The sequence below is a fragment of the Lygodium microphyllum genome, chromosome 21 (genome assembly GCF_053477565.2).
Source record: "Lygodium microphyllum isolate KBCC chromosome 21, Lygodium_microphyllum_v1.1.10, whole genome shotgun sequence".
NCBI classification, from domain to species: domain Eukaryota; kingdom Viridiplantae; phylum Streptophyta; class Polypodiopsida; order Schizaeales; family Lygodiaceae; genus Lygodium; species Lygodium microphyllum.
The window spans coordinates 110,373,639-110,445,727 of NC_141155.1; the positions used below are offsets into that span (position 1 = coordinate 110,373,639).

At 39.6% G+C, this 72,089-nt stretch overlaps 1 protein-coding gene across 1 annotated transcript; it reads left to right on the forward strand.

Annotated features, from left to right (window-relative positions):
* Window positions 1–29,279: 29,279 nt before the first annotated feature.
* LOC148018424 (large ribosomal subunit protein eL30-like) lies at window positions 29,280–32,476 on the forward strand. Its single transcript, XM_087662114.1, has 6 exons — window positions 29,280–29,298; window positions 29,412–29,530; window positions 30,545–30,650; window positions 30,729–30,830; window positions 30,921–30,989; window positions 31,110–32,476. Exons 1-6 carry the CDS (start codon window positions 29,295–29,297, stop codon window positions 31,145–31,147), a joined length of 438 nt encoding a protein of 145 aa, XP_087518240.1. The 5' UTR covers window positions 29,280–29,294; the 3' UTR covers window positions 31,148–32,476.
* The last annotated feature ends 39,613 nt before the right edge of the window (window positions 32,477–72,089 follow it).

Consider the following 72,089-nt stretch of genomic DNA (forward strand, 5'->3'; position numbering starts at 1 on the left):
GAACACTATCAGAACAGCTTGTAACTAAGGCACACAATGCATCTACATTCCTTCATTTCCAAGCTCGTAGAAGATGTGCATTCGGAGGAATCATCACACTAGGATTTGATGGGTCGCGGGTAGGCTGTGGTTCTACATCAGTCCCGAGTAGCACAGTCTCCAAAAGCTCATAAGAATCAAGGATAGTTGTAATTTTAAACTTCCACAAGGTATAGCTTGTACCATCTAACTTGCCTTCACTGAAGGCTGGTGGACGAATCCTCAGTGTTTGAATAGTTGGTACAGCAGCACCACCTCCTACACCGCTTCCTGATGCGCCAGAACCGCTTCTGAAAGACGACATTGTTCCTCTTTGCTGTTGAAGCCTTTGCCTCTTGCGCACTCTTCGATCCCTAGATCCCTCTGGGCTCTGATACCATGTAAAAATTACATGGCGTAGCAAACAAAATCTGAGAAAAGATAGAGATAGAGAGTACACAATGGATAAGAGAAGAATTAGAAAATTTCTTTAGCTCCAAACAATTGATACAAAGATGGCTCTATCCACCCGTATGCTTCCATTATGAATCTTATATGGCGATCTAGACAGAAGATAGGTGAAGAGCTTAAGGCTAGCTGGAATAACTCTGACTGGGTGAAAGATAGATGATCGATGACTGTGAAGGGGTTTAGCTTTTATAGCCCACGAAGGCGATTAGGTAAGCCTGACCGACCTACCATATGAGCCTCCACTACTCGGCCAAGCAATATTCTAGAGAATATTTCCTTTACCATCAGGTCAGGGGCGTTGCCCCCAAACCCTCGCTAGGGGGGCCCGTTGGTCCCCCCTGGGACCCCCCAGCTAGGGGCTGCTTTCACAGCCCCCAGAACCCAAAATAGGGGCCCCTTTTAACTCCCTTACCCAGAAACTCAATGCAATGTGCCTCGAGTTGCTACCAGCTTAACTACTTAGTCGAACCCAAAGATTAGACCCACAATGGTCACCATTTTGCCATCCGGTCACATAGATCTCATCTGATATACAAGTCAAGACTCAACCAATATCCGGGCTCACATTTGGCTTCTCCTCATAATGGGGGCCTTACAACTTTGAGCACCATGGGTCATTGGTGGCACCTTATGAGGGTGGGGTATTGAGCATATCTAATATTCCCCTTCTTGGAATTCCAAATGTCTTCTTTTCTCATTAGCATAGAATTTCATGTGATTTTGTGCCTTTTGAAGATTCACTTTGCATTGTTGAAATAGGGTCTACATGCGATCCAACTCGGCCTGACTCTAAGGGTTGATCTTATAATTGAATTAGACTATAGGGAGGGGAACCTTATACCTATATAATGCCTCAAAAGGGGAAACCCCAATGCTAGAGTGGGTGGAGTTATTATAGGCAAACTTAGCCAAGTGGAGCCACATATCCCAACTATGTTGTACATCACGGCAAAAGTGCCACAAGTATGTCTCAAGCCATTGGTTTACTCTTTCAATTTGGCCATTTGTCTGGGGGTGGCATGCAATGGATGGAGCAAGCTTGGTACCCATATACGTGAAAAGTGCCCTGCCAAAAGTTGCTCATAAACTTAGCATCCCAATCATGTACTATGAATTGTGGTAAGCCATGTAACTTGAAGACATATTCCATAAATTGACTAGCCACCTAAGAGGCATTATATTGTATCTTAGTGTGGATAAAGTGGGCAGCTTTGGTGAGGCAACCAACTACCACATATATATTGTTCCAACCTTTCTTGTTTACAAGGAGGCCTATGATGAATTCCATTGTGATATGAGTCCATTTCCCTTTAGGAATAGGGTGGAGCTGCAAGAGGCAAGTGGGCCTGAGTGTGCTATCCTTGTTCTATTGGCATGGGACACATTTGATCACAAAATCCTTGACATCCCTCCATAAGCCATTTTCTAATGAAAGTTCTTGGAAATCTTGTCATATGTTTTGAAAACACCCAAGTGACCAACAATGGGACAAGAATGCATCTCTTCCATAATCTTCTGTGTGAAGGGAGAGGTGTGTGGGATGAGATCTTGCCATGGGACCAAATAAGGTCATGCTTGAGTTGATATTGGGAGTTTTCAGCCATGACCCTTGCTGTAATTTCTAGAAGATGTGGTTGAAGTTATCATCTAACAAATTAGCTTCTTGAAGTTCTTCAATCCAATCACTATGCAACTTTAAAATAGAGGATACTCTACATGCTCGTATCTAAGAGAGTGAATCAGCCACTATACTATCTTTGCCTCGAGTGTGAGAAATGTCAAAGTTGTAGTTTTTGTAATATACTAGTTCTCATAGCAAGTCAAATAATTGGAAATTTACGAATTACACCATACTTGCAAAGTAATACAAGAAATGCACCATGTTTGCAAGGAAGCCATAGCCAAGGTAGCTAGGCATGAAATAGTATTTTGCCATGGAAGGCTGAGAATCATAGATGTAAGCTGCAACATGGATACTCACCTCATGTCAAGGTGGGACATGGTATGCACCCCATATCTTGGTGGCTAAGATCATGCACCCTCTTAGTTGGTGGGAGGAAGGAACCTCAAAGCATGTATTGCTTGAATTGACCAAAAAGATCCCTCACAAGTCACATCTCCACCTTTTATATGTAACCCTAGCCTACTCTAGACTAAGGTGACTTATGCTTTATTACAAGCCATCCCAGCCTAAAAGAGGTTTGTCCTCAAAGTTGAATTGGGAACAAATTACAAGGATGATTACAAAGATAGCTTGAAGCATTTGGAATCATATTGAAATAAAGCTCCATGTTGATGAAGATCAAAGCAGTTGATGAAGATGGACCACATGAATGGAACTGACTATTGTAAACTGTCCAAAACAGGCTATACTACAAAATTGGCCATATCTTGAGCTAGAAATAGCCAATTTCCATGTGCGAGATATAGAAATGTAGAGGACAACATGTAGTATCCAGGCATGCCTTCAAAATCGAATTTTGATGTCGATAAGACAATTTACTTTCTCACAGAAATTTAATATAGCAAGATGTTTACTGCCCCGTTTATGAACTATCCTCTTGCTGAAGCCATGGAAATTGTTCCAAATATGATGTTTGGTTCCATGAAGACTCTTCAATAGGAAAACCCTTCAATTTGATAAGGTATTCCACAAGAATATGGTTCCTTAGAATCTTCTCTCACTTGCCAATAATCTTCTCGAGCTCATAGATGATCAAACCATCATCATCCAAGGGAGATAGTTCTTTAAGAACTTGAATTTGAGATCCCACATACTTTTTAAGCTAAGACACATGAAAGACATTATGGATTCTTGTGTTTGAAGGTAATTCAAGTTGATAAGAAAGATCCCCAACTCGCTTGACAATACAATAAGGACCATAAAACCTATGAGTAAGTTTGTTGTGTCCTCCTTTAAGAGAAGCATAACGTGACTTGGGAACCTTCAAAAATACCCATTCATCTTCCTCAAACTCCACATGTCTTCTTTTCTCATCTGCATAGACCTTCATTGTCTCTTGAGCTTTATGAATGTTGTCCTTGCATTGCTTCATAAGGGCCTTCATCTTTTCCAACTCCTCACGTGCTTGTGGATTTACATCTTCATGAAACAATGTGGAGGGTACTTGTACTTTGTAGCATTATAAAGCTTCAAAAGGAGACATTCCAATGCTCATATGGTAAGTATTGTTGTAACAAAACTCCGCAAGATGGAGCCATTGGTCCCATGCATTTTGTGTCTCATGGCAAAAGTGCCTCAAATAAACTTCTAGCTACTTGTTAACTCTTTCAATTTTCCTATCCATTTGTGGGTGATATCCAGTACTAGGAGTCAAAAGAGTCCCCATTGAAGAGAACAAACTCCTCCAAAAGCTGCCCATAAACTTAGTGTCGCGATCGAACACAATCTTCATTGGCAAACCATGAAGCTTGAAAATTCCATGAATTGTTGAGCCACTTACTTTGCTGTAAATTGGGCCTTAGTAGGGATGAAATGGGCTAATTTAGTCAACCGATAAACTGCCACATAAATGTTATTCCACCCATGCTTAGTTATAGGCAATCCCACAATAAAATCCATAGAGATATCAATCCACTTGTCTTGAGGAATAGGGAGAGGCTGAAGTAAGCTGCCGAGTAAAAGAGATGAGTCTTTCTTTTGTTGACACGGAAGACATTGCATCACATAATCCTTGACATCTCACCAAATGTCCTTCCAAGTAGCTTTTATGGATGTTTTCAAATGTTTGGAATAACCCATAATGATTCGCTAAAGGTGAAGAATGCATCTCATGCAAATACGGTCTTTGAAATAGGATTGTGGTGTCAAGTAGAGCCTACCATGATACCATAAAAGACCATTGTGCCAATTGAAATTGGGATACTCTTCTCCTTTTCCTTACTGAAATTCCTTCATCATCTTTGATGCTTGCTCATCAAGAAAATATTCTTCTTGGATGCCATGAATCCAATCCTTATGTACAATTGAAATTGAAGATAAAGAACATGCCCACATATATGATAAAGAATCCGCCATAACATTTCTTTTCCAGCCATGTAGGATATTTCAAAATCATAGCTTTGAAGAGTAGCTAGCCACGTCCTTTGTTTAGGGACAAATTTGGTTGGGAAAGGAACTATTTTAGCACACGATAATCACTCTTCACCTTGAAATGGCTGCCATATATATAATGATGCCACATGCAAAATTGCCAACATCTCTTGTTCATAGACATGTAGTTGATGCTCCTTGTTGTCAAGCTTGTGACCTTCATAGGCTATAACTCCATGGTCTTAATACAAAACAACCCCAACTCCTCTTCCACTAGCATCTACACATATAATGAATTTCTCAGAGAAATCCGAGCATACAAGAATAGGTGCTAAAACTAATAGATATTTCAGCTCATTGAAGCTCTTGTTGGCTATGGAGTCCCAAAAGAAAGCCTCTTTCTTCAGCCTATTGATCAAAGGAGCCACCACATGAGCATAATTTTTTATAAACCTCTTATAAAATGAAGACAATCCAAGGAAACCCCTCAAGGAAGTAGAATTCGTAGGAGTAGGCCACTAACACATTTCACCTTGTTAGAATCCACACGAATGCCGTGCTCTCCCACAATGTGACCCAAGTATTCCACTTCATCTTCCATGAAAGAACACTTTGACATTTTGGCAAAGAGTGTGTGTCTTCTTAATTTGTCAAAGACCTATTGCACATGCATCAAATGCTCAACCTTGGATTTGCTTTAAATGAGGATATCATCAAAGAATACAAGGATTGTTTTGAACAAGAAAGGATGCAATCTCTTATTCATGAGTGCTTGAAAAGTAGTGGGCGCATTTGAAAGTCCAAATGGCATGAGCAAGAAGTGATATAACCCTATTTCAGTCCTATACTCATCCCCTTCCTTCATTCGAATTTGATGGTAGCCTAAACGAAGATCGATCTTGGTGAAGACCTTTGCATCTTTGAGCTCATCCAAGAGGTCATCAATGTGAGTAATCGAGTATCTGTTCTTCAAAATGGACTTATTAAGCTCCCTATAATCAATGCACATGTGAAAATATCCATCTTTCTTCTTTACCAAGAGCACAGGCGAGGCAAACGAAGATTGACTTGGCTGAATTAAACCCATTTGTAGCAACTCTTTAACTTGTCTTTCCAACTCTTCCCTTTCAAACTTTGACAAGTGATAGGGAGGTTTTTTAATGGGGTTTTTGTTGGACAACAAGTCAATACGGTGGTTTACCTCTCTCTTTGGAGGCAAAGATGATGGTTGCTAAAATAAATCTTTGTATTCCTCCAATAGCTCTTCCATTTTTGGATCCTTTTGCTTTGAAGAAGATGATGGCTTATTTGGTGATTGCTCTTCATCCACTTTCGCAACCAAAAGAGTGAATATGCATGTCCATGCAGTGATTTATTTACGTATCTTCTTCATAAAGATGAGTTCCATTTGCTTTTGACCAATGCCCTTCAATATTATAGGCTATCCATTCCATTGGAATTCCATCAGCATGTTTTGCAAGTTCAAAGAAAATTTTCCAATGGTTTTCAACCAATCGCAATTAATGTCAATATCTATGGGACCCATTTCCAAAGTGATCAAGCCCACTTCCATAATACATGAATAAGATAGAGTAATAGGAGTGTGTAGGCATACTTCATTACTTGATTCATAAGCTCCATCAGCTAACTGAATCTTCAACGGCACTTGCATTTATTGAGGAAGCAATCTTAGCCCATGCAAAGATTTGGTATGAATGAAGCTATGGGTGTTGCCTGTATCAATCAAAAGGTGAACCGTTCTACCATTGATCAGCCCCTCAAGTCTAAGGGTGTTTTCTCCTTTACAACCGGTCCATGCATCATGAGAATTTGCACATAAAGAACCACCCAGATCAAAAGGAAAACTGTCCACAATATCATAAAACTCATCGTTATTTCCTTCATCATCGTCATGCATTTCTTCAACCATAGGGTTTACTTCCACATGAAATGCATTCCCCTCTTCACTTTCATCCTCATCCGGCTCATCGATGATGACAAAGTTAAGCTTGCTATTTTTGGATTTGCATTTTAGCTTATGATCTTGTGTCCACTTTTCTCCACACTTGAAACATAACCCTTTGGCTCTCATGTCTCTAATTTGTTCATTTGAAAGAACTTTGCTGTAAGTGCTATTTTGAGATCCCTTTTGTGCATTTTCAGCCCTTACAAAGCTTTGTTTTGCTTCAGCCATTGGTCTATAACCATTTCCTCCACTTGGTTTTGATCCATAGACCGTTGGATATGTAGGCAAATATGTAGGCAACTTGTTGTAATTACTACTGTAGGTATTAGTTCCCTTTCCTTCTTTCCTATAAACATCCCTTTGATGGCTGAAATGTGTTCCAACCCTTGAAGGCTGATTAGGCAATGAATACCTTGCACTTTTTGGCTGAACCCCCATTGATTCTCTTCTATATTTCTGCCCATACCTTTCAGCATATAAAATAGCTTCATGAATTTTTTTGGGCTGCATTGCACCTACTTCCGAAGAGAGGGCTGAATCTAACCCAAAGATGTATTTGTTTAACTTGGCCAAATCACCAATCCCTTCAATGTACATAGAAAGATTAAGGACTATATTAAAGTAATCATGAACAAACGTGCCCCTTTGTTGAATACCATACCATCTTCTTTGCAATCTTTCTTTCTCCATTGGAGAGACAAACACTTCCAACTTTGCCTTCTTAAAATCCTCCCAAGAAGCAAAATTGTGACCAACTCTTTGCATATATCTCCACCATGTATGTGCATAGCCTTCAAGATGGAGTGCCACAAAATAGATCTTGGCTTCATCATGGCGAGGGAAAAGTGTGAAGTACATCTCTAATTTGTTTATCCATTCTTCCCACTCTGTTGGAGATGTATTATCCCCCTTGAAGTTGGAGATGGTAATCTTTTCTTTGCACTCCCTTTCATTATAGGTTGGCTAGAAATTGTTGCCAAGAGATGATTGTCTCCAAGAATCTCTATTCATTGAATCTCTTCCAAAAGAGTTTGTTCTAGAAGTATTACCACCTTGATTCAGTTGTCCCAATCCAAAACAATGATGTTGTCCACTTGTGGACTGACCATGAAATGACTTGTCTTTGTTGGTGATATCATGAAATGACCTCCTTTCATCAAATCTTCCACTCTTATCAAGTAAATCCAATTATTTTTGTTAATGGTAGATTGAAGGGGAAAAGATTTGTAGAAGGGGTTACATCCATGAAACTCCTCATTCTCTTCTTCTCTTAAGTCCTCCTCTTCTTCATGAGCAACCTCACGTCTTGAATTGAATTGAGGATGAGTATGATGCTTTGATGACATTGGTAGCTAATAATGAGCACTCTTCAATGTTCATGGCTCTCCTTTCTCAAAGGTTGAAATTATAGGCTGATCAACCCCCTTTCCTTTCATATTGGGCTATGCTAAAGCATTTTCAATATGTGAAGTGGGTACATTTGGTGGGAAAGATGTGGTTTGAGTCGTCAAGTCCTTGATAGCTACTATTACATCTTCAAATCCACTCTTCATAAACTTGACCAACTGCTGAAGTCCTTGATCCACTTTGTTAGATGTGTTCTCAAAATTTTCCAAGGATTTGTATAGTTTTTCATAATGATCATGCATCCCAATGTTCAGCATACGCATCTCTCTTAAAAGCATAGAGTCTTCAAAAGGTTCGTGAGACAAAGGATTTCCATCATTACCCATTCATGTACTATGAGCATTACTAATGCTTATAACATCATCTTGTTGCTCATGATTGAGGGCTCCATTAGTGTTGTTTTGATCATTGATATATTCTCTGATGTCTTCTTGAATGGTCACCATGACTAGATCTTTTCTTTTGTTTTTGGCCATTATGGACAGGTGTTGTCAAAATGACTGTGGGGAAGAAAACTATTAATAACTTGCTTAGTATTGGACCAGGTTTCTTGATCCAAAGGAAGCTTATATAGTAGGGGTACTCTAGATTTAGCAAGATCTCAGCTTATAATAGGGTATATAGGTGAAATAAACTCAAATAGTGCACCCCTGTTAGCCTGTCTAGGTGCAGTCCCACTAGACCCCCTTGTTAGAAAAATTGCTATAACTTTTGCTCCCGAAGTCCGATCACCAAAATTTTTTATTCAAATGAAAGCTAGACATCCCCTTTTCAAATCTAGCTATCAAGCTCCCAAATCAAATAATGAAAAAAATTCGTGTAAAAGAAATTGTGAGCCTGTCCTGTGAATACCTGCAACATGTAAATACCCTGTAGAAACCCTGTTTCACCCCAAAATAGGTCCTATAATACTTGTATACCCCCGAAATAACTAATAGATCACTGATGGGCTGTAGGGCACCTGTTGGAAAGACCTGTATATACAATCTGTTCAAGGATGTCATAAACCGCCATGTTTGGTACCATTAGTCTTCCATTCTTCATCCACTCTTTCCCAAGTGGTCTTCTGTAGTCCACCATCTGTGGTGAGAGATTAAACGGCAAGACGGATGGGCTCTGAAACTCCGAAAGTTGTGCAAAGTTCCTTGTGAGCCTAGTTGTGCACCCCTACGGAGTCTTAAATAGCAAGGGAGGGTCACCTCTCTATTGTCTTACTATCTCATCTGGCTTCGACTTTTTTTCTTATTCAGAATATACATGACAAGGCTAGTTTTCTAACAATCAATGCATGATATGCATAGCTAAATCAAAATTTTACCATTTCATGATATGCAAGAACAGAAATGGAATAGGGCTGAAATTGAATGGGGATAGGTAAGGAATACTTACAACAGTGACTCGCTGCTTTATAATTTTATTCCACTTACCACTTGATTCTACTCTCAACCAAATTGCATTCAATCCATCAAGCAATCAAGGTAAGGATTTGGCATAAAGTTTCTAGCAAATGGAGAAGATTATTAACAATTGGCTCCTGATTTTTTTTAAAGTGAGATAGATGAAAAGAATTCAGCACAACATCATTCACCCCTAAGTTGGGTTTAAATGTAATCAAATGGTAATTCTTAAATGGGACTTCTCTTAATTCTCCCTTTTCAACAATTGGATGTCTTAATCAATTGGATATTAAAGGGACTAAGAGTGAAATTAAGAAATACCTCTTGCATTGTTAGAGAGATGATTATGGAAGCTCCAATTACCATTTGATACTTGAAATTCTTGATCTCCCACTTGGTGTAGCCAAGAATATCCTCAAATTGCAATCCCTATGATGAAGATGTCGCTCATAGACTCCAATTTTCCTTCAAGAAAGCTCCAATATCCAAAAGCTTTGATAGAAGTGATCCTTGGTCCAAATGTGGCTGGAGATTTGAAAGGGAATCAATGAAAAGCATCAAAAGGGGTAGAGGACTTCAATCCTTGATAGAAAACTCTTTGATTGTAGCACATAAGCTTGCATATGCTACCCATACACTTGGAATGCTAAGAAGAAGCCCTATTCTTGCAATATTGATGCAAGACCATGAATTCTTGATATAATCATGTGCATAGAAGCTTTAGGATGCATCAAGAACCAAAAGCCCCATGATAACATGCTTCAAAGATCAAAAATTCTGAAAATTCAAGTGGCTGCCCTGTTTTGACTCATTTCAAGAGAAGAAGTGCTCTAATCTTGCAAGAAATCTTCAATGTCGGTTCAATGAGTGCTGAAGAACCTCCAGGAAGCTTGATAGAGTAAAAGCCCTCTGATCTGTTGAAGAAATTTCAAAGAAGACTTACTACTATCATAAATCTGCCATAGCCAAGGTTTGGGAGGTCAAGAATGATCAAGAGAGTGGGAAATGGCTCAGAGTATTTGCTGGGAAGCTTGACTAGTCACTGTTAAAGCTTGCAATAGTCATAACCAAGCATAAATGGTTGAAATATCTGGAATTTTTTGTGAGATAGGGGAGTCTGTTTTCAGCACAAACACATACTCCCCTCCTTCCAAAATGAAGAGTAGTTAAAGTAAGCTTAAAGCTACTCTAATGAAAGCTTCCATGAAGATTACAGCCTTGAAGGTCACTTGAGCCATTGGAAGGCCTATGAGAAGAAAAGAGCTAAAATCCACCATGAAAGCTTGAGGAAAGCTTGAGAGAAAGAATAGAGAGAAGCTGGCCTCGAAAAGTAACCAAGGTTTAACTCCTATAATCCATGTTTAGACTTCAGTTAGGATTAAGAACCTTCAAAATGGGCCTCCATTTAACCACAACCTACCATTTCGGCCAAGAACCTCCATCTTCCCAAGATCTCCTTCAAGAAACCTCCAAAATTAATCCTGACTTGTTACAAAGAATTCTAACTAGTCACGGATTGAACTATACCAAATCATGTGACCAAATCTTGGTACTCCAGTTACCTGCTACATGTCCCTATGACTAAATTCTCCATGAAAAAGACTCTTCCCATGGATCAAAGTCCATGCTCTCATACCAATGTAATATACTAGTTTTCACAGCAAGTCAAATAAATGAAAATTTATGAATTACAACATGCTTGCAAAGTAATACAAGAAATACACCATGTTTGCAAGGAAGCCATAGCCAAGGTAGCTAGGCATGAAATAGTATTTGCCATGGAAGGCTGAGAATCATAGATGTAAGCTGCAACATGAATATTCACCTCATGTCAAGGTGGGACATGGTATGCACCCCATATCTTGGTGGCTAAGATCATGCACCCTCTTAGTTGGTGGGAGGAAGGAACCTCAAAGCATGTATTGCTTGAAATTACCAAAAAGATCCCTCACAAGTTACATCTCCACCTTTTATACTTAACCCTGGCCTACTCTAGACTAAGGTGACTTATGATTTATTACAGCTTTGTAATGTTGCCACCCATCTCCTTTGCTTAGGAGTCAAAGTAGACTAAGTCAAGAAGTACTAGAGGACTTGATGGTCACTTTTTACTTGAAAGCAACTACCATACAAATAGTGGTGCCATTTCTTGATAACATGGAGGATGGTCAACATCTCCTAGTCATACACATTCATTTGCATCTCCTTATCATCAAGCTTGTGTCTCTCAAATGCAATCACACCATGCTCTTGTAACAATATTGCACCAATACCCTTGCCATTGGCATCATAGTGAATGCTAAACATCTTGGAGAAATCAGGGCAGACGAGGATGGGGGTGGAAGTTAGCATTTCCTTAACTATTTGAAGCTATGATCAACAGTGCCATCCCAAAAGAACGATTCCTTTTTTAATTGATCAGTCAAAGGTGCTGCAATGGTGGCATAGTGCTTAATGAAGCATCTATAAAATAAAGAGAGACCAAGGAAACCATGTAATGAAGTGGTGGTGGATGGGGTGGGCGAGTCCTTAACACATTGCACCTTCTTAAGGTCAACATGTATACCATGTTTACCCACAATGTGTCCCAAGTACTCCATATATGTCTACATGAAGATACATTTCCTCTCCTTAGCAAAGAGTCAATGCTCTCTCAATATATCAAACACCCTTCTGACATGTGCTAAGTGCTCCTCTTGTGACTTGCTGTAAATAAGAATGTTATCAAAGAAAATGAGCATAAACTTGAACAAGAAGGGTTGAAGAATTTTATTCATGAGGCTCTGAAATGTGGCGAGGGCGTTAATCAATCCAAAAGGCATCATTAGAAAATGATAAAGCCCATGATCAATCCTGAAGCCCATTTTGATCTCATCTCCCTCCCTCATACGGATCTTATGGTAGCTAGAATGCAAATCAATCTTAGTGAAAAAGGATGCCCCTTTCAACTCATCCACCAAGTCATCAATCCGTGGGATGGGGTAGCGGTTCTTTACTATGATTTTGTTTGTCTCTATATGTGATGCACATGCAGAAAGAGTCATCTTTCTTCTTGACTAATAGGATAGGGAATGCATGAGGGGAAGAACTCAATTCAATAAAACCCATCTCCAGCAGCTCCTTGACTTGCTTTGCAACCTCTTCACGTTCACACTTGGAGAATCTGTAAGGTGGCTTGTTTACTAGCTTGGAATGGGGCTCTAAATCAAGTGGGTGGTCCACTTGCCTCTTAGGGGGAAAGCTTGTAGGCATCTAAAATAAATCACTATACTCCTCAAGTAGGGCCTGCAAGGCTGAATCCTTAGATACTTTAGAGGACTAACCTGAATTTTCCTTATTCAATTGCAAGACAAAGATCTATGAACATTTCTTAAACTCCCTTTTGAGTTGCTTTGTTATAATGAGCTGAAAATCAATATTATCTTGAATTCCCTCTAAGAGATGAGCTATCCATGCATCACAAACTCCATGTAGAGCCTAAGAGAAGTCCATAGCAATTTTTCCCAATTATTTCAGTCAATCACAACCCAATACAATATCAATGGGACCCATATCTAAGGTAATTAGGTCAACGGATGTCACATAATTTTCAGCCAAGCATAGGGGAACTATGGGACATACATGTGTGTTGATTTCTTCGTCTCCATTTGCCACTTGGACTTGCACATGGTGTTGTAATTCCGTAGGGCACATTTCAACTAGTCAATGGCTGATTTATTAATAAAACTATGAGTGCTACCATTGTCCACAAGGATGAAGACATGCTTCCCATGAATATTGCCTTGAATGCACAAGGTGCTCGGCCTTTGAGAACCTATCCAAGCATCCAAGGAGATGGAGCAAAGGGAGGTGGTAGTCAGGTGGGATGCCAAATCAAGTGCTTGGGATGGAAAACTACCCGACTCAAAAGGGAACCCATCCTCCGAGTCATAGAACTGCTCGTGATCCACATCCTCCATATGCTCAAGTCATCCTCATCATTGTGCCAATCTTCCATGATATGCATGCTATGAACCTTGACCTTGGCTATCTTGTAAGGGCACTTGGAGGCATGATCGGCAACGTACTTATCCCTACATTTAAAACATAGGCATTTTTCCTTCCGTTCCTTCACAACATCTAATGAAATGAATGGAAGGAAAAATGCATTTTTCCTTCCATGCCCTTACATCTAATGAAATGATGTCCATATATACCTTGCTGCCCATACATACCATGTGATACATTTATCCCATGCTGCCCATTATAGCCACGCTGCCCATTATTGCCATGCTGCCCATGATTGCCATGTTGGCCATTAATACCATATTGTCCATGATGGGGCTGATTCATATAGGTTCCATTGGGGCTCCGAGGGAGAGTGGGGGAGCTTCTACCAATGGTAGGAGAGGGCCTTAGTGGGGGGTGTTGGGGTAAAAGGCCCTTGGGCCTGCCTATGTATAGTGACCGCCCATCTTCTTTATTCATATATATGAGATAGTACAATAAGGCTGTCATATCATTCTTGACAGCACCTACATTGTGTATGCTCTTCTCTCCCACATCTTCGTCTTCTCCTTCTCCACTGCCATTGCATCCCCTTCAACTGGTATCAGAGCTTTGGATCAGAGCTTGATCGTGGAGCTTGGCCCGACATCATCCCGGATTGAAGACCTAGAGCTTGGAGCTTCAATGCCAGCCATGGCTTCTTCCCACCGAGGTAAGATTTCATCTCCCACCTCTCCCTGGCCCTCATAGGCTCTTTGCAAGTGTTCCTTGGCTTCATTAGGCACCTTATATGCCCCCATTTTCCCCCTTATCCTCAGGATAACCAACCAGCCCCACTGTAGTAGCTCACGTTTTTTTGCACCTGTTTCAAAAACTGGCTCAAAAATCCCATTTTTTCTCATATCTCAAGCATCTGAAACCTGATTTAGGCAAGGTAAGAGTCTAACTTGGGGTTTTTGCACACTCCAGATGCAATGGCAAAGTTAGATCTACCATATTTTGATCACAAAATTTTCTACAACAGATCTAAGCTGATTTATAGTAAGAAAATGTCATGCTCTTAGCTTATGTGATGCTCCCGAGACTTGGTATTTGATGCCCAGATGCTTTGGGGATGTTTGCTCAATGTTTTGAGATGCTTTGGGACTTGGTTTGAGCTTTCATAGCTCAATTTATGCAAGGATTTACTGTTGTACATTGTTTGGGCAGCAAGGTTTTATTAGGGATGGCTTATGTATAATGCTCTTTGTTGACATTCGGGTGTCCTGTTGGATATATTGATGCTTGGTCATCACGGTTTATGCCTAGATATGCTATTTGAGAGTTATTGAGCCTTGATTTGGATGTGGACACTTCATTGTTGGTTGGGATTTATTCTACCTTGGTTGACATGTTATTTTACCTCCAGTTTGGTTATGCCTATGGTCTACGAGTGCTCCCAACTACTCGGGATGATATGCTAATGTATTTGGATGATACCACTTTTATGTTTATGCTCGCGGATTCTTGTTGAGCAAAGAGTAGAGCTCAATTCTTGGTTCATTGTCATTTTCTTTGCAGTTGGCATTTCACTTGACAAGGTTTATGCCATGTGCTACCCATTATGGGACTGATGTCTGATGTGAATGCTTTTGGGTTCGTCGGCTGCAGTATGGCAAATTTTTGGGCTTGAATCGACTTGCATTTGAGAATTTTGAGGAGCAATTTGCATTTGGTTGGCTTATCACTTATGCAACTTGGATGCTATTTGGCCCTTAATGCCCCGATTATGGATCTTGTATTTACTTGGATGCAGATACATGTTTGAGCACTGCTTGCTCCATTGTCTTGGCAGTTGGTTATTGAGCTGTCATTGCTCATTGATGCTTGGTTCTTTTCCAATTACTCCTTGATCAATGGACTTCTTGATAGTGCTTGGGTTTTGTAGTTATGGCTTTGTTGCTTCTATGTTGCCTAGCTTCTATGCTAGTTGGGTTGCTTTTGCCCATATAGGTTAGATATCAGTTGCTCTTGATGTTTACCCGGCTATGCACTTTGTCTACTGTCATGTACTTTACAGAGCCACTTATTTGGATGTTGTTGTACAGATACTTGGGCTTCTCTTGGAGCTTGACTCTTGTAGGATATTTTGCCTCTTGCCAATCTTGGCTTGACTTGGATTTTCCCAAATGGCATTATGTACTGCAGAGCTATGCATATGCATATGGTTATGGGCTGATTTCATGGCTGAATACCATATGCTCTTATGATAGATGTCTTATGCTTTACCGTACTATGGTTGGTTATATCATGCAGTTGGCTACAACTCTTCTTCTTGTGGGAGCTTTTGGATCCTTGGTTGATGTCTTTATGTCCTCCTATCTGTTGAGGTTTCATGAGCCTTTGCAGCATGCTTCTACCACTTGTGCTTCTACTGACAGTTGTCTTGATGAGCAAGTTCCCTATGTTGGGACAGCCCTAGACTCTTTGAGTTCCTTGGATGTGGATAGCCCTATTCATGATGACTTGGATTCCTTGTCGTCTTCTATAGGTTCTTCTACTTCAGATGTTGTTTGCTTCCATTGTGGGAAGCTTGGGCATGTTCAAAGAAAATGCTTTAGATGGATTAGAGAGTAGTAGGGACAGAGACGGACTCAACATGAGCAGAGAGTTAGAGATACAGGAGATGTAGTGAGTGTTACCACTGTTACTAGTGGTGAGGTACATGTTATTACCCATGATGATGCAGTTGAGCATGTACTCCTGTCCTCTACAACTTTCTTGCTCAGTGATACGACCTATGCCTCAGATTGGCTATTGGATTCTATGGCATCTTGTCATGTTACTCCACATAGAGCATGGCTCTCTACTTACAAGGAGTCTAATGGATGCATTTCTTTGGGCCTTGAGCAGACTTATGCTATTCTTGGTACAAGGGATATACACCTAGCTTTGCCTTATGGAACTTCTCTTATGCTCCATGATGTCTTACATGTTCCTATGTTCGGTTGATGTCCATCCGTCAGTTGCATGATGCAAATTTTAGTGTCTCTCTTGTAGATCGATCTTGGAAGATCAGCCATGGTTGCTTGGTTTTGACTAGAGGTTCTAGAGTTGGTTCTCATTACCTAGTGCATGTCTCTCATGTGGGAGATTCTATGGTTGTAGTTATCCGGATACCACATGCATTGTTATGGCATTATCGCCTAGGCTATATGCATAACAGAGAGATGGAGATCTTATCTCATTCAGACTCCATGCTGCCTCCTATGTCACATGCAGATCTTGATGCTTGCCCCGATTGTTCTTATGGTCCTTACAGAGCCCCTTTGGCTCATGGTGATCAAGAGAGGCATGATCCTCTAGATCTTGTCCATTGTGTAGTTTATGGACCTATGCCTACCCAGTCACTTGGTGGAGCTTCACATTTTGTGACCTTCGTGGATCATGCTACTCATCATGTTTGGGCTTTTCCCTTGGTATAGATTGAGGATGTCACATTTATGCTTCACAGATTTATGGATTCTGCTAGTTGCATGCCTAGGTGCTTACAAATGGATTATGAGAGTCATGTTATCTCTCCTAGCTTTCAATCCTATTGTCAGTAGTCTGGCATTGATTTCCTATGCCCACGGTATTATGGGATTGCTCATGGCATGTGCCTAACTCTACAGGCAAAGGTTGCTTCTATGCATACCACAGATGGGTTATCTTATGGCTTTTGGGCTGAGGCCCTTATGACGGTAGTCTACTTGCTTAATAGGATGCCATGTTTGACTTTGGATGGTATTACACCATACGAGGCATGGAGTGGCATGAGACCCTCCTATGATTACTTGAGGATGTTTGGTTGCCAGGCATTTGTATGTATGCTAAATATGCCTATGTCACGCAGATGTATCCTCCTTGGTTATGGAGATGGTGACTTTCAGGCTTACATGTTATGGGATTTGGATGCCCAATAGGTTATATGCATCTGTCATGCTATCTTTTATGAGACGCAGACATCTCTCAAGCCTCTTGATGCATGTTCAGTGCGCTTTATGGTTGATGCTACAGCTATATGTCAATCGTCCGCTTCATTGAGGCGGCATACTCTCTTAAGACCCCATCTGACATGTGTCCAAGATGCTGGCCCTTCTTCTATGATTGACTTTGGAGAGTCTATGTGCTCTCAGCTATCTTCTATGCACCACGCTGATGCTATGCGCTACTCTGATGCTTATGCATTACAACCTTGCACTCATGAGTTGTGCTTGCTTCATGAGAAGTATTCTTGGATTTTTCCGCTGTATGGAGTTGCGGGATCGCTTGTCTCCTGGATGTCATGGACTCGAGGATGCTTGACTCTTCTTTGCAAAGATTCTCACTTATTGCATAGCTCGCTTTCCGATTGGGCATTGGGTGAGATGTCATAATTCCTCACATTATCTCTTTTCCTTTTTCTTTGTTTTTTCACTCCCTAGCCCATTGGCCTTTTAGTGGGAGGTTGTTGCAATAAAAGGCCCTTGGGCCTTGCCCGTGTATAGTGATCACCCATATTCTTTATTCATATATAATATGAAATTGCAATAAGACTGTCATATAATTCTTGACAGCGCCTACATTGTGTGTGCTCTTCTCTCCCACATCTTCCTCTTCTCCTTCTCCATTGCCATTGCATCCCCTTCAAGGGGTTGGCTACATAGTTGATGTGGGAGCTCAATAGGGGCTCATTATGAACATGAGAGGGTTCACCAATCTCATAGGAATAAGGGAAAATACCTCTAGATCCAAGGATGCCCTATGGGCCATGCAGTGGCTCCAGTGGTGGTGGCAGGCATCTAGATTCGCGCTTAGATTCATTTGCCTTATCTTGGAATGAAGCTGTAGCTAACTAAGCAATAAGAGTGGTGAGTTGCTCCAAGGTTTGTTGAGCTCTAGAGTTTGAGAGGGCCACTTGCTCAATTGCTTCATCAAACTTGGATATCATTTGGCGGTGGTTGGTGGCCATGTCATTATGTCTTTCCATGCGATGAAGCTCATGCTGACATAAGGTGTGGTTAAACAAGCTGTAAGGATCCATATCAAGCATTTCCTCATGCACATCACCATGGTAATCTTATGTTGAGCTAGGTTCATCATTCATGGAGGTTTTGGAGTCTCTAATCTCCCTCTAGAGTTCTTTATGGGCCTTACTTTTGCTTTTTTGGCTAGCCATTTGGATGCAGTCCACATCTTGCCTGGAATAAGCCTTTTTCCTCAGCTGGATATACATGGCAAACGTTTTTATTAAGAAATCAGCATGAGATGCATTGGCAAGGAAACATTGGGTCATTTCATGAGATGCAAGGATGAACATGAGTTTGGATAGGGATTACCTTGGCAGTCCAGTGACTCACTAGCTACCACTTACCCATTTACAAAGGTCTGTTGCTCACTTAAGATTAATCCAAGGCACACAAGATAAAGAGGGGATTAATGCCAGCAATTACAATTAATTCAAGATTAGTTATGATGCATTAGGAGGAAAACATGATATTGATTTTCAATGGACACATGCATACAATGAGGGATTGAAATAGTAAAGCCTATGCAACCTTTAATCTCTCCAACAAAAGGATTAAGCTCAGGAGTGGATTAAGATGAGAGATTAAGATCAAATTGACATATCTCTTCAATGTTTGGGGAAGATAGTTAAAGCATAACCCATCATGATACCAATTGCTCCATCAAGCAAGCCTGATTGGTTAGAGCACTCCAATGAATGAAGACTTCAAGCATTTGAATGCTTCCACTAATGATGGGGCTCCCATGTTTGCTCTTGAGCTTGAGTCTCAAAAAGGAAAGCTTCAAATGGAGCTTTCATGCATGCCCACAAAAATTATCTGCATACTAAGCTCCATGTCTTCAATTTGGGTAGAAGAGGCAAAAGGGGGTTGAAGGAGCTTGTGGGGGATGAGCTCTCAAAGGTGGGAGGGCTTGGGTTGTTGAGCTTCAATGTTGAGATAGCTTCAGGTGAAGAATCCATGGCTACCTAAACTATCTAGTTGCTTCCATATTTTTGAGTTTGTTTCTTGGCCAAGAGTGCCAAAAGGGGAAAGGGAGGAGTGTTGAAGGAGTGCCCTAGGGTGGCCAAGAGTGCCTGAGAGTAGTAGGAGGGGAGCAAGAGAGTTGGGGCAGCCAGCGCAAAAATGCATTGAAATTTGTGGGGGTTGCCGTGCAAGCCTCTAGGGCAGCAATCCCCCACTTCACTGCTTGATCTCAAGCTAATGGTGTCAAGGAAGAGGTTCTAGGACTAGATGAAGGTTTGGGGGCAAGCTCAAGCAAGTTCTTGGGGATTTTTCAGGCTGGCAGCCATGGCAACTTGTAGGAGAAGAGAGAGGAGGGTTGAGGCAACTGAGATTTTTGCTCTCTTCTAACTATGAGTCTCTAAACTTGGCCTAGAAACCCTACAATTTGCATGAAAAGGAGTGACAACCTATTAAGTTAGCCATTTTACCTCCAGATATGTCTGAGTCTCCAGTCATAGCTCCTACTTGCTCCAAAAAGCTAAGACTCTAACTGTGGTCCGTCCTATTATACCTATACCTATAACCTGAGTAACTAGGGTTTTGGGATTTGAAAAGGGAGGAAGAGAAAATAAGAAAATGACCAAAGCCTAATGCTTTGATACCACTTGTAATGGACGAAGCTCAAAGGAGAGAGGAGAATGAGCTAAAGAGAGAGAAAGAGAGCAAGGAGAGAAAGAAAGACTATAAGAGAAGAGAGAAAGGCATAAAAGTGGGGAGAAAGAAGGAAAAAGCCATTGAAGATGAAGGTGAAGAGTAAGTTCTTGATAATCATTGGTTGCCCCAAACTAGGACCCTTACACCTTATATACCTTGATTAGTGTGACTAGGTGTCTAACCCCTAGTTCCTATGTATCCCGCTTGTTACAATTATATAGCTTGTGCAAGTAGTTTACAACCCATATTTTTGTAGCTTGCCCCTAGATTTTGCCAATTTTCCCTATATTTTGTTGTTTTATTTGTGGTTTGACTAGATTTTCTACCATTTTAATTATCCACTTTGCCAAGACTACTAACAATTTGTTGATATAGCTAAAATTTTGTTATCTTTGTCACCAATTTTAACTTTTTTTAAAACTAAATATGCTCTCTCACAATCAGTGGTTTTAGCCAAGCTTGTGTCAAATTTGTGTTTTTATACTAACATTCTTAGAGGATGGATTACAGTGTTGATTACCATGCTTTTGTCACCACATTATCTTCACTTTTGTTCCTCTCTCTATGTTTTGAGCTATACTACTTAAACTAATGAACTCATGGTCATGGGCTATGTCTCTACAAGTGCCTATCTCTCTCAAACCTCTTCACTCTTCTCTACGTTTTCTCTAAAAGTGCATATCTCTCTCAAACCTCTTCACTCTTCTCTACATTTTCTCTAAAAGTGGTGCCTCCAAGTTGCTCTATTGATGATAAGATTAAAGGATGTAACTATGTTTATTGCTGTGTTGTCATGAAAGGCTGGTTTGTGTCAAAGCACTCATGGTACATTGTTGTAGGAGCCGTTAGGTGTCACTGATGACCTCCCCTATTCTAGAAGATTGGGATGAAAACATCCATGAGGAAGGATTGCTTACTTTGGAGTAGAGGATTCCATTGCCTACTCTACTCTTCTTTGATACATCTCTAAAGAAGTTCTTCTAGGTGTTACCTCCTGTAGGATGACTTTAGAAGTGTGGAAGAAGTTACAACTTATGTATGAGGCTCAATTGACCATGCAAGCAATGATCCTCTATAGTCAACTTTGAACTATTAGGTTTGAGGTGACTTGTATGATTCAACCATTCATTCTTATATGATTCAACCATTAAACTATTAGGTTTGAGGTGACTTATATGATTCAACTGTTCATTCTTCAAGGGATAGATAGACGATCAACTTTGATACATGTAGTCCACTCATCCAAAAGCACATCTTGTGGCAATTGTTCTCTACAAGCTTCCTCCTGAGTTTGATGGTCTATGACACTTGTCAACTTTGAGTATATGACCTTTATGCTACTTGAGCTTGAGGCTTTTTTGCATTAAAAATGGTGGCTACCATCTCAATATGGTGGTAGCATGATCCTTTTATAACTTTAGAGAGGCATGGCAAGTAGTAGAAGAAGAAAGTACAATGCTATCATTATGACAAGGAAGGGTATCTTCAAAAGAGTGCAAGGAACTAGTGGCACAACAGAAAGAGAAGGAGAAGGAGGAGGAGAAGAAGAAGAAAAAGAAGGGTAAAGACTCCTTTGAAGAGTTATTATCACATGGGGGGAGCACTTTGGCAATTTGGAATTCATGGTCATGATGTGCTTTTTGGGAGTTTGTTCATGGTAGGTATCAAGATTCAACTATGACTAATTTCGATGGTTGATTTCCAAGTTCATGCCACGATGTTTTGTTTAATAGTAAGCAGTCTTTGCTCCTAGTTTCAGCTCATATGAGGGGCCACTTTGGTACTCTAACTAAAGGTAAGGAATCCATGGTCATGATGTGCTCTTTGAGAGCTAGTTTGTGGTAGGCATCAAGATTCAATTGTGACTAATTTCTGTGTTTAGGGATTGGTATACTCAACATTGACATTGATGTCTTTTAGAGGCACCTTGGTGGTTGCTAGATCACCCACTACTTGGGTATCCATGGCACTATCCCATGATCATTGTTGTATGTATTATATGATATGACATTATCATTGTATCTTTTATTATACTAATCACCCATTATTGATAGAGGTGTTAGCGAAGTACATTTCATAGGTATATGAGTCTCTATATGGGCATTTCAATTTTTTATGCTAGTCCATATCTATGTTGGCCAACTTGTTTTTATGCCTATTTTGAGGCTAACTAGCCAACTAGTTTGGCATTATTTTCATGTTTATTTATAGGTAACCTCCCTCCCTTCCCTTTAGTTATTTGCTTTAATCACTTGGATACTCATCCTTCTACACTATTACTCCCATTTGAAGAGAGGGAGACTAGTGATGGTAACGGTAACTCATTGCTCGTAGCTTTTGTAAACAAACAAGAGGGGAGAGAGGTCAAGCAACCAAAAGCGCATGCAAATAATGGAGACTTGTGCACATAGAGAAGTAGGGCTAAAATCTTTTTCTTCTTCTTTCTTCTTCTTCCACACAAAAAAAACTTAGTCTATAACATGATAAAACACTAATATTAAATTACTAAAACATATGTACATCTAGTTACTAAGTGTGGCCTTGGTAAGGGTAGATGAAGTGGCATAATGAATGTGCCATAACCAAGAGTGGACTTTATGGGTGTATTCCAATTGTAGAATAACTGGCATATCCTCCATGTTGGTCACCTAATGCGCAAGTGAGTAAAGTCTTGCCACATCACCAAGTTGTGTAATGGGTGCTAGCTTATATGGAGCTCAACATGTCAACACTTCCCCCTCAAGCTCAACATGAGCTTATGTACTCTAACCATAGTCTTGAAGCATAGAAGCTTCTCAACTCCCAAGGCCTTGTTGAAAACATCTGCATCCTGATCCTCTATATTGACATAAAGCAAGCCAATGTCACATGCTAGAACTTGCTCTCAAATGAAATGGTACAATGAATCTGTATGTGTTTGGTCCATGCATTATACATTGGATTCTTAGCTAGCTGAATGCTACTAAGATTATCATCATAGATGATAACCTTCTTGTCCACATGTAGTCCCAAATCACTAATAGCTTGTGTAGCCAAGCTAGCTCACGTGCTACAAATATAGTATCCCTATACTCTCCCTCAATCCTAGATAGTGTAATTGCAAGTTATTTCTCACTACTCCAAGTAATAACGCAACTTCCAAAGGAAGACATAAAACCACTAGTAGAACTCTTGTATGAAATACTACCAACCAATGTGCATCCATCTAATCATATACAAGTCCATTGGTACACAACATAGAATAAGTCATAGCCAAGTGTGACATAGTGCAATATGTATTACACTACATCCAAATGTGGCTTTCATAGAAGCTGCATACACTGAATCTCCAAACCAATTGTATAGTTCATGTATGGCCTAATGGTAATAAAATAAATAAGGATGCCCAATTTTTGTTTATACATAATGCCATACTTTTTCAACATATCCAAAGCATATTGTCTCTGTGACAACCATATATTCTCTAGAGTTTTGATTACCTCTATACCAAGAAAATATTGTAGCTGTCTTGAGTCCTTGTTTTTAAACTCAACCTTGGAAAGACTCTATACATGGTTGATCTATGTCTCACTATCACCCACAATAATCAAGCCATCTATATATATAGTAATGACCACAATACTTGCATCCCTCTTGTATACATAAAGTGAGTAATCAAACTATGCTCTATGGAATCCAATGTTTACAAGATATTTTGCAATCCTATTATGACAAGCCCTAGGTGCTTGCTTCAGGCCATATAAGGCCTTACAAAGCTTGCATACATAATCAAGATAACTATCATCCACATAATCACATGGTTGCTCAACATAAACTTCTTCTTGGAACCCCATGCAAGAAGGCATTTTTTTACATCCATCTAATGCATGATCCTACCCTTTTATGCAACCATTCCTATGATAACCCTCATAGTAGCTGTGGGAAAACATGGATCTAGAGCATAGCACACGAAAGTCGGTAACAAGACTCATAGTGACATAGACAAGAAGACAAACTATTGCTCAAGTGAACTAGGTTCCAAGATGTAGGCTTGGACTCATAAAACACAATCTTGAGCTGACCATGGCAAAGACATAGAATGAAGTACAAAGTACAAAATAGCATTGCCTTAAAAGTGAACCAAGTACATGCTTTTATAGCTTTTCAACTTCTCCACTCTCCTCACTGTGCATATGGGATTCAGGGCATCTCTTCCTAGAGCATACATCATTTGTTATTTCTCAACAGTAGCCATTTTAGCCCACTAGAGTAAAAGTCTCTTCATAATCAATGGGATGAGTATGTGCATGCTCTTTGGCAACTAGCCTTGTCTTATAGCACTCAATAGATCCATCGGCATTACCCATTGTATTCTCAAAACTAGTGGCCTTTTTGCGTATAAAATAAACCCATAATTTTTGAGAATGATCATCAATGAAGAAGACATAATATTTGCAACCACACATGGTTGTAGTCTTTGTAAGACCTAATACATTAGAATGCATCAACTCAAGTGGCTTCTTACATACATGCTTTTAATGCGAAAATGCATGGCTTACTTCCTTTTCAAAATTGACATGTTGCATACACTTTATGCATCCCATCAACTCAAAACTTTGGTAAGCCATCCATGATCTATTTTGATTGCATATTTTTCAATGATACACATCACTACCAATTTGCTTATGCCAAATTTCAATATCAACCACACAACACCTGAATCTTGTACAAACATTGTCTTATTCATTTTAAGAAAACCCAAGAGTAAATAATTTGCCAACACCCTCACCTTTCGCAATCAACATGCAATCCCTATTTCACTATCTAACTAATAGAAACCATGCTCTTAGTTATGCTTGGTATATGCAACACATCAGCTAAGTACTTTATTTTACCATCTTGCATACACAATGAAACATTTTTAATGTGAGTAATGGGGTGGCATGTACTATCCCTTGTCTTCACACAACTTGGAGACTTTGGACTACACATCTCTCTAAACCACTCTCCATGAGAAGTCATGTGGTTAGAGACACTTAAGTCTACATACCATACATCTTTCTTAGATGTAACATCATCAAAAATAGTATTCATAAGATGTTGTATAACAAAGAGCTGCTCACTTTTGTTATCATTGTTTTTACCAGTGGAAGTATAATTTTCTTACTACTTTTTTCCATTTCTAAATTTTTGAAACAGTTATTAGAAATGCTACCTTTCTCATCACAATTCTAGCATTCCCTACTATCACCAAAATTCTATTATCAATTAAAACCTACAACTAGCTCTCATTGGTTTCCTCATCCTTGGGACTATCCTCTCTTATTTTGTTGTGCACTATAAATTTGACTACAATCACCACCTTAGCCTCGACCATGACCTCTACCTTAGCTAGTAGAGTAGAACACTTGTTCAAACTTACTCTTACTTTGAGAAGAAGAGGAATCCAAGACAAGGTTCTTCTCCTTAAGTATTAACATAGAAATCAGATTTGCAAAGTCAAGGGTATCGTCCCTAGTATTCATAGATGACTTGAAGCTATTGTACTCATCTCCAAGTCCATCTAAAGATGATCTCACAATATCATTATAATCAACTACTACATTGATGATCCAAGAGCTTTCACAATACTATTGATATTTAATGTATAGTAATGATGGATAGATTCCCTCTTCTAACTTGATATAGCTCTGACTTGAGATGCAACTTTCTGGCCTTTGTGCTAATCTCAAACAACCTTGTGAGATCCTTTGAAGCGATAATAGGGGTTTCATATTTTTGCAAATAGCCCATTATACTATGCGTGATTCTCATAGATAACCAATACATTACTTTAATTTATGTCTACTCCCAATCCTTCTTAGCCTTTATTTGTTTTGCAGTAACATTTTGCTAAAGAACTTCGGGTGTCTACTATCATATCTCCTTCAACATAATTTCAAATGCCTTTTTTCGTTAAGAAATTTGTTATCCTTAACTTCCATGCATGATAATTATTCTTATCAAGCTTATCTCGCTGATAATTTGGTTAAAATTGTTAAACGTTTTGACAAAACAAGCAACCTTGCAAAAGCTGCAATTTGCAACTAAGCCAATAATAGGTGCACTGCAACCAAAACACACAATCTTTTTCATTGATTGTATAATAATAATAATAATATGCAATCTTTATGCAGAAGCCCTTTGTGTTTGTAACCTAGAAAACACTTGAAGTCTCTGAGATTCAAAATGTATAACCTCTGCAATTGCAAATAGCAAACACAACCAAATTTGCAATATACCCAAAAATTGCATTCCATCATCTTACAAGGCCAGAATGGAGGCCAAAACGACATTTGATAGAAAAAATCATTGCGAAAAAGTCCTGAAGGATTAGTTTGTAATACACACACAACTCTTTGTGCCCGCTAAGTTCCATTGCAATTGAATACTACAACACTGCCAGCCTCAAGTTCCTCCTTCCAAGGCAAATTGAATAAGATAAAAGAGCTTCTTACCCATTGCTTACTTGCTTACTTTCACGCTTTATCGCCTTCACCTCAACCTTTGATTGAGCTCTACGTGGAACAACTCTTATACCATGTAAACAAACAAGAGGAGAGAGAGGTGAAGCAATTACGAGCAATACACACAATGGAGGCTTGAGTAAATAGAGAAGTACTATTGAAATCTTCTTCTTTTTCCACACGAAAGGCTTAGTCTATAATATGATAAAAGACTAATATACAAATCCTAGACATACAATTACTAAGTGTGAGCCCACTAAGGATAGATGAGGTGGCACAATGAATGTGCCACAACAAAGAGTAAACTATGTGGGTATAGTCCAATTGTAGAATCACTAGCATATCCTCCATATCGGTCACCTAACACCCTAGTGAGTAAAGTCATGCTACACCACTAAGGTGTGTAGTGGATGCTAGCTCATGTGGAGCTCAACATCTCAACACATTTGTATTATTTTTTAGCCTTAGTATATGGATTCCATTTCTAAAGTATATTTTGTTTGAGTTTTTGTGTTCTTATAATATTCTTTTCTATTCATTGTGATCTTGTAATGTATTTAGTAGTGTTTTTATCCTTCCATTGTTGCACACTAATATGAAACCCTTTAGCCTTGGAGTAGCACGACCATTAACATTGTGGACCATTCGATATGGGTGAGGTGAGCCATATATATGAAAAACCACCTAGCATCATGGGCATGAGATAGGTGATAATCAACCCAACCCTAGTTTGCAACATCCCTTGGAGGAGTGGAAGGGTTGATTGTTGGGTTTGAAGTAGGTTATCAAACAATGTGTCACCATGCTAGTTGCCAAGGAAGAGATGTGCAATCGCTTAGGCCAATACCAATGGTGGACTAGAAGACCAAAAGTAGATTGGTACATTGGAACTTAGGTTAATCAATAGTTTTGGTTTGCTAAATATTTATGCATTGGTTGATTGATGTGTTGTGCTTAAATGAATCATGCAATGAACCTTGTGTAATGATTAGTGAAGGAAGATGTTTGTATATATCAAAACAATGTGCTAGCATAAACTATTTAAACAACTAAAGATTACCATGTGTGTGGATAGAAAGTGAGCAGATGGATGTATGAATGACCCCATCCTATGGACGGGTGAACCTGCATAGTTGGGTGGATTTTTACGTTATTACTTAGATTAGAGTCGAGTGATTTGTGACTACTTACGTAAAAGGACACAACCTAAGCTGACATTGTTTTAGGGGACCAAATGTGTGAGTATGCTACGATGGAGGGGTTGATTGTTGGCTCTCCCTTGCTTACACTCCCTTTGAGCCAATCATAGTGTTAATCACTTTCATATTTAATTTATTGTGAAGTGACCTTTCTTAAATGGGTGTTAGATTGTTGTTAGGGTGACAATCTGACATTACCTATATTAAGTAGGACTGAAACTCTCGTGTTCAACTAAATCCATTATTCGTGAAAGGGGAACTATATGATATTGCTCATGGAACCAAGAGGTTAGATTAACTACTATTAAAGAAGAACCCTTCTAAATTTTGAGCAAGGGCTTATAATTTATCATTTTCATTAGCATGGGAGGTAATATATGTTCCTATCCACTAAGGGTAAGCTTGCAAGCTCCTTAAGGGAGATGTTGCCTTTAGATTTGCTACCCTTCCCTTTTTTGTCATTTCTTTGAGGTGGGATATTTTGTTTACCTAGTTTGGTATGGATCTTGTTGCATTCTTTTGATTTGTGCCTTTACTATGTATTGCTTTACTCTTGCTCGACTTTGCATGTTGAATCTTCTTACCTTTATTTGCTAGTAGCTTTTTTTGTTTCTTAGCAATGATATCCCTGCTTATCCTTTTAGCATCTTCTTCCTTTGTGTGAGACTTCTCTAGATTGCTAAGGGGGTGTTGTTATATGTGCCATTTGGTTTTGCAATCCCTTGCATAATGGCCAGTTTGGTAGCACAAATAGTAGGACGTTGGGAATGGACTGAACTTGACTTTGACCATTATTTCAATGTCGTGAGAGTCAAATACCTCGAGAGATTCAAGGGTCTCCTTTCTCCTATCCTATAGTATGCATGTCTCCTTCTTGGCCCAAAGAAGACCATTGGCTAGCACCACAATATTTAGGACATTTCCCAAAGTTTTCTACAAGCACTCCTCCCTCTTCGTCCAACTAGTCTAGTAGGCCTAGAAAAGTAATTTGTGTAGGACAATCATGCGACAGAGTATCACTATGGACTAAAGTGATGAGACCAAGGGATGGCATAAATAAAGTTTGCTCTAAATCCTACAACTAATGCCAGTATCCAGTCTCTTCTTTGCTGTGTGTTGACCAGGGCAAAGTAGAAACCTTTACCCATGAACTTATACTAATTAAGTATATCCCAAGAATGGTATGTTTGAGTGAACCAAAAAGAGAGTTCTGCTTCTCTGGGGATTCTTCCCGTAAAGAAGAAGAAGATACCACATTTAGCAAAGTCAATGTACCCCTTGTTGATTTATTGGAGAGAGAAGGTGACAAGTGTGATCAAGATACCTTAGCATTGTCCTCTATGTGATTGAATGTCTTGACGTGTTTGCACATTCTGCATTTGCTCCACGAGGGTTGAAATGTCAACGAGTTCTTTGGACCCAACATCAGGGGTGGCTGGTTTTTTAAAATTATTTGCATTGATGTTCAATTGTTTTTAAAAAAGGTTAGCCATTTAGGTTTTTTATTTTGGCCATTGCTTGATATCCTGTGGGGCACTTTCGTGAAACATTGCAACGTAGAGCCCCAAGCTCGAGTCGGGAGTCGGCAGGAGTCGATCTGGAGACTCGGAGGAACACTTGGGCAATGGGTACGTGAGAATATTCTCGCTGCTTTGATTTCAAAACTATCTTTTAAACTCGATGTGAAGATGTGAAGGACTTCTTAGTGTTTATTTTTTTTGGGTGACGTAAATTTCTCCAGCCCTCGTAGACCTTCAGGTAGCAGGACGTTGCAGGGACGGAGGGAGGGAGGGCTGTCGCGTCGGCTGGCTCGCTCTCTGCTGCCGGTGTCTCGCAATAATGGTGACAGCAAAGAAAACGGTATGTAATTTCTTTGCTTCGACGCTTTGCCTGGGACAAGTTACCTCTGTGGACATGGATATCTGTGCATTAGGCTGCGGCGACCGTCGTATCAGAGACTCTGTTTTGGAGAATATGCGAAGTATCAAGATTCATTCTTGCTTTAGCATGCTTTGAACGGTCCGGCAATGCCATCATATGCCACATGTGGTATCAGAGAGAGACTCTGTTTTAGAATTGATGTGAGTTATTAGAGATTCTTGGTTCAGCATGCTTTGAATGGTCTGGCACTGTCGTAATATATCACATGTGGCTGTTTCATCATTGAGGCTGTCTCGAAACAACCCAGCCTACTTGTACATTGACGCATGAGAGTATGCAGATAGCGATAAAGACGTTATGAGGAGGTGAAAGATGTACTGTGCTACGCTGATGGTTTCTTGAGGGAAAAGCTAACTTGAAATAGAGGCTCTTGACAACTGGACATCGAACGGCTGACTTTTGGCTAAACGAAGCTCAATTTATTTGTGACGTGGTGGTGCTAAGCAGTGGAGATTTACAGAGCAGAGGACTAGCTTGGGGATCTGCTGATGATCAAGGAGCAGAAAGATGTATCAATCAGGGTATAATCTTTTGTGCAAGCATGTGGAATAGAAAAAAGTGAAATTGACAAAATTGGACAGTTTGCCAACGGGGTTGTAGCTCAAGTGGTTTGAGCATGTGTGAGTGTGTACACGAGTGTGTGAGTTTTTCTTTTCTGTTGGTTTCTATTTTAGGATAAATTGTGGCAGAATTTAGAATTACAGTGTGCCGTAACTCTTGTTGTGTCTCAGTTCCTGAGTTAATACAGCAGGGCTGTGCTTTTCTGATCACCTATGTCTACTCTGATAAGTCTGTATGTCATTCAAGTTAAGGTAGTTTGGTTTGTTCCTATGTGCGTTAATATCCACAAAGAGCTCTCTTCAGAGTCTGCAAAACCTCCTAGCAATTGATTTCAAGAGTTTTGAAATGATGAAATCCTGTTTTTCCTTTCAGAAGAAGGCTCAAGAAAGTATTAACAACAGGCTTGCACTTGTTATGAAGAGTGGCAAGTACACTCTGGGATATAAAACTACATTGAAGTCATTGCGTGGTGGCAAGGGTACATATCTATTAAGTTGCACTTTGGGGTTTGATTGGTACCTTGCTTTGCTGCATGGTAAACATTTCTGATATGCAGGTAAATTGATCATTATTGCAAACAACTGCCCACCTTTGAGAAAGTCAGAAATTGAGTATTATGCAATGCTTTCAAAGACTGGCGTACATCATTATACTGGAAGTGAGTTTAAACCTACCGTTTCATATTTTAACAAAATTTTTAGAGTAGCTTCTTTGATTCTCATTGGCTCACTTTGTATGTGTTATGCAGACAATGTAGATCTTGGCACTGCTTGTGGAAGGTATTACAGAGTGTGCTGTCTTAGCATCACTGATCCTGGTAAGTCATACTCTTTTACATAATCATTGATGGAAACTTATACAGCTTACTATTTCATACATACGTGTAAGCCTGTCACGATCAAGCTCCTGATAGTTACTTGGTTACTGATTATCTCAGGTGATTCTGATATTATCCGGACAATGCCAGCAGAATAGGGGGGTAAACTTCTTGAACAAGCTTGAGAAAGCATCAGCCAAGCATCAGCCAAGCCTTCATTTTTGAATTTTAGGATTTGAAAAAATTTCAGGATATGATTAAGTGGAATATTTGAAATTGAGCATTCTTGTTTCTGAATGTGGAGTTTATTTTGTTGGACATTTAGCAGAATATCTACTTTTACTTATATATATTCAGATAAACTAGAAGAGAGGTCACTTCTACAGTCTTGCAAGTTAGTATTCTAGGGAGTAATCTTATCACAGGAGTTGCAAGGAAAACCATCCCCAGAACTCTAGAGTATAGTAGATATCAGCATTTACAATGGATTGTAGCCAACAATTACCTCTTCTCGTATTCTACTTCAGTACTTTTGAATTCACCATTTTCCTTTCTATGGGGAGCCTTACAATGTAGGAGATTTCTATGTCCTTGGTTTATAAAATAAAGCGAAGCTGCCAATAAAAACCTTCTTACTTGACCCTGTGTATAGTCCTCTCTGTTGTAATGGCTCTTATATAAAAAGGTGAAACTATTAAGTATGTTTGGCAGTACCTAAGGAAAGCTGCTCAGAACGATGTTCAACTGCTGTATTCAGAGCTTCGTCGGACAAGAATATCTGGATCTATGGATCTTATTGTTTTTTCTTTTCTCTAGCTCTGTTTTTTGAGAAAAGGTTGTAGCACTGCTTTTGATGGGTTCAGCTGGTTGTATAAGTATCTAGATTTCATTTTTGTTGTTTCCTTGTGCTGGTGAAGTTAGTACAATAACAGATTGACCTATTGTTTAAAGAGTCTGATTACCAGCACTTGTGAAGGTGAAGGTTTGCCTAGTCTGTATCGATGGTAGGAAGTTAGTAAGACAACAATTCTCAGAATTGTGGGGTCCAGCAGAGTTTAGGAGTGTGCCTGTGAGATCAATGTGGGAACTTAGGCAAACCAGTCAAAGACATGTTGGTCTATTTGATGGTGGTTTCTGGTTCCTTTTGTAATCTCCCAAGCTCTCAAAAGTGCTGTTTTACATTTTCAGCTTGAGACATTTCAGGTTTTGGATAATACTTGAATGGGCTCTCTACACATGAAGGGGCCTGCCATCAACTAAATCCATCAACTTGCCACCAGTCTATGCATTGCTTGCATGGATTGGCCGGAGTTTTGTGGATTGGCTGTCAGTTGTGTATTACCTCACATATTGGCTTGCAGCTGGACTTTAAGATGTATATATTATCAATGGTTTGGAAGGCCTGCCTGTTGCAGTAAGCTTGCTTCTGCAGTAAAGGTGTGTCCTCTTGTCTAATTAATCGAGTCTTCTGTTTCAAATTTGAATAAGGTTGCAACAGTGCTGCTATAAACCCAGTGGTGACGACTACACAAACTCAGCAAGAAGTTCCACTTGCAGTCCCTCTACAGACCACGAACTCTGTTACTGCAAAAGCTGCTCATGGTCCTGGTCCATGGAGTCGAGCGACCAAACCCTCACCATGTTGAGATTGTAGAGGCTCTTTGAGAAAGTAGTAAAGTCATGCACCTTGGTACCATTGTTGAGAGAGGACTGCTCTGTGATCTCCATTGTTGAAACTGGATGCAGGAATAGAGAATAGATCTACCACAATGGCACCACATAGAACATGTGGCATGCATTGGAGGTGCCCAAGAAGCATATGATGAACATGCCCCTACCCAATTTGTGTGACCCTCTTTGTGGTTGCAACATGTTAAAAGCCAATCACTGGCCCATTACAATCATTTCAAGAATAAAATGAGGTTGGTGACTATAATGAAAGAAGTGGGTTTCCTTACTCTACCAAGGTCAAAATCCTTGTGTGATGAATGATGTCAAGGTGGAGAGTAAGAGGGGTATCATGGCCAATGGTTGTGGAGGGTACGATGTTGAATTGCATTAGGTATTTTTCATTATGTTCATAGTGATTTGCAAAGCTTAGGTAAGGGAGAGTTTAGTTAGGAACTTTGTGGTAGGTAAAGGGGAAGTTGTGAATGGTGTTTCTTTTTTTCAAATGTAAAAATTGTGGCCAAGTGTATTGTTTAGAAGAATTTTTCGAAGTAGTACATGTACTTAATAGTTTAGTTGGAGTTGTCTCAAAATCACAAAATGACCAATTGTGTAAACCTCTCAAGATAGTTTGGGGGGTATGGGGGAAAGAAGCTATGGAGTGTACAATTGCTTAGGATTGTTTGCTTGTATTGTGAAAACAAGTCATGACCACCCCAAGAAAGCAAGAATTGTTGTTGGAGCTCTTGACTTGCTTGGGACTACCAAGTTTGCCTAACACTTGCAAAGGGATGCCCATCGACAAGAAATGAGTAACTTGTGCTTCTCTTGGTTGCTTAGGCTCTTTGAGAGGAGAATCTATCCACTCTTGCAAAATTGTTACAATTTCCCTCCTCGACACCTAACCCTCTTTGGCAACATGCAATTTGTTGTAGAGCCTTTGGAACTACAATTGTATATCCTTCCACACATTGATAGAGCTATCAAGTCTAGACACCCAACTAGCCCATTGGATGTGAGAGAACTCTCTTGGTTGTAACATGCCATGATCTCAAATCCATGGGTTTTAGACAATATGATGTTCATTAATCTCCTTTTGGCATGTCTAGGGCATTTGCATGAGGTCCTTCGGTATGCATTGCCACACTTGAGAGCAGGTTGCTTGCATAGTTTGGTCTATAGTGAAGATCTACCTAAAAGATGGTCTCCACTTCCCATACAACCAAGGTTTACACTTTTGCAAGCCCTCTTGTCTAGTTAAAGTAAGTCCTTGGGCCATTGGCTTGCTTAGTAGGCTTTGATGCTAATATTGTGGATCAATAATCTCCAAGTTCCCCTTGGATGGTTGGTGATGATGGTCTCCCAAGCCACTTTAACATGTGATCCTTGGATTTGTCCAAATTGGTCCATAGGAAGTTCTACACAAGGCAATGTAGTTGAATCATACAAAGAGAACCACCATTAGGAAGCAATGTATCAGGTGCCTTGCGTGGTAGGTAGTCAGACCATATGTTAGTAGGTTAGTTTATGTTGGATGGAGTAAGTAAAGCTCTCATTGGATGTAGTTATTGGGACAAATTGCTAGGTTGATGTAATGTTAAGTCTCACTTGGAGACCAAGGTATTTGACTATTTCAACATAAAACCCAATTGGATGCTCCACTTGGTGGTAGAATTTGGGTTAGCAATAAAATCTATTCACTAGTTGATTTCGGCACTTGTGTAGAATAGTTGGATGTTGGTCTCACTCTTTCCAATGCCTCATCATCCTTAACTCAATGTATATGATTGTGTCATTTGCATTTCAATATTCGTACCTCAACCCTCACTAGGGGCCTAAGGCTTGACATGCCACGCAATTGTTGGGCAAAATAAATGACAAACTTTACAAAGAGTAGGAAGAGGTATGGGGCTAAAGAACATGGTTGATAAACAAACTTGTTTGATTGAAACTTTGCTCGTCTTTGCTCTCTGATGTTGAATGTATTGGTGACCAATCTATATAGTGCAATTACTCTTCTAACTTGATATTAAGGGAAGCCTAGTTGTGCAATGGTTACTTCCAAGAAGTCCCAATCAACCCTATTATATGCCTCAAAGATTAGGAGTACAACCAACTTGTTGGTTGTTGTGCCGTGTCCACGTGCCACCTCAAACAAGGAGAATATACTATCTAGGATGCTTTTATCTTGGATGAAGTTGGTTTATCTAAGATGCTTTTATCTTGGATAAAGTTGGTTTATGTTGTCATGATTGATATGGGGGGGGGGGGGGGGTGTACAGTCTATTGCAAAGCATCTTGGCCAATGCCTTAATAGATTATTAATAGTAAGGTGATTGGCCTTTGAGGAGGAGATTAGCGAGGCATGTTGACATGTTGTTGGACATCCACATGAAATTGAAGATCTCTTGAAATGCTTGGTAGGAGGTCCTTCGTCTCTTCCCAATAGGTAAAGAAGGTGGCTTTGAATAGCCCATGCTCTTTAAGACATTTTGTTCTATTGTGCGATTGAAAAGTTGCTCCTCAACGAATGGGAAAAAGAGGAATCGTCATGTCCCATCTTTGTTGTCACTAGGGATGGGATGCAATTTCAAGCTTCTTGTTTGCATGAAAGCAATTGAGTGGAGATTATCTCCCTTGTTGAAAAAGTTATATATAGAAGTTGGTGGCGTGTCCTATAATCTTCCTAGGACATGAAACCTCCCATACTAGTCATAAATGATGTAGATTTGAAACCATGGGGTACATGATTGGTGAACCTTCAACAACTCTACACAATATTTCCTTTCTACACCAAAAAAGCAGTTAATGTGTGTAAATATAATATTGTCATTATCCTATAGGCTTGAGAGCGCAATCCATGCTTATAACTCTTGGGTTTGGAGGATAGGATGATTAGGAAAATGTTGTAGTGACCTCTAAATCATTGGTAGATTCCTTCGAAGGGTCCTTTGCTTCTCCCAATACTACTAACAAACTTGGGGAGTTGTCTCACGACATATTCTACTTGACTCTATTAGGTTGTCATGAGGACTTGAAATTTTAAGATGCTTTAATCTTGTTGATAATATCTCATTAAGTTATTAATCAATGTGCTAGATTATTTAGCACATGTGATGCACATGGTAGTTATTTCATGGTAATATGCAAAGGATCACGAGGATACAGTGGATGTCAAAGGCAAAAGTTGTGACAAGTTATGTTAGTTGGGCTTTGAGGGTTAGTTGGTGTCAATTTTGACCCTAGAGCAGTAGTTTGGTCAATAAGTGTCGGTGGTGGTACCAAGGACTAGCATTAATTAATTAATTAACAAGAGTCTAAGGATTAATAAAGATTGGGAATCACTCTAGTTTGTAAATGGCCTAGCCAATTTAATAATGTATGTGTACATTTGATTTTGCGTAAGGTTAGAAGGGTTGAAATTGAATTTTGAGATTATTTAATTTTAAAAATTAATTAAATGGTTGGACAATGTCAAAAAATGGATTTAAAAGGCCACTGCTTGGCAAAGCTGTCCATGCAAATTAAAAAAACGTTTTTGGAAGTTGGAGCTTAGTCATTCAATACGTTTACAATTTGAGAGAGAGAGAGAGAGAGAGAGAGAGAGAGAGAGAGAGAGAGAGAGTTGGTTTATTTTTTGATCAGAGAATAGTCAATTTGTTATAGGAGATAGCCATCTAGGGGCCTCAGTAGGTAGGGGATAACAAGGAGTCAGCTTCGAGGGGCTAGCAATAGCATTGCTGATCAGATGATAGTATTTTGGAGATGTTTGGCAGTAGATGATTGCATTAAATACAAGTTGGAGCAGACAACATATAGAAATTAGGGCTTTCTTGTGAAGAAAATTTGATTTCTCTTTCATCGTGGCTTTCTCTCACCTTCTTCAACTTGTTCTTAGGAGATCTTAGTATTTTTGAGTCATTTTGAGCAAATCTTAGCCAAATTTGGTGGATAACTATCATGAGGATATGTATTCTTGAAACCTCACTTAACATGTGGATTAATTTTTAATCACATGGTTAAGTAAATGTTGCATATTTGAGGTGTAATCGGGTTTAGAGTAAATTTATGAGCTCGAGACTCCAGGAAATCACGGGATATCAAAGACAAAAATTACTTTAAGTTATGCTGCATAGGTACTTGGTGGTATCTGGTGCAACTGTTGGTCTAGGTCATTCATTTGGCCATAAGCGTCACTTGGATGACACTAGAGAAGTGGCATTTAATCGTACTTAAACACCAATTTGATGGTCAAAGATAGCGCAGACACTCGAGAATGGAAGTTGCCTAACCAATTTAATTATTGGCAAGTTGGATTATTTTTCAAGCCACCAAAAAAATTATTGGATTATTTTCAATATTTAAAGATTAAAAATTAATATTTAATTATGGATAATGTTGAAAAAACCATTTGGGAAGGTTGTCACTTAACCAAAATACCCATGTAAGATTGAAAAATGTCTTTAGAGACTGGAGAGGCATTTTAGTATATTCACGCTACAAGACAAAGGGAGATGTTGCTGGTCTAGTTTACAGCCATTGGAGGATCTTTTGAGGCAGCTAGGGGCAGGAGAAGACCAATCAACAATAGGTGATAGCATCTACATGCTGTTGAGACAGGGCAACATCATTCTCTCTCATCTCCCAACCTTTTTATAGTTTTGCTCCAAAGATTGCATCATTGAGATCATTAGAGGTTGAGAAATTGCAAATTTCTTTACTGTAAACCCTAATTTACAACAGAAATTAGGGTTTAGTAGTAGCCTCGGGAAGCATGCCAGAAATTGTTAGCTCCAAGACTTGGATTCAACATGGTTGAAGGTCAATTTCAGCTAAATTTAGGTGGAGGACTAGCCAGCCATTGAATTTGGGGCATTTCCATTGTCTATGAAGTGGATGAAGGCCAATTAAGTGCCCGAATCAAGGGGCAAAATAGAGTGAAGACTTGCTGGTCACTTTGGACAACAAGGGGAGTTTGGATTGCGAAGGGGATTGGGAGAATCCCATTGTAAATCAACTTCTTCTTCAATAAAGCTAAAGAAATACCAAAGGGGGTGCCAATTAAGTGTGCATTGTCCAAGATCAGTAGATAAATTTGAATTTTCAGATTTGCATGAATCGTTTGCTATTGTAATTAAGTTGTAATCAAGGATTTACCACCCTATTTGAGGAGAAAGGTTGGTTACATGGTTCCACTGATGGGATGCCATCAAATCCTTTGAATTGGTAGGTCCATGGTACTTGATTGCAACTTGGGACTATTGTATTATTGTTGAAATTGTTCTCAGCGGTGAAATATAACAAGCATGTCTTCACATGGTGATACAAGATCAAGTGGAGAGGATGCATCACTCGTTGGTCAATCATGTGGTGAAGGGGGAAATGCAATGGACTAATGTTGGGCATGGTTCTCAGTATGGACATCATGTTGAAAACATGGGAAATGACCCAAATATTGTCACTTCAATGCATAAAGAGGCTGATGACTAGCAAGGGGTTGAAGAACTTGATGATAGCTTCAAGGATCGAATGCGTACATAAGCAAATCTTTTTGTTGAATTGACAAAGGATCCCTAGTTTACTCTATTCTTGAATGCCCCAAAGAAGGGCATCAAAGGCAAAGAGAAGAAGATGCCTTCTACAACTTCAAGACACCCATAAGAACTGAAGGAAATACGTAAGCCTTCTTTTCAAGAGCCCAAAGTGCCTGATGAGCATAAACAATTGGTATCCATGGGGCAGCAAGTGCAAATGCATGGCCAACTTGGTAGTGCTAATCCATGGGAAGAATGCAATTATGCACATGCAAGCACGTGACATCAAGGATACTTTGGTGGTGGTACCATTTTTCATGATGCTGGTTTTTATGCAAATACAACCAATGCACCCTTTTTGCAGCAGCCCATTGATGATAACTTTACTCCCATAGGTCCGTTGAAGGACTATGATGAAGGTGGCAAAAGCGTGAAGTTTGAGCCTTTCAGTAATGCACAAGATAGATTGAAAGCACTTGTTTTTATTTAGCAGTTCGATGCAACCTATTCTGGAGGCAACTTCACAGAGGCATCTAAGATACGCAAGGCAGCCACACTTTTGAAGGAAAATTCATTGTAGTGGTGGTCTACACTTCTTATTCAAGGGAAGTCACCTACCACTTGGGTCTAGTTCAAGCAAATGTTTACTTTAAATTTGTTGACAAGTACCTTTGAAGTAGATATTATGATAGCTTAGTTGAATTCCAAAGATTGCAAGAACTTGGATTAGTACAATAAGAAGTTTTGGGATGCATTGTTACCAGTTACTTCTTATTGCGCAGTACCCCTCCATGAGGAGGTGGAGAAGTATATTTGTGGTTTGCCAAAGGGTATTCGGGATTTTTGTATCAAGTCCATTGTTTCCAGCATGTCTTAGCTTATAGAAACTGCTACGACACATTGCTGTGTGGGAAGGATTCAGGATTCCATGATGATGATGCCAAGTTGCATGTCAAAGAGGCAAAGATTGAGAAAAATGATAAATCCGAAAACTGAAAATCAGGGCAAATCTGAAAATAGGGTTGAAAGACGAATAGACCATAGAGAAAGAGAGGAAGATCAGGGGTAAGGGTTCTAGAAGGTACTTGGTGAAGTTTCAGAATTATTCACCAATGGATGCCAAATGGATGGAGGAGGATGACTCGACAGACCACCCATCCTTAGTTGTTGTAGCTTTACCTTGATGCTTTCCAGTTAGAGCCATAGGGCCCAATCAGGTTCAGAAGAGTAGAGGTTTGGAGTATTGCTTGATGCTCAAGGGGGAGGTAGCACTTCCACTCCTCTAGTTATGGACAACTCTCGCATGTAGTGGATCTTGAATGTATTTAGCATGCATTCAAGATATTGCGCTGACAGTATGTTTGCCATGAGGTCAATACTTAGTATACTAGTTATTGTGAGATGTATACAGATGAGTATGAGTTTCACCCGGGCATTGGAACTATACTTTTACATCAGCTTATGATCAATTTGGCATGAATTTTGTCTCAATTTTGAGACAAAAATTTTGATCAGTTTTAGTGCGGTTTTTGATAATCTTGAGAACCATTTATGGTCACTTTTTGGATCAGTTTTGCATCAGTTTTTGCATTGATTGCTAGTCAATTTTTGCAATGAGTTTATGATCAGTTTGGGGTCACATTTACAGCAATTTGTGATCAGATTTCAGATCAGCAAGTGATCAATTTATGATCAAACTATGCTCAGTTTTCAATGGTTTACATGTAGTTTCATAGACAACAACATATGTTATGATGTCGTTGATGTTTTAGCCATGGTTTATGCTTAGTCGTGCTATGCTATGGTTTGGTTTTGCTAGATGAGTTGAGCTCATGAGAAATGGATATGCCATATGATAATTTGGCAATGTTTTTGAGATTCTTTGTGAGTCTTATGTTATGTTAGGTTGGCTAGTAATTTTCAGCATATGTTAGGCATATGGAATGGTTGAACGACAATGCGCAATGTTGTATTGACTATGATGTCCTATGGAATTTTCAATCTAGTACTTTGCTTTTGATACATTTCGCAGTGCAATTGATGATGATTGCAAGGATTTCAAGGGAGAGAGCTGTCATGAGGATATGTATTATTGAAATCTCACTTAACATGTGGATTAATTTTTAATCACATGGTTAAGTAAATGTTGCACATGTGAGGTATAACTGGGTTTAGAGTAAATTTACGAGGTCGGGACCCGAGGAAATCACAGGATGCCAAAGGCAAAAGTTGTAATAAGTTATGCCGCACAAGTACTTGGTGGTATGTGGTGCCAGTTGTTGGCCTAGGTCATTCATTTGACCATAAGCGTTAGTTAATGACACTAGAGAAGTAGCGTTTAATGGTACCTAACACCAATTTGATGGTCAAAGATGGCGCAAAGACACTTAGGAATAGAAGTTGCCTAGCTAATTTGATTAATTTTTAGTATTTAAAGGTTGAAAATTCATATTTAATTATAAAAAATGCTGAAAAAATCATTTGGGAACGTTGTCGCTTGTCAAAAATGTCCATGCAAGACTAAAAACATCTTTAGAGGTTGGAGAGGCATTTTTAGTGTATTCAGTCTAAAAGAGAGAGGGAGGAGATATTCTTGGTTTGTGGCCAGGGGCATGAGTGGACCAATCAATAGTAGGTGACAATATCTACAGACTGTTGAGACAGGGCAACAACAATAAATGAGTGATTTTCTTCAGTTCTTTGCATCTACAAGTTGTTGAGACAAGGCAACAACAGTAAATGACAAATTTTCTTTAGTTATTAACGAAGAAAGTTTAAATTTTCTCTCTTCGCATTCTCTCTCATCTCCTAGCCTTTCTATAGCCTTGCTCCAAAGATTGCAGCATTGAGATCACTAGAGGCTGAGAAATTGTAAATTTTTTTTGCTGCCAAGACTTAGATTCAACATGGTTGAAGGTGAATTTCAACTAAATTCAGGTGGAGGACTAGCCAACCATTGAATGTGGGGCATTTGGGTGAAGGCCAATTAAGTGCCTGAGCCAAGGGGCAAAATAGATTGAAGATTCACTGGTCACTTTGGACAAGGGAAGTTTGGATTGCGAACGGGATTGGGAGAATCCCATTGTAAATCAACTTCTTCTTCAATAAAGCTAAATAAATATCGAAAGAGGCACCAATTTTGGGGCCGATCGGGTATGCATTGTCCAAGATCAGTAGGTAAATTTGTATTTTCAGATTTGCATTAATTGTTCACTGCCGTAATTAAGTTGTAATCAGGGATTTACCACCTATTCGAGGAGGAAGGCTAGTTACAATAGCAGAGATCTTTGTTGTAAACACTAATTTTTTGCAGAAATTAGGGCTTGATAATCATCTCAGGATTGTGCCAATTGTATACTAAATTCAACATGTAGCATTTGACTAGTTGGAGGTTCCATTTGTGCAAATCCTAGGTGAAAAATCAAGGGGCAATTGGTGCAAATTGATTGTTGATTGGTGCTACAGCAAAGAGGCTTTTTGAACAGCAAAGGAGATTGTAAATCTTAGCTTATACTTATTCCATTAGCAATCAAGGTAAAGGAATACTGAAAGGGGTGTCAGTTTTGGGACCAACATGGTGTTCAATATCAAAGGCTATTAAGGTAATTTGTGCATTTTAAGTTATGTTCATTTGTTGATTGTTGTAATTAAGGGCTTAATCAAGGAATTACCACCCTTTCTAAGAAGGAAGGTTGGTTGCATGGTTCCATTGTCGAGACACCACTCAATCCCTTGGTTTGCTGGGTTCGAGGCACTTGATTGCAAGCCAAGGCTTTATGCTCATGCTAATTTTTGCGCTCCGTTGAGAAATTACAGCAAATGTCTTCATATAGTGAGATACAATTAAGCGGTGATGATGTCTCTCAGTATGAACATTCACATGGAAATGAAGAAAATGCAATGCCTAATCTTGAACAAGGCTCAAACCATGGACAATGAGCTGAAAATGTTATTGTTGGGCAAGATGTAGGGCCTTCAAGGCATAATGAGGCCGATGATCAGCAAAGTGAAGAGGAATTTGATGACCAGTTTGAGAATCGGATGAGGACATCAACAAATCTCTTTGTTGAATTGGCAAAGGATTTACCCAATTTTTGAATACTCCGAAGAAGGACAGCAGGACAGCAAAGGCAAGAAAAATAATTCATCTTTTAGACCTTCGGGATAGCAAGCTGTAGCAAAGATAATGCTAAACCCTTCATTTGAAGCTCCCAAAGATGCTAATGAAACAAAACAATTGATATCTACGGGGTAAGAAATGGAAATGCAAGGCCATCACAGAAGTGCCAATCCAATGGATTTTGGATAGTCGGGGCATGCATGCTATGATGGGATATCCAAGATATTTTGGTGGAAGCACAAATTTTCATGCTATGATTGGACAATGATCGCATATGGGAATGTATGACACAAATCCCTATGGTATGCAACAACTAATACATGATGTACAAGGCCTAATGTATTCGAGTATGTTTGGAAATATGCAAAACCCTATGTATGGCAACATTGGTTTGATGCTTGGGGCATAAAGTAGCATGTTTGGTAATGCATATGCATCCCCAAATGCTTATGGGGCTCAAAGAATGAGTGTTAGTCATGCAAATGCTCTGTTTAGTATTGGTTTTCATGCAAATTCAGCAATATATCCTTTTTGCAACAGCCAATGCATTATAATTTGACACCCAAAGAAGCGGCAAAAGACTACGATGAGGGTGGAAAAGCAGTGAAGTTTGAGTCCTTCAGTGGTGCACTAGATGGGATGAAAGATTTGACTTCCATTCACAAGTTTGTTGTAGCTTATTCAAGGAGAACTTTAGTAAGTCCTCGAAGATTTGAAAGGCAGCCACTTTCTTGAAAGGGAATGCATTATAGTGGTAGTCCACTCTTTTGATGCAAGGTAGATAACTGTCAATATGGGTACAATTCAAGCAAATGTTTGCATTGAATTGGTTGACAAGTACCTTTGAGGTGGACATCATGACAACTTGGAATAAGCTGGATACTAAGGAATGCAAGAATTTGAAGTAATATAATAAGAAGTTTTGGGATGCATTGCTGCCTATTACTTCTTATCGCCTTGTACCCTTCATGAGGAATTGAAAAAATATATTTGTTGGTTGCCGAAAGGAATCATGGATTTTTGCATTAAATCCATTGTGTCTAACATGTCTTACTCATTGAGACTGCTACTATAGCTGCTACATGGAAAGGATTCGGGCTTCCTAGAGAGTGGGGAGAAGCCGAATAAAAAGTTATTTAATATTGCAAAAATGGAAAGATTTGAAAATCACCTTGTAAAGAGGCCAAAACAACAAAGAACATGCTTGAAAACATTGACACAACCGTAGGGAATTGATGTCTGCATATAAATGTTTTATCTATGAACAAGAGGGTTACATTGCAAGGGATCCCAATAGATAGCAAGTTGAAAATGTAGAAGAATTAGGGAGATTCTAAAGGAAAGAAGTCCATAACATTAATGGGATTGGTGCCTGATGTTGTTAATGATCATTCCAATGATGATGCTACTGAGTTATATAGAGCATGGAAAAAAATTAGGGATCAACATGCATTGGTTTTCTTTGATAATGATGCACGTGGAAACTTCATCTGTGTTGACATGGCAACCCGTCTAGGCATTAGAGAGGATGAGATGGGACCTATGGGAGAAGTTGGAATGGTATGTAAAGGCCATGCAAAGCCAGTTACATTGATGATTGGAAAGTTTTGGTTGCATATACAAGGATATGTGGATAGCAAATAGTTCTTCATTGCTTCGCTTGAGGGTTATGATGTATTGCTTGGTATGCCATGGTGTTACCATATCATGCAATAATTGATTCTTGTGCAAAAGAGATCACTATTCAGCATAAGGGAAAGATACTCACACTTGATGTAAAGTTAAAAGGTGAATTTATCCTTGTTGTATCTGTAGCTGTCATTTCTAAAGTAATTAAAAATAATCTTTCAGTGTACTTGGTTTTTACTAAGGATAAAAATGATAGTGAGAATGTTGGGAACATGTCTAAGTTAGAGAAAGATTGCATGTCATTTTTAAAAATATATATTGATTGCTTCTCTCAGTCACTTCTAAGGTAGCTACCACTTGAAAGGTTAGAAGATCATGACATAGATCTTATCCCTAGAAGTAGCCCACCTAATAAGCCACCATGTAGAGTTAGTAGAATCCAATAGGAGGAGATTATGAGTCAAACGAATGAGATGTTAGAAAAAGGACTGATTCAGCCCAGTTCATCTCCCTTTTGTTCTTCAGTGCTTTTGGTGTAGAAAAAGGATGGTCCAAGGCATATATGCATTGAATATTGTGCTTTGAATAAGATTATGATAAATAATTATTTTTTGATTCCTCAGATTGATGATGTTATGGATAGATTGAAAGGGGTGGCCATATTTAATCGTATACATTTAAAAAGTGGGTATAATCACATATACATTAGATTGGAAGATGTGCCTAAGATAGATTTCAGAACATCTTTTGGATTGTATGAGTTTCTTGTTATGCCTTTTGGACTTACGAATTCTTTTGCTACTTTTAATCGGATGATGGATTGTATCTTTAGGTCATATAGAGGACTTGTGGACACTTTCTTTGATGACATGATTGCCTATTCAAAAAATAAGGTAGACCATAGAAGACACTTGGACATTGTGTTTAATGAGTTGCGTGATCATAGATTGGTTATCAATGACAAGAAAAGTGAAATTTTCTTCCATGAATTTCACTTTTTGGAGCATATTGTATTAGCTGTTGGTATTCACATGGATCCTACAAAGGTTAAGACAATACGATCATGATTACCTTTGAGTAATGTGCATGGGATCCGCGTAACTTTTTGGGTTTATGTTCTTACTATAGGAAGTGTGTTGTGGGTTTGTTGAAATTGCATATTCACTGCATGCTTTGTAGAAGAACAATATATCATTTAGATGGTCATCATTGGAAATTTCAGCATTTGAAAAGTTAAAAGAAAAATATGACTTCAAATCATCACGTGCTTGTGTTTTTCGATCTAAGGAAGTCATTTGTAGTTTAGTGTGATGCATTTGGTAATGGCATTGGGACTGTTCTTATGTAGGATGGCCAAGTTGTGGCTTATGAGAGCCGAATTCTCTACAATGCAGAAAAGAATGTGGAGGTCTATGAGAAAGAGCTCTTGGTTGTAGTTCATGCACCATCTATGTGGAAACACTATTTATTGGGTGCTAATTTTATAATGCAGAGAGACCATTAAACTTTGAGGTACTTTTTGACATGGACAAATTTGTCAAAGAAGTATATGAGATGGGCGAATTTTCTCTCTATGTTTCACTTTCGTATTGTACATATTGATAGTAAAAAGAATGTTGTGGTTGATGCACTATCATGTAGGCCATAAATTCCAGTTGTCAACCTGGTTTATCACATTGAGTTGGATACCGTGAAAGAGTAATATATTGCTAATTTTAACTTTACTAATGTTTATGATCAGCTTTGCAATGGGCAAAGGCATGGACACTTTGTGTTAAGAGATGGATTTTTGATTATGCATGGACGACTATGTATCAGAAAGCCGTTAAGGCCCATAATTATCATTGAAAGTCATGCTCCATGTGCAGGACATAGGGGTATTGATGCCATGGTCAAGATAGTGGAGCATTTCTTTTATTGGGAAGCTTTGAGACATGATATAGAATAATTTTTCAATACATGTATCATATATCAAAGGGTAAAGCATGATAGACAAAAGATGTCGGGTTTGTTGCAGCCCTTGCCTATTCCAAATAGGCCTTAGCATAGTATTGCAATGGACTTTATTTTTGAGCTTCCTAGGATACCTACAGGGAATGATAGGATATGGACTATTATTTGAAGGTTTAGCAAACAAGCCCATTTTATTTTGGTAAGGAAGAAAATAAAGGGTGATCATATGGTACATATTTAAGTATCATGGTATGCCAGGGTATATCGTTAGTGATCGAGACCCTTGGATGATTACTTTATTTTGGAAGGGGTTGTTTGAGAATATGGGTACCACACTGAAATTCTCATCCTCCTTCTATCTAGAGATAGATGATCATTTTGAGGAAGTAAATTTCATAGTGTTAGACCTTTTGAGGTACTATATTTCAGACCATAAGACACGATGGGAGCAATATTTGCCCTTGATTTAGTTTGCTTACAACAACATACTGCATCGTTCCATGGGCAAAGCTCCATTTGAAGTGGTTAAGGGAGGTAAGAAGGCACCATATATTTTGCAAACTAAGGATAAATATCTTTGAGAGTGATCATTATGTGGAAAACTTAGATGCAACTTATGCAAAGATAAAGTATGCACTTTAGAGATCGCAAGAAAAGCAAAGAGGGTAGTTGAGCGCCACAAACATGCTTTGTAGTTTGCAGAGGGTGATTATGTATTATTGCATTTCGAAAAGGCAAGGCTGAAAAAGATAAAATGAAGAGAAAGATTGTATCCAAAGTTCAATATGAGATATTATGGGCCCTTCTAAGTGTTTGAAAAGATCAGCGATGTGGCATATTGGCTGAGATTACCTCTATATTGGCAGATCTTTTATGTTAGTTTATTAAGGACTTTTCATGGCAATGCGCTTGAGGATATGCCTGTTGAAATTTAGCGTGAGGTTGAGAAGCTAGATGAGGTTTTGGTACATGAGCAGATTTTGGCACCTAAAGAAAGGAATGTCAAAGCTCAAGTTTCTAGCAAATCCTTGGTGAAATTTTAGAATTATTCACCAGTGGATGCTAAATGGATAGAAGAGGATGACTTGAAAAATCATCGTTAGTTGTTGTAGCTTTAACCAGAGGCCTTTCAGTTAGAGCTGACTTTAGGCTCTATCAAGCTTAGCAGAGTAGGGGTTTGGAGTATTGCCTGATGCTCAAGGGGGAGGTAGTACTTCCACTCCTCTAGTTATGGATAGCGCTCGCGTGTACTAGATCTCAGTTGTATTTAGTATACATCCAAGGTACTCTGTTGGTGATATGTTTGCCATGAGGTCACTACTTAGTGTACTAGTCACTGTGAGATGTATGTAGATGGATATGATTTTTGCATTAGCTTTTGATTACTTTGACATGAATATTGCTTCAATTTTGAGAGAAATTTTAATCAATTTCAGCTCAGTTTTTGATCGGTTTGAGAACTTGTTAAGTCTTCTTTCGAGATCAAGACAAATATCTCTATTGAATCCACAAATAGCTAATGAGTTTACATCCATCCCTATGCATCAGATACAATCCGTCACCCTTGTAGCTGTTATCTACAATTCATGTATGTCATCGTATGTCAGTAGTTTTTTTAAAAAAAGTTTTGCTTCGCCATCGTTTGGCTTTTTTTGGGGTGATCAAATATAGGAAGCTTTCTTTATACAAAAAGGCCCAAAAGAATAGCAACGAAAGTGTTACTTTTATGGTTACTTTTGGGATCATTGTTGCATTAGTTTTTGCATTGATTGATGGTTAGTTTTGCATTGAGTTTGTGATCAGTTTTCAGGTCAAGTGATTAGTTTATGATTAGATTATGCTCAATTTTCAATGGTTTATAGCTGGTTTCATGGATAACAGCATGTTAGTAAATGCCATTGATAGTTTCAGCCATGGTTTATGTTGAATTGATGCTTTTTTATTATTGATAGTCAGAATAGTTGAGAAATGTAAGTTATGGATGCATCCAATGAGTTTCTACCAACAATTTTGGATTGATTTTTAGTTTTATTTTATGTATATGTTGGTTGAAAAATTTCAACAGGTTTGGGGCATGTAGCATGGTTGGACAACAGTGTGTAATATTGTGACTATGATGCCTTATGGAAATTCTAGTGCTATATGCTTTTCCTTTGGCACAATTCAATGCAATCGATGATGATTGCAAGGATTTCAAGGAGAAGGTCTATCATGAGGACATGAAGTTTTGAGATGCTTTAATCTTGCTAATAATATTTGATTAAGTTATTAATTAAATGTGCAAGGTTCTTTAGCACATGTGATGCACATGGCAATTATTTCATGGTAATAGATCATGATCATAAGGATGAAGTGTATGTCAAAGGCAAAAGTTGTGATAAGTTATTTCAGCTAGGCTTTGGGGGTCAATTGTTGTTAGTTTTGACCTTAGAGCAATAGTTTGGTCAACAAGTGTCGGTGATGATACTAGGGACTAGCATTAATTAATTAATTAATTAATCCGAATCTAAGGGTCAATAGAGGTTGGGGACCACTCCAGGTTACAAATGGCCTAGACAATTTAATTGGATGGGTACATTTAATTTTGGATAGTGTCAGAATGGTAAAATTAATTTTTGGAATTATTTTAAAAATTAATTAAATGGTTAAATAATGTCAAAAAATAGATTTAGAAGGTTGCCACTTGGCAAAAATGCCCATGCAAACTGAGAAAACACTTTTGGGCGTTATATCTCAATTATTCAATCAATTTACAGCTTGAGAGAGAGAGAGAGAGAGAGAGAGAGAGAGAGAGAGAGAGAGAGAGAGAGAGAGAGAGAGAGAGAGAGAGAGAGAGAGAGAGAGAGAGAGAGAGAGAGAGAGAGAGAGAGAGAGAGAGAGAGAGAGAGAGAGAGAGAGAGTTGCTGGTCCATTTTCTGATCAGAGAACAACAATTTGCTACAGAAGATAGCCATTTGGGAGCCTCAATAGGCATGGTACAGTAAGGAGTCATCTTCCAAGTGTTGGCAATAACATTGCTAATCAGGTGATAACATTTTGGAGGTGTTTGGCAGTATTGGTGATTGCATTAAATGTAGGCTAGAGTAGGCATTAGAGCAGGGAGAATTTAGGTTTTTCTTGCAAAGAAAATCAAATTTCTCTTTTATCTTGACTTTCTCTCACCTTCTCCAATGCATTCTTAGGAGATTTCAATATTTCTCAACCATTTTGAGCAGATCTTGGCTAAATTTGGTAGACAATAGAGAGAACTCTACTGTAAGCCCTAAATTTCACTAGAAATTAGGGTTTGATAGCCACCTCGGGACCGTGCCAATTGGTGAAGCCATTGTATATTGAATTTAGGACCTGAAATTTGTGTAATTATTAGGGAATTCAAATGCTATCCCATTCATGTAATTTGGGGCAGCATTTGGCTAGATAGAGGTTCCATTCATGCAAGTCTTGGGTGAAAATTCAAGGGGCAATTAGCCCGAATTGATTTGCTGATTGTTGCTACGACAAAAAGGCTTTTGGAACATCAAAGGAGATTGTAAATCTCAGCTTGTACTCATTCCATTAGCAATCAAGTTAAAGAAATACCGAAAGGGGTGCCAGTTTTGGGGACAACAAGGTGTCCAATGTCCAAGATTATTAAGGTAATTTATGCATTTTAAGTTATGTTCGTTTTTGCTGATTGTTATAATTAAGTGCTTAATCAAGGAATTGCCAGCCTTTTCAAGAAGGAAGGTTAGTTGCATAGGTTCTGTGCTATCACATATACAATCCCTTCATCCTATGCCCACTTCCTAATCCACAATCTATCTCCACACCTCCTTATGCCCATAGGTTGAGTCTAGGATACAACAAGAGCATGGATTAAAGGGTTGAAGTGGAGATATCAAGTGAGCAGAATGGGGGCATGATTTGATAAGGTAGTACTTGCTAGTTGCTACATCTGTGAGGTTCTTGGGCAACCTCCCATTGCTAAGATAAACCCTCAATGACACCTTGTGGTTTTAGAGCACAACTAGTTGCCTATGGGAATCTTTCCAATGCTTGCTTCAAATGTATGAAGAAATGCCACTTCATTAGGGATTGCTTTGAATGGGGAAAATTAGATAAAAATGAAGAAAAGAAAGTGGACCCTCATGAGGTAGATGATTAGGTTGATGAAAGTCTAGAATAAAAAACAAAAACAAAATGCTACCAGGGGGAGAATGGGTCAAGAAAGGCCCCGAACAAGATGAGCAAGAGCAATAGATATGCTACCTTGCTCATAAATTTGGACATAGAACATTGAAAGTCTAAATGTTAATAGAAATCCTAATCTGGAGGTGGACACTTATAGTTCTAACAAGTTCATTGATGGGACTCAATCCTTTTAGGATGTCCTAATAGGAGGACTCTTTTGAAAAAAATTTAATGAATTTGACTTGAGTAAAATATAGGAAGATGGTGCAAAAGATCTTGAAGATGCAAACAAAGTGCATGTGGAAGAGAAACGCTATCGATAGGGTTGGATCTACCCAAAGCAAACCCTATTGGTAAGATATCCCCAACCCGTCTCCCTTACCCAATCAATAACTCAAGTGGCAATAAGAGAAAACACTGAAAGTTGGACTCGAGTACGATCAACCCCACTAATAGCAAAGGCTCCAGATGTAAAAACTAACTCTAAATCATGTAAGACATGGTGTAATAAATTGAGAATATTGCCATATAATTCAAAGAGTCTAATTGACCCATCCAAGGTAGGGGTAGTCAATTGGTGGCTTTATCAAGAGAATATTAAGCTAGACATTATATGTATTCTAGAGGTCAAAGTAGCAGGGACCTTTCTTGATAGGAACCTAAACCTAATCTCTAAAGAATATGAATGGAACCCAACAAACCATGAGGGGGGTAGTGGTGGAATGGAAATAGGCTACCTTTAAAAAATTAAGCCTATAGTTAAAAGAATCAATAAAGATCCTGACAATAATTGGGTTGTTTTGCACTTGAATATTGAATAAGAAATAGCCACTGCTTTTGTCAATGTCCTTGGGCCATATAAGTCAAGGGCCTAGATATGGAACTCCCTAAAGGCTATAATCTATCTTATAATCCGTATAGATGATTTTAATATGATAGAGACCCTCTCTCATAGATTGAAAGGGATGAGATTAGTAGTAAATGGAATGGAGAAGTTGGCTTAGGAGAGCCTAAAATCCTTTCATGGGCTAGTTGATGCCAATCCCCACTTGGGATTCACTTGGTCAAATAACCAAAAGCCTCCCTACTTGTGCAAAGCTAGGCTGGATAGATGCTACATTTTGGCTAGGCTCTTGAGTGCATATGGGAATTGTTACAAAAAATTGTACAACTCAATTTCCCTCTTAGACCATAAGACCATTCTCACGACCCTATCCAGGGATGTTGACTACACTAATCATGGTGTCCCTTTAGTGCTAAGCCACAAGGATGTGAAACACAAATACCATGCTTAATGCATGTATAAGGAAAGCCTTGTATCTTTGTGAGTGAGCCTAGGATACCAACACAATGTAAAAAGTACAAGGTACAAACAACTTAAGTTAGATGCATGACTACACTAATCATGATGTTCCTTGAGTTCTAAGCCACGAGGACATGGAACCCAAACACTATGCTTAGTGTAGGCATAAGGAAAGCCATGGTATCCCTTTAGTGCTAAGCCACCAAGACATGGGACCTAGACACCATGCTTAGTGAAGACATAAGGAGAGCCTTATATCTATGTGTGCTATGCAAGGCTTGGGGTAGCAACACAAAGTGAAAACAAGCTATAAACCACTCAAGTTAGATGCATGACTATACTAATCCATGGTGTCCTTTCAATGCCAAGCCATGAGGACATTGACATGCGCTCGACGTTGGCATGGTCGAGATAATAAGGAGTGTTGGTTTAGTAGATTGTCTTAATGCTTAGGGTTGATTGACTTAGATTCAGATAAGACTACCTTGAGAGTAACTTGCAACATCAAACCCAAATAACCCTAAGAACACAACTATTATCAACTCCATACAATTTCAATTTGTTGCCCTCACTTTGCCTTTATGCCTTGCAACTCAATGGAAAGTTCTTGCTAGTGTAGCTCTCTTTTCTAGGTATCCCATGATGTTGTTTTAGTCCTCAACACCAATCACTTGTAACCACATCAATGCAATCTATAAAACTAGTCTCAATCAAGTAGTCTTCTACTTATCAATGCTAGGAATTCTCTCTCTATCTTGTTCTCATGATCTAAAATTTGATGCTTAGACAAGTTCTCGTCATGAAAACCAGCTACAGTGCATATGGTGAAATAAAACTAAGAGGCATGCCCTAATACTAGTCCAACGTTGTGTATTTATCCAAACTAAAGATGTATCTTATATACCTTGGCATCAAAGTATAACCTTCTTAAATATATTTGATATTTTCAAGAGTGCCACAAGTTTATCCAAACAATCAAGTCTCAAACGCGGTAAAGATTATGGACCAAGTCATGATTTTTAAGTATATGTACTTGGGCTATTTTTTTAGAATCCATAGGTCCACTCTATAATATTATGGGCGAGTCCTTTTGTGACTCACATTTGGAAGTGTAGAACATGGGTGAACTTTTTCACCTCTTTATACATTAGTCTTATAAACCCTCAATGAAAGGTGAGAAGGATTGAAGCTTGCACTCGAGAGCTATGGCAGGAGAGCAAGAGCAAGAAAGAGAGAGACAAGAAATGGGAACTCCAACAGTCACAATGTGTGACCGGGCCTTCCTTTATTCAAACTGTCACTAAAAGAATAAAGAATAAAGTGACGGTGACGGGCACTCGCCACCTGCAGTGTGCAGTGGCGGTGACTGTCAGTGTAGTAATACACGGGCGGCTAGGCGGAGACACCTTTACCCCCAACAACCTCCCACTTAAAGGCGAATCTGCCCTAGTGAGGAGTGAAAAGAAAAAGAAAAAAGACAGTACAACATGTACACATGTACAACAGGATGAGGAAAGACGTCATCTCATCCCACGCCCATCAACCTCCTGAGGAAGGCAAAGCGCTCTGTAGAGAGGCTTTTCGTGAGCAGATTTGCAGGATTCTAGTCAGTCGAGATCTTGACAAGATCAACAAACTTGTCCTCAATGACCCCACGTATGAAGTGATACCTCACCTCAATGTGTTTCATCTTTGCATGGAAGACCGGATTCTTGGCTAACTGAATAGCACTCATAGAATCCGAATGCAGTGTAGGGATAGCATCAATACCAAGGCCAGCAACCAAACGACCCAACCAAATGGCCTCCTTGCAAGTCTCAGTGGCTGCAACATACTCGGCCTCTGTAGTAGAAAGGGCCATGCATTTCTGCACCCTGGACCTCTAAGAAACAACATCTCCAGCATAGGTGAATACATAGCCGGAAGTGGACTTCCTACTATCTACATGTCCTGCATAATCAGAGTCAGTGTACCCCACAACTCTTGTATCCTGGCTGCCATAGCATATGCACATATCTGTAGTGCCCTTTAGGTACCTCATGATACCCTTCACGACATCCCAATGCTTCTTGCCAGGTGTAGCCATATAGCGTGCCACAACACCAACTGCAAAGGCAATATCTGGATGAGTGGTGATCATGGCATACATAAGATTACCCACTACGGATGCATAGGGAATCTTGTCCATCTCGGCCCTCTGCTTATCTATCTGTGGACAATCAGCCTATGATACCTTCACATAAGAAGGAAATGGATAGCCAATAGGCTTTATGTCCTGCATGCGGAAGCACTCAAGGACTTTATGAATGTACCTCTGTGACAAGTAGAGGAGTCCATGATGCCTGTCGTGTCTAATGTGCATACCAAGTATGTGAGCGGCCTGTCCCAGATTTTTCATCTCAAAGCTCTTCTTGAGCCGAGCCTTGAGAGCATCTAGCTCATCATGAGCTTTCCCTACTATCAGCATATCATCCACATAGAGTACCAAAATCAATAAAGAACCATCACGGTCTTTCTTCGTGTAAAGACACGAATCTATAGCACTCCTACTGTAGCCTTATGACTGCATAAAGACATCAAACTTATGATACCACTCTCTAGGTTCCTGCTTCAAGCCATAAAGACTTTTCTTCAATTTGCACACTGGGTGCTCCCTGCCAAGTTCTGCAAAGCCCTTAGGCTGCTCCATATAAATCTCATCATGCAAGTCCCCATGTAAGAAAGCCGTCTTGACATCCATCTGGCATAAATCCAAGTCAAGCTAAGCAACCAAAGCCAAGACTAAGCGCAGGGTGGTCATCTTAACCACATGAGAAAAGATCTCATCAAAGTCCACACCATGCTCTTGCTTAAAACCCTTTGCTACCAGTCTAGCCTTGTATGCCGGCTTGGGGTGTCCAGGGGTACTTTTCAGCTTGTACATCCACTTGCATGGCAAAGCCTTCTTGCCGGTAGGCAAGTAAACCAAATCCCAAGTGTCATTCTTATGGAAGGAGTCTATCTCAGACTGCATAGCCCTCTCCCAGGAGTGACTGTCACTCCTGCGCATAGCCTCATCATAAGTGAAAGGCTCTCCTGCATCTGTAACCAATACATAATGCATCGAGGGCTGAAATTTATCAGGTGGACATCTGTCTCTAGCAGACCGTCTCACAGTAGGCTCTACTGCCTGCCCAGCTGCCTGTCCAACACCCTGACCATGAGCATCTGCTGTAGTTTTAGGCTGTCCAACTGGCTGTGCGGTGGGAGCTCTTGGCTCCTCCTGAAATATGACCTTGCGGATCTCAACAACTCTCTCAGGCTGCCTATGCATCTTGTCTTCATGGAAGACTACATTATGACCGCGGATGACTTTCCGCGCCTGCGGATCCCAAAGGCGGTAACCCATCTCGCTTGCTGTATCCCCATAACCAAGGAAAATGCATTTGATACTCTTAGGATCCAGCTTACTTCTCTTGTCCCTGGGCACATGGAAAAATGCCTCACATCCAAAGACATGGAGATGCGCATAAGAGGGAGGTTTTCCAGTCCATACCTCCTGTGCAACCTGAAAATCCAAACCACTAGAAGGTGATCTGTTTATGATATGCACAGCTGCACTAACTGCCTCAGCCCAAAAGCTCTGTGGTAGGCTTGCATGGCTAAGCATACTGCGTACATGCTCTTGGATGATTCTATTCATCCGCTTAGCCAAACCATTCTGGGGAGGGGTGTAGGGGGCGGTCAACTGATGCTTGATACCCCTCTCATCACATAATTGCTCAAAAGCACGTGAGACATACTCACCCCCATTATATGTCATTAGGCATTTGAGCCTATACCTAGACTGGTTCTCAACCAATGTAAGCCATCTCTGAAACTCAGCCAAGACATCAGATTTCAGCTTAATGGGATAAGCCCAAACTTTCTGTGAAAAATCATCTATGAAAGTAACAAAATAATTTGCACCACCCATAGACTGACAAGGCATGGGCCCACAGACATCCGAATGTACCAATGCCAAGGGCTCACTCATGCGTGGCTTACCAGACTTCTTATGCGTAGACCTAGTCTGCTTGCCATAAAGACAATGCTCACATAAATCAAAATATGCATAATCAAGGGGTAGTAAGTATTGCAAACCAGAAAGCATCATTATTCCCTTCAAAGACATATGGCCCAAACGGGCATGCCAAAGAGATACATGTGGGATAGAACCCACAGACAAAACATGATCAAGGGAAGAAGCGGATACAATCAAGGGATAGAGGCTGCCGGCCTTGGCACCTCTCACAATCACAAGTTTTCCACAAGTGATCTTCCATGCAGAGTCTCCAAAAGATACATGATAACCTACGTCATCAAGCTATCCAGCTGATAGGAGACTGCGTGTCAAAGCAGGTACATGACGTGCATCGTGCATAACAAAACTACAGCCTAACATCACCAATGCCCATAATATCAAGAGAGCTGTCATCTCCCAAGCGCACAGAACCCGAAACAGTACGATATGAATGAAACCACTCTCGGCAAGGTGTCACATGAAAGGATGCACCTGAGTCCAAGAGCCAACATTGTGCATACATAGAGTGTATCTCTGTCATCTGCGAAGCACTAGAAAAAGCTGCAAGGATATAATCATCATCATCAACATCCTCAGGCTGCATAACATTGATATCTTCAATTTTAACACTGGACTTTGCAGGCACTATGCTGTGATCAGAAGACTTATCATGCACTTTGTCTTTCCCCTTATCTTTGCGCCTTTCATTACGCAGTTCATGGCATTGTGGCCTAATATGGCCCTTTTTCCCACAATGGTGACAAGTAACATCTGCATTCATGCCACGTGATTTGCTACGTGATTTCTCACGAGACTTGGACCGAGATTTCTAAGAATCCCGTCCATGGCCACTGCCACTGCCATACTTTCCATGCCCATCATTCCTGCCTCTAACTGTCATAGCATGCGACACAAGAGAGGCATCCAAAATCTTACGATTAACCTTTTCCTGCAAAAGAGCACTCTCAACATCAAATAATTTGAAGGTAGCAGTAGAGGCACATAATGCAGTGCGGAATACATCCCATGACTCATTAAGAGTACAAAGCAAGAAAAGAGGAGTGACATCCTCTGCAAAAGTGATGTCCTGCGAAGTCAAGTTCTTGAGTATAGCATGGAACTGGCTCAAGTGAGCAGACATAGTCACATTCTTGTTCATGTGCAGATCCATAAGCTGCTTTAGCCAATACATTTGACTCGCTAGACTTTTCTTGTCATAGAGATTCTTGAATTTATCCCACAACTGCCATGCACTCTGTTCTTCCTCAAATACATTGTAATAAACCTATTCTGTGAGAAATAATACAATACTGGACTTGCATAACTCATCAAGCTCAAGCCATTCCTCATTTGGCATAGTTGCAGGTGGATGCCCACTCAACCTCAATGGTTTGATCTACGATTTCTGTACCAACACCTGCCAAATCTGGCTCTTCCAATAAGAGTAATTCATATCATCAAGCTTAGTGATGTTGAAAATAGCATGATTAGTGGACGAACTCGCCATAATGCAAGCTGGAAGACTGTAGATAGTTCAAAACTGCTTGATGTTTATTTGCAGAAAATGACAAAAAAATCACCAAAATCGAGAGAAAATGGCGAGAAAAGTGTAACCAAAGCTACTGTCCACCAAGCACTAGTGAAAGTGCACCATTTTAGGATATTTCAACATGAAAAATCCATGTCAGTCCGGAGTTATATGCTTGTTGTAATAAATGACAGTAGGGTACTGGGAGAGGCAATTGCTGACCAAATTACTGCACCAAGTCAATAAATGACATCCAAGACATGACCAGCCATAAATGGGCATAAATCAGCACCAAAAAGTCATCAAGACCTTAAGCAAACACCCAAATATGTCACCAAAGCATCCATCAGTGAGTAGGCATACCCCCTGGACAGTAGGGCAAAGTATTGATAACACTGGCAAGACCTGACCCCAGTAGGTGTATGCTCACTAGAGTGCAATGCCCAAGCTCAGGTTAAAAGCAACTCCAAGATATCAGTGCATGAACCATGCAACATTTAAGTGCAAGAGATCTCAAAGTCTCAAGTATCTGCAAAATACTCAAAATAGCATAAACCTCCTGCTCCATGTCGGTCAAGCATACAAGATGCTCCCACTGGCACAAAAGGCGGATAAATGAGCTCAATAGCTCAATCAAACCAAGTCAGAGTACCAAAGATAGGTTACCAAGACAATGCCTCAATAGCATCCCAAGAGCATGACGGCTAGAAAGCAACTGTAGGTAGCATCCATGAACAAGACATACATCCCAATAAATATCTATGACAACCAAAATAACAGCCAATACAAAATTCCGGAATATCAAATGAGAGTCCAAGCCAAGTCTTCAGAGAGCACTAAAGCTCAACAAGTACATGGTACACCGTGCCAAGACAAATGCATCAAGCCATAGGCGTCGGGTAAGCATGTATCCAAATAGCATATAACTGCCAAAGCACTGGTCACACTGTCAAGCATAGACCAATGTCAATAAGTGAAGGCTGAAATAAGCTCAAGCTTCCAAAAGCATCCGGATCCAATGACAAGCTCGAAGTCGTTCCTCGAAGATCAATACATCATAGCATAACCCAAGACATACACCCGGAACCAATAGGCATATGTCAAAGCATGAAAGATAGCTTCAGCCCAAGAGTATTCAACATGCATATAACCTCTGTAAACTAAGTAAATCAGTGTTCAATCCAAGCTCAAATCCATAGTCAAACCATAGGTATACATTCCCGTATGTATAGGCACCAATCGGGTATGATTGGGCATCAAATGCCAAGACCTGTAAGCATAAAATTGAAGTAACAGGTGGCTGCCCTGTTTTGGATAGATCTGGGATTGTTCAAAACAGTCAATGGTTGAGCTAAATCAGCTCCAAATGCGTCTCACATAAGAGGCATAACATCCACAAGTGATCCGGTATCAATAGACATCAGTAGAAGCATCACATAAGCCATAGGCATACAAATATATGCTGTCTCAGACCTGAAATCTGTTGCAGAATATTTTGTCATCAGAATTTGGCAAATCTGACATCACCATCACGTGCGGAGTGTGCCAAAACCCCAACTTAGACTCTTATCTTGCCTGAATCGGGTTCTGAACGTTCGAGATATGACAAAAAGAGTGATTTTTTAAAGGCCAGATTTTGAAACAGGCGCAAAAAAAACATGAGCTGGCTGGGGGGGTCTACTGCCCCACGTGTCAACAATGGGGCCCAAAGGGGGCACAAATGGGGGCCAAAGAAGGCCTGCACCAAGCCTCAGCAAGCCTTGATAGGCTGGAAGCAAGATCCAGGTGAAGGAAGCTCCAAGAGGTGTGAGCTATGGCTACCCACAATGGTTGGGGGGGGGTCTACTGTCCCACGTGTCAACAATGGGGCCCAAAGGGGGCACAAATGGGTGCCAAAGAAGGCCTACACCAAGCCTCAGCAAGCCTTGATAGGCTAGAAGCAAGATCCAAGTGAAGGAAGCTCTAAGAGGTGTGAGCTATGGTTGCCCACAACCTGTGAAAACCCTGTTTACCTAGACCTGTGGGCTGAAGTAAAACTCTAAAATAATGAAGCAATACCTCAATGTCAATGCCCTGATGGTGCCTCAATAGGCCGGGAAGAAGCTCTGGGAAGCCGGGGAGTGACGGGAGCTCAAGAGGATGAGCTATGGCTACCGAGGAGGAGACCCAATGTGAGTGAGGAGTCGATGGGAAGCTAAGAATGCTACGAGCCAAGCTCAAGAGTCGGAAGCCGTGCTCTGATACCAGTTGAAAGGTGAGAAGGATCAAAGTTGCACTCGAGAGCTATGGCAGGAGAGAGAGCAAGAAAGAGAGAGATAAGAAATGGGAACTCCAATAGTCACAATGTGTGACTGGGCCTTCCTTTATTCAAACTGTCACTAAAAGAATAAAGAATAAAGTGACGGTGACGGGCGCCCGCCACCTGCAACGTGCAATGGCAGTGATTGTCAATGTAGTAATACACGGGCGGCTAGGCGGAGGCACCTTTACCCCCAACACTCAAGGGGACCTAAAACACTTCAAAAACCACATGAGCGTCACTCATATCGTGAGCATACTGAACTCTCGTATTTGCTCCATTAGTACCTTTCATGCTTGTAGCCATCACTAGACAGATAGTAGGTGCATATATCTTAGCACTAGGGATAACTTTAAGAACCTATGCATAATTCTATGTTATAGAAAATGCAGCGAAAGTTTTAGTTTAGACTTTAGGAAGTGAAGTGATTTGTTTTCTAAACCAAAGCTAGACACAAAAATATGAAGGCGATAGCAATCCTAGAATCAATCTCAATTACAAAAGTAATAAAAAAGTCTTAAAAATAACTTGAACTACCATGCAATAGTGATCAAAACTACTCTAAAATAAGATAGCTTTTTGTTCGCCTCAAGAAGTAACTAAAAATTTAGGAAACATCATTGAGGCCCTTCCCATTGAGAAGTTGGCTCCCCTTAGGTATTAGAAGTAGTTGCAACATCCCATCTTGGAACTAAAACATGAACTTGGGTAGGCACAACAAATTGGTGCATGTACTTCATCCTATTGAGAGGCACCAACTTCCATAGCTCTAGTAATTGACTCTTGAGTAGGGGTTGGAATAGCAAGAGCAGCTACTTCTAGTTCCCAATTTTCGAAAGTGCTTACTTCTTATGGCCACTGATTAGGAGCTACAATAGCAATTGAAGGTACGATAAACTTTGTAAAAGCATACTCCTAAGTAAAGATTCCTTCTCTTTTTGATCCTTGGCCTTCTTAGGCTCAAAATAAAAGAAGAAGTCCAACATCACATCACATCCCATCACTGGCACCATTGCTACATCCCATCCATAGGCACCAACTACCATAGTTCAAGTTGTCCACTCTTAAGTAGGAGTTGCAACACCGGGCTACTTTTGGTTCCCGATTTTTGGTAGTGTGTGCTTGTTGTGGCTAGTGATTAGGAGCTATCATAACAATTGGAGGTGTAATAAGATGTTAGGTCACAACTGTGCCCAACGATGGGACAAGATCAAATTATTTCAAGAGTTTGACCATCCAATGTAGACGAGCCCTCACCTAGTCTCTCACCTCTCTCTCAACAGTACATGTGGATGGCCTTCTCCCTCCTTGCCCTATTTTCTCTCTCCTCCTTACTCCAATTTCAATATCTCCTTAAGGACTCATTAACTAGTACATGGCTCCTTTAGTCCCAGCAAGCCCATTGATATGCACATGTTTGGGCTCTTCAACTAAACTTTCAAGAGTCTAGTAAATGTAGACATATTTTTAGTAATTGAGGAGGCAAAATAACATATCACACCTTGAGGTGGGGATATATATATATATATGTATAAGGAGACTACCACACCCATATATTGGAGTAGACCTTTAAGAGTCTAGCACGTAAGGAAAATATACTTTTAGTGAAAAAGGAGGTAAAACACCATGCCACACCATCTTTGTTTTACTCTCAACACCTCCAAGAAGCTTGCACTTCCTTAAAAGGGTTTCCCCTTAGAGGAAGAGCTTGGCACATTCATGAAAACAACATTCATATATAAAATGAGCAATCAAAGTGGGGATCAATCATGATTTAACTAAAAAGAATGGCAAGTTCAATGTGTATACTTTAGACATGAAGCAAGCAAATACAAATGAAATGCAAGACCACTACTTCTTGCCACTTATCCTAGAAAGCTGATGGGTGTTGGATGAGATAGCATATTTCCTCATTTTGTCGTACATTATGTATCGCTTTTTTTCTTGTTCTTTCCTCACTAGGGACACATTTGCCTTTAAGTGGGAGGTTGTTGGGGGTAAAGAAGGCCAGTCACACATTGTAATTGTTAAAGTCCCCACATCCTATGTCTCTAGTTCTTGCTTTCTTTCTCCTTCCACCATAGCTCTTGCTTTTGCTCACGTGCTTCCACTCAGGCTCATCCCTTCACCCAAAGGATTATCAATATGTAGAAAAAACTACATGGTACTATCATATATCTAAAAATCTATCCTTGAAAGCATGTAGAGCAATTCTCATCTATCTTTCTTAAGAGTAATATTAAGGACAATACATAGAGCCTAGACCAAGGCCATAAAATGGTTGTCTACATGTGCTAATGGAGCAACACAATAACAAAAATTGTGGTGTCACTTGCATGTATGAAGCCATGGATAGATATAACTCATTCTTGATGAGAATCAAAGCTTTCGAGTCTTAGTAATGTTGGACTATTACAATGAAAAACAGTTTCAGATGTTGATTCTATTTTGATGTTGAATTGGATACTTTGGGTGGCCCCATTTGCTCTATGACTCACGGCTTGGGACAATAGCCTTGTCCAAATATATATACGAGATATGAAAGGTCTTCTTTCAAGTTGTATTGTTATTTGGATTGCATTTTTCTTAAGAGTTTTGATTTGTTATTCATTTATGCATAAAGTTAGTGATGGCATGCTTGATGGCACCTTATAGTGGGGAGATATCACAAGTGAATACTAAAGTATAAGGGAAACTTCACCTAATGAATGTGCCTAGCAATGCACACATTTAGTTAGGCTTTTTCCAATGTGCCTTGTAAAGATCAAAGTTTTTTGCTAATGAGGTCACAACCTAGTGGTTTGAGGCAAGTTACATATTGGTCTAAATCCCCTACTTGCCCTCAAAATAGTCCACTAGTTTCATTAAACATTACATGTGCCCATCTTAAACACCAAAGGAGTCATGGCCTAATGGAAATTAAAGCTCAATCTCTATGCTATTGAGACAAGGGCTCAAACCCTATCATGCACAAATAGATTTTTAAATAATTAAGATCCTATCTTGTGGTGATTAGTGATTGAGTGTAGATAAAATCTTGGGCAAGGAAGAGCCCTTACCTAAAAATGCCCACCATCCAATAAAAGCAGACCACCGGATAAAATCACCACAAGTCCCCCCCGCCCCCCCTCTCTCTCTCTCTCTCTCTCTCTCTCTCCACCTTGATTGCATTGAATATCGCTTGAATTGCATGCATCTATTATTCTCCATCTACTTTCCATAGCTACTCCCATTTAGTGCAAAGGGAGGTGGAGTGCGATGCTCAGAGATACAAGCCTACCAAGTGAATTGGGATGTCATGCCCTTGATGAGCCTTGAGTGTGTATTGTGGTGACAAGGCTAGGGGCCTCAACTTTCCAAGTGATTGACCTTGAAGACCCTATGTGTAGTGATATTGCAGTATGCCTACCTAAGTTGAACTTTTCTCTTTTCTTTTTTCCTTTTTTCTTCTCATACTCATAGTCTACCTCGTATCCCAAGTAGGTCGCGTAGACAATCCAAGCAAGTAGATAGCTATGATAGAGATCCCATGTAGATAGTGCAAGTAGTCCATGCAAGTAGGAGAAGAACAAGCAATTATGGCATGCAACTCTAGATAACATTGTCAGCCTACTCAGAATTCGACCCAACTCCCAGTTGCACAAGCACGAGCACTAACCACAACAATTATGAGATAGATGCATCCCTTAGAACAGACCATTAGCACATTCATAGATACATCAAACATCAAGAAGAATCCAACCATATCAGTGGCTCTATGTCCTCCACCATCCATGATCTTGTCCCATAGCCCTATAGTCCTTGCAATGATAGATCAACATCAACCTTGTCCTAAGCATCCCCTAGCACACAACCACACACATGTAGCAACATCCGAAATCATGAACATCATTGATAACTATGCCAACAATAGTCAAAATGCTCCTCATAACACTCCATCCCATGGGACGGACACATATCTAGGAGTGGGGTAATGTTAACCACATCACAAATCAAATGCCCTACTAGTCCTTGCAATGATAGATCAACATCAACCTTGTCCTAAGCAGCCCCCAGCACAAACCACACACACGTAGCAACATCCCAAATCATGAGCATCATTGATAACTATGCCAATAATAGTCAAAGTGCTCCTCATGACAATCCATCCCATGGGACGAGCACATATCTAGGAGTGGGGTAATGTTAACCACATCACAAATCAAATGCCCTTCTAGTCCTTGCAATGATAGATCAACATAGTCCTTCTCCTAAGCAGCCCCAGCACACAACCACACACACATAGCAACATCCAAAATCATGAACGTCATTGATAACTATGCCAACAATAGTCAAATTGCTCCTCATGACAATACATCCCATGGGACGGGCACTTATCTAGGAGTGGGGTAATATTAACCACATCACAAATCAAATGAAAATGGAGAAACAAGGGAATGCCCAACGATAGGAAGGTTTAAATTTTTTGTCCACACATCAACAAATGTAAGTTAATATGATCTATAAAAGAAGATCTTGGTTCACTCCCATGCAAATTGTAATATTTTTGTAAGCATGAGTCCTACATAACTCCTAATACCATGTGCCAAAGGGACAAAAAATGGTGGAACTTGGAACCCTCCAAAGGATGTATAAAAGGAGGGAAAGATAATGGAATATGTCATATTCGAGTATGTGCCAACTTTGTGTGAGCTTTCTTCCTTCAAGTTTCTACTTTTACTACTTTGAACGCTTGAGTGTTTTCTTAAGAGAGGGAGTGTGTGAGAGAGGGGGAGTGAGGGAGAGAACGCAACTATAAGAGTTCAAGAGGCGTAGCATCAAGCACTTGGTGGTTCTCTTATCTTCTCTTATCCATGCATTCTTCTCACAATGGCAACCTAAGGCTTGTAGTGGTAAGTGCACTTGGATCAAGAGCTTACAAAACAAGATGATAGCACAAGGATCATGGGACACCCTTCAGCTTGCAAGAGACTACAATGACGAGAAAGCTCAAGGTATGTCTATCTGAGTTACAATAATATCATGAGCATTGCAATCAACTCCTATCGACAACCCCTTACCCCCAACCTAACCTAAAGATATGTGATGCCTCCCAAGTAGAAACCCCTTGTCCCACATTGAAAAATGTCAAAAACTTATTTTTATGTGTTTTTTTGAGGTACGGCCACAGCTCACACTTGCAACTTGAACATGCAAGTGGACATAAACTACGTGACTTGTCCAAGCTTATCATCTAGTTAGTGTCCATTGCCTTTTTTAAGATATAGCCCAATTGAAGGTGTGGCCTCATCTTTCACGGTAGTGGAAATTATAGCATGAATTTGTTTAAATCTTCTCTCTCTATGTGTGTGTGTGTGTCTCTCTCTCTCTCTCTCTCTCTCTCTCTCTCTCTCTTTGTGTCTCTCTATCTCTTTCCAAGCTACGGTGTGAAAAGAGGTTGAGTTATGAGCTCCATGATACATTTGAATTGTCTCATGCCATGGTTTGTACACAACAATAGAATCATGCTATCCCTCCTTCTTGGCATCCTTATGATAGGATCTAAGCCACGACCCTTCCATTTTCCCACTACCCTCCTCTTGCGTGCTACCATGGATTCCCTTAGACTCAAAATCCATGCCTTCTATCTGTTTGAAACAAACATAGATGCAGTAGGAGTCATACACTCCCCTAGGAGACTTCTTATCATTCACCAAGCATTCCTAATCCAACAAGTGGTGGATGCTAAAAGAAGACCGCGCTCTTGACTAATATAAAGATAGATGTAAAGACCTCAGGGGAGACTATCATTACAAGGCTTGCTACAAAGCCAATCCTATGGAATTGTTTCTTATTTGAGTTAGTGGTGTTCACATTAAAAAGGGATTATTGAATTCCTCATTCGGATCCTTTGCATTGTTTAAGTTCTCATATTTTTGTATTAGGTCGATCTATTGTGTGGGTTTGACTGCATTCTGTGGTCTTTGTTTTTAGCCATTATATGGGGGTTTCCTTGTATTAGAATGTTCCTTGGCCTTTTGCAATCTACCTTGTGACATGAATGTGTAGTAATTAGTAAAGGGATTTGATCATGTTGGTATCTTCTTTCATCTTACAATTGTAAAAATGACATCAAGATGTTTGTTAAGAATTGCAGTATATTGGAGGGCATCCAATTAGTATGAAAAAATTGAGGAGATGAGAAGAGGTTGAGGAGTGTGCAAGCTGAGTCCCAACATCTAGATTTGACGATCCATTTGAGCAAGCATGGATGTTGGAAATCATGAAGCTACTTGTTGCTATTGCAAGTTCAGAATCATAAGAAATACGCAAGAAGAATAGGTGAGGGTCTTTTTAATTAGATGGATATCCCTAATGTTGGGGGTAAAGGCATGTATGCCTAACCACACATGTATTCATTACATTGATAGTACCCACACAACTATACACTACATGTGGTGGGTGCCCATCACTATCACTTCATCCGTTATTCTTTTAGTGACATTTGAATAAGGAAAGACCAGTCACACATTTTGATTATTAGAGTTCCCACATCTTGTGTCTCTAGCTCTTGCTCTCTTGCTCCTTCCACCATAGCTCTTGCTTCCACTTGCATGCTTCCACTCACGGCTTATCCCTTCAATTGATATGAGAGCTTTGTATTGGAGCTAAACTAGATATTCCTTCAGCTCGCATTTGAAGACTTATAGTAGAGGTTTCATTGGCAACCATGGCTTCTTCGCTCAAGGTATGATTTGCTTCTAGCTTCTTCCAAGTTCATCAAAGCTTGTTGAGACTTCATCTAAGGATTCATTGAGCCTTCCACCACAAGCTACCTTGGTGATCATTATACTCAATGTGGACAACATCATTCATCAGAGTCAGACCAACATGTTTCAAATAGCTTGTGCTTGTCTTTCACATAAGCTCCCCTCTTCCATCAAGCAAAACCAATTTTTTGCTATACTACTCGACAACACTTTGTTGATTGCATTGAACATTGGTGAAGCTCCATTGTGCCTAGCCCAACCCATATTCAACCCAAAGAGGGGAGCGTGATAATAGCAGGTTGCACGTGATTTACTACCCTAGTATTTGACTTTTTTTGCAACTCTTGTGGCTTTTGGCAAGACTTGGATCATTGACAAATCATTTGACATTCCCCAAGAATCATTAGCTATCCTTTGGGCACTCTCTTTAAGGCATAATATCTTTGTTCTTTGCTGTATATTACAATAGACTTGTTGTCCTGCATTTGTGACAATAATCTTAATATATTGATTGGACGCTATTGAGCTATGATTTGACCTTGGTTACATGTATTGGAGCATTGGACTTATGTTTTGGTTGCTTCTATGCTCTTGCATACGAGCTTGAGGATTATTGAGGTATTATGCTCTCGGATGTATGTCATGTATATCTTGGATGTTTGGATGCTATACAGTTGATGTATTGAGCTAGGATTGCTCATTTGGAATTGGTTTTTGTTCCAGTGGGAGTCTCTTTCATGATACTTTGGATGTTACATAGAGCTTTGGTTTTTTCCAATTGAGCTTGAGCTCATTCCATTGAGACCATATTCTTGCTTTCCATGTTCATTTCCTCGTGCAATAGTGCAATTTATTGCAATGCCTACAATAGCAATACAATCATGTTATGCATTGTGCATAGACTTAGGGATGTAACACTTTGGTGATCCTTCCTATGCTTTCTAATATCTCTGGTTTAAAATTCAATTAAAAACAATCTTGTTTCATGGAAGATATTTTAATTGCTTACAAATCTTGAAGCAGTGGATTTCATAGAATTGAGAGATTTGTGGGCAAGGCAACAACAACGGCAACAATCACTACGGAATGGAGAAGTAGGCTACTCCACAATCTTGGATGAGAAATGTGATAGATTATCCACAAAGAATTTTTGAAAGAAACACTAATAACTACTTAGGATGGCTAAGCCACTAAAAATTTCAAGACTTTATCACCAAAATGTGTAATGTATTCACTATGATGGGGACTGTCTACCTTTAGAATGTCCCTAGCCACCTTGATATTGCACAAAATGTGGACAATTTGGCCATGAAGCAACATTTTAGAGAGCCCCTCTTAGGCTCCCTACTCTTTGCTCACAAATGTTATTTGGATATAGTTATTGCCTCATGGGTTGATTTGATCTATGCTTTGAGCTTGACACCAATGTCTATTAGTTTGTTGTTAGTGATGCATACACTCATATGGCCATGTATTGAGCTTCCATTTGACTTGCTCAGTTAGGTTGTTATCTGTAGTTATCTGTAGTTATCTTGAGATTGAATATATGCATGAAAATTGTGCCTATTGGATGTATCTCTATTTGACACATTGAGTTTAACAATTCTCGATACCAATTGCATACTCAGTGATTGGTTGCTCACACTTGGTTTTCGTTTATTGCTATCATACTTTTTTAGCATGTTGTAACTGTAGTTTTTTGTGCCATTTATGAGTGCAAATGCTTTGATTTGACTTTCATTTATTGGCAGTTAGTGGACAACCCTACTCTTTGTAGTTTTTTCTCTATCAAACACTCTCTTGGCTATGATTTTTGGATTGTTTGTTGTCATTTATAGCAATATGTTTTGCATTATGTCTTCATTTAATGCATCATGGCTAGCCATTTGAATGACAATGCTATCTTCAACATTGATGAGTTGGATGGCACGAACTATGGCTATTAGAAAGGAAGATTTTGCAAGTTTTAGTGCAAAAATCACAGATTAAGCAACTAAAAAACAAGTGTGTTAAGCCTCCAAATGTTGAGCAGGAAACTTGGGTTGATTTACATGAGTTATGCAATTCCACAATCATTTTGTCACTCTCTAAGCAGGTGTATAACAATGTTGTCGATGACAAGAATAATGCATGGCAATTATGGGAGAAAATTGAGAATCTCTATGATAAGTAGAGCCTTGCCTCATAGATGTATTGGTTCAAGCAACTCATGGAACTTTGTGTAAAGGAGAGGACCCTCATGTCTACCACTTAAATGGGTTTCACTCCATTTTCAGTAGCTTGACTTCACAAGGGAGATAGAATCTAAAGAGAATTTTCCACCATTATTCTTATTGCTTATTCTACCTGAGTCATGGGACACATTTCACATTGATATGTGTGCAAATATTCCTAGAGATGGGCTGAAATTGCAAGACGGAGAGGGTGCACTATTGACTGAAGAAATCAATAGAAAGAATGTTGATGCTATCCACAATTCACATGCCTTATTAGTTAGTGGAAATAAAGCAGTGATAATCATTGTGGCAAGGAGTCACAGAAGTCGCGTTCTGAGTCCGATCAATAGTCTCGCAACAAGTCTCATGGACGTAAGTTTGATTTGACATGCCATTATTATGGAAAATTAGGACATATTAGGTTGTAGTACCACAAAATGTGCGATGACAAGTGCAAGGAAAAGAGAAGGGAAAAGTACTAGAGAAAAATGATGATCATAGCATTGGCATTGCTAAGTCTGGTGTTAAGATAGAAGAGATCAATGTAGTGTGTTAGCATGACTCCGATGATGATTACATACTTGCAGCTTCTTCCTTGGATAATTCACAACTAGCCGATGCCTTTTTTGGTTTTACTCAGTGTTGGTTGATGGATTCAAGGGCTTCCTTTCATGTGATCCCTCATAAAGAGTGGTTCCACTCCTATTGCAGTATGTTTGGATCTGTTTGTTTGGGGAATAACATGGCATTAAAGATAGTTGGCATTGGTGATGTACATATGTTGTTTGGTTCAAGAAATATGTTTACTTCATAACATTAGACATGTATTGGATCTCATGAAGAGCCTTATCTTTGTTGGCACACTGGATGATGAGGGCTATTTTTTTTCCTTTGGAGATTGTATTTAGATCAGATAATCATGCTTTATGTGTGGTTGCAATTCCACATGTATCTCTTTGGCATTGTTGCCTTGGGTATATACCATTGAAGGAAATGAAAATGCTTACCTATTTGCAGTATCTTCTACCCCTTAACTATAAGTATTTTGAGTTTTGTGATCATTGTTTATATGGCAAGTCAACATGTAGTACACACAAGAAGTCTGGCATTAAGCACATGGGTGAGCCTTTGGCTCTAGTTCATTCTAATGTTTATGGACCTATGTCATGTCAATCGTTAGGTGACATGAAGTACTTTGTCACGTTCATTGATGATTACTCACATAAGGTTTGGGCATATCCCATAAAGCAAAAATCTAATGTTTTGGCTACTTTAAACGTTGGCTTACCTTGGTTGAGAACCAATCTGCGTTTAGGTTGAAATGCATATGATCTCACAATGGTGCTTGAGAACTAGTTTGGGTTTAGACTGAAATGCCTATGATCTTACAATGGGGGTGAGTGTGTATTGAAAGCCTTTGAGCACCTTTGCAATATCCATCAAATGATCATTTGCATGCCTTTGGTTATGATAATTTTTGCCATGTTTCCAAGGACAAGCATAATAACCCGGATCCTAAATATGCGAAATTACACCTTTCTTGGTTATAGGGATGTAGGTGAGATGGGCTATGGCCTACGGGATCCACAAGCTTGGAAGGTCATCCATAGCCATGATGTAGTTTTCCATGAGGAGAAGATGCTTAAGCAACCTAAGTAGATAGTTGAGGTACATACGGTTATATTTCAGGGGGAGCCCCCCCCCCCCCCCCCCCCCCCCCCCCCCTTACAACTAGCTAGATAGCTTGCAACAAAAACTAATGATTATGATTGTGATGTTTAGGCCCATAGCTTACTCTGAGGCGTTCTACTAGAGCTAGATGTCCTCCAAATACTATGAGTCCTCCATGGATTATGTGATGTTAACAGATGCGTGTGAGCCTCTCACTTATGATGAGGTCATGCATTGAGGTGATAGTCACTCTTGGCAAAGGGCCATGTAGTCATAGTTTGATTCTTTGTAAAACGGTCATATGTGGAATTTGATTCTTTTGCCTAGTGAAAAGTGTACTTTGCCATGCAAGTGGGTGTATAAGTTGAAGAGTACCCTTGGACGCCCCAAGTTGGCATACAAGGCCAAATTGGTTGCTAAGGTTTTTAAGCAAGAGCATGGTGTCGACTTCAATGAGTTCTTTTCTCCTGCTGTTATTAAGATGACCACCCTATGCTTGGTACTAGCTTTGGTTACTCTATTAGATCTGGTCCTTTATCAGATGGATGTAAAGATGGCTTTTTGTCATGGGGACTTGCATGATGAGATTTATATGCAGTAGCTTAAGGGCTTTGAGAAAAAAGGCAAGGAACACCTAGTGTGCAGATTGAGAAAGAGCCTTTAAGGCCTTAAGTAGGCACTTAGGAAATGGTATTGCAAGTTTTATGGTTTTTATATATTCACAAGGCTATACATGCAATGATATGGATTCATGTTTATACATGAAGACGACTTGTGATGCAGTCTTTTGATTTTGGTACTCTATGTAGATGATATGTTGATCACTAGGAGAGCTCATGATGAGTTGGATACTTTGAAAAGTCAGCTCAAGTGGAGCTTTGATATGAAAGACATGAGATAGGCCTCACATATTATTGGGAAATGCATTACATGTGATTTCTCTTAGGGGTTCCTTTACTTATAACAAAAGGAGTATATCTAGAAGGTCGTTGAGCTGTTTCATATGCAGGATGTTAAGCCTATTGGCTATCCTTTGCCTTCCCATGTGAAGATGAGCTAGGCCAATTGTCTGTAGTCTAATAAGTAAAAGACTGAGATGGCCAAGATGCCTTATACATCTATAGTGGGAAGTTTGATGTATGCCATGATAGCCACTCATCCTGACATATCCTTTGTAGTGGGAGTTGTGGCACACTATATGGCTACACTTGGAAAATGACATTGGGATGCCATGAAGGGTATCATGAAATACCTTAAAGATACTACAGATATATGCATATGTTATAGTGGCTATTATATAGGAGTCATGGGATACACTGACTCTGATTATGCATGACATGCAGATAGTAAGAAGTCCACTTCTGGATTTTCCACATGATTCCTAACTTGAGGTTTTTTTTGTGCATAGCTTGTGTTCCAAGCAGGTTCTATCGCTCCACATAAGGCCTTTTTGGTTGCCAATATTAGTCATTGGTACACATGTGTAACATTGCAAAAATATATGGAAGACTATAATATGGAATGTATCTTTGCTAGTTGTAATTTTGAAAGTAAAGGCTATAGGTTATATTATTCATAAACTAAGCATATTTTGATAAACCATAATGTCATCTTTGTGGAAGATAATGTGCAACATCTACTCCCCCTATTAAGAAGACACTTTGTCACCTCTTTTTAGTGGTGACCAATCAAATCTAGCCATTATGGCAAAAAACACTTTAAAAAATGTACATTTGTTAATCATGAGATTAAGGAAAGGGCCAAAGAGACTTTTCAATGTGTACAAGAATATGGTATTCTTGTCTCCTCCTTTTTGGAGATAGTAGAGTCCACTTTGTGATTCTCTCCTCCTTTTTCGCCAAAATCTCCAAAGTCTGACATGTTTTGGTAGTCTCGAAATCCTTATTTACTTATAAAATCTGACAAAGGACATGATAAAGATATTGTGAAGTTAATAATGGCTTTTTTGAAAGCTGGGAGATTTTGGAGCCTAATAAAATTTTCATTAGTCTTGTTAATATTTCTTTTTAGTTTATTTACCTTTCTCAGTGAGCTACTTTCTCTGCTCATTCGCCTTTCTCAGTGAGCTTCTTTCTCTACGAATTCAATTAGTATCCAAAAGGCACCCTTATCGTTTAATAAACTCGTGCACCATCTATAGTCAAGGAGTTGATGAAAATTGGGAGTCCAAAACCTTTTGCATAAACGATTGGGTTAC

Bases quoted from the DNA above. Each gene is read 5' to 3' on its own strand.
- LOC148018424 (XM_087662114.1), top strand. The intron at 30,651-30,728 runs GTACATATCTAT...TCTGATATGCAG, and splicing joins GTCATTGCGTGGTGGCAAGG to GTAAATTGATCATTATTGCA. The intron at 30,831-30,920 runs GTGAGTTTAAAC...TGTGTTATGCAG, and splicing joins CGTACATCATTATACTGGAA to ACAATGTAGATCTTGGCACT.